The 72,089-nt window shown below is 41.4% G+C and overlaps 2 protein-coding genes, 1 non-coding gene and 1 pseudogene across 8 annotated transcripts in view; all 4 read right to left on the bottom strand.

Moving 5' to 3' along the window:
- Window positions 1-20,636: 20,636 nt before the first annotated feature.
- LOC117715475 (small ribosomal subunit protein uS19 pseudogene) lies at window positions 20,637-21,075 on the bottom strand (annotated as a pseudogene).
- Window positions 21,076-24,283: 3,208 nt separating this feature from the next.
- Window positions 24,284-54,527, bottom strand: Eogt (EGF domain specific O-linked N-acetylglucosamine transferase). 6 transcript variants are annotated; one of them, XM_076940155.1, is made up of 19 exons: window positions 54,058-54,527; window positions 53,405-53,472; window positions 52,610-52,664; window positions 50,866-50,938; window positions 50,535-50,758; window positions 49,242-49,342; window positions 48,262-48,370; window positions 46,165-46,259; window positions 45,220-45,324; window positions 42,196-42,302; window positions 39,411-39,514; window positions 34,870-34,962; window positions 34,305-34,376; window positions 34,134-34,220; window positions 33,039-33,107; window positions 30,219-30,280; window positions 28,100-28,219; window positions 26,960-27,062; window positions 24,284-26,465 (listed from the first exon to the last, which is right to left on the bottom strand). In XM_076940155.1, the coding sequence occupies exons 5-19, from the start codon at window positions 50,742-50,744 to the stop codon at window positions 26,319-26,321; spliced, it is 1,584 nt and encodes a 527-aa protein (XP_076796270.1). In that variant the 5' UTR covers window positions 50,745-50,758; window positions 50,866-50,938; window positions 52,610-52,664; window positions 53,405-53,472; window positions 54,058-54,527; the 3' UTR covers window positions 24,284-26,318. The 6 variants fall into 6 exon arrangements, with proteins under 6 accessions (XP_076796270.1, XP_034368258.1, XP_076796269.1 ...); XM_034512367.2 differs by lacking the exon at window positions 50,866-50,938 and adding an exon at window positions 53,090-53,221 and having other exon boundaries at window positions 54,058-54,526; XM_076940154.1 differs by lacking the exon at window positions 54,058-54,527 and adding an exon at window positions 53,090-53,221 and having other exon boundaries at window positions 50,866-50,934; window positions 53,405-53,998.
- Window positions 54,528-57,215: 2,688 nt separating this feature from the next.
- Tmf1 (TATA element modulatory factor 1) overlaps window positions 57,216-72,089 on the bottom strand; it is a 25,481-nt gene continuing 10,607 nt past the window's right edge. Inside the window, exons 6-17 of the mRNA XM_034511781.2 lie at window positions 71,473-71,615; window positions 70,796-70,962; window positions 70,221-70,377; window positions 67,238-67,330; window positions 66,727-66,883; window positions 64,584-64,776; window positions 63,774-63,843; window positions 63,472-63,564; window positions 63,064-63,165; window positions 62,655-62,807; window positions 61,555-61,680; window positions 57,216-60,638 (exon numbers count right to left, since the gene is read on the bottom strand). Coding sequence (XP_034367672.1) covers window positions 60,495-60,638; window positions 61,555-61,680; window positions 62,655-62,807; window positions 63,064-63,165; window positions 63,472-63,564; window positions 63,774-63,843; window positions 64,584-64,776; window positions 66,727-66,883; window positions 67,238-67,330; window positions 70,221-70,377; window positions 70,796-70,962; window positions 71,473-71,615 — 1,598 coding nt within the window. The 3' untranslated portion in view covers window positions 57,216-60,494. The remainder of the gene's footprint in view (window positions 60,639-61,554; window positions 61,681-62,654; window positions 62,808-63,063; window positions 63,166-63,471; window positions 63,565-63,773; window positions 63,844-64,583; window positions 64,777-66,726; window positions 66,884-67,237; window positions 67,331-70,220; window positions 70,378-70,795; window positions 70,963-71,472; window positions 71,616-72,089) is intronic.
- Window positions 66,026-66,156, bottom strand: LOC117715927 (small nucleolar RNA SNORA36 family). The gene has a single exon (XR_004607707.1). It is a non-coding gene; the product is annotated as a small nucleolar RNA SNORA36 family (small nucleolar RNA).

The raw sequence follows: 72,089 nt of genomic DNA on the forward strand, positions 1-72,089 counted from the left end.
AAACATCAGTTAGAGCAGACCCAGAAACTGTCCTTGTGCCCTTGACATTTTCTGCCTCCCCACCAGCTTCTTTGTATGTGAGGCTGCTCTCTGCCTACCACTCCCCACCCTTGGTTCACTGCACCTGGGGGGGGGGGGGCGCTTCCTTCTGTGTCGGGATCCCCCTGGATAAAAGCAGAATTACAAACACTCATCCTTAGAAGTGTTCAAGGGATATATCCCAAGGAGGGCAAAATGTTCTCCACTTCATTCAGCAATTGCTGTTCAAGATGCTAAGTATAAAACTAAACAGTGAAGGAATACAAAGAATCGAGAAAAGGAGCTGGGTTCCGGGGAGTTCCTCTTTTGCTGGTTGTTTTTAAAGCAAGGAGTTTTGTTCCAGCAAGTTCTCTGTCACCATATTACCATAGCATAGTGGAGTGGTGGCCCTAGACAGCCTGGCTATTGGGCTTCAAGTCTTAAACCTGCCACCTATCTAGTAAGAGATTTATAATAATTCAACTGCTGCTCTGTGCTTCTGTACCTACCACTGCAAAATGGGGACAATGAGAGGACTTAGCTCAGCATCGTTTTCCAAAAAGAGCTAAATACTAAAACACTATACACAAAGGTGAGCCAGTAGACCTATGTCCCAAGCTCCCAGTTCCATGACTACAGTATAAAAACTAAGCCAGGCAACAAAATTAAAAGGTGCGACTATGTCCCAATAACTCTTGATTACAAAGCAGCACATCTGTAATCCTGGCTCCTGGGAGGCAGAGGCAGGAAGATAAAGAGTTAAGACCAGCAGGAGGTATATAATGAGATTCTGGTTCAAAAAGCAAAAACAAGGAGCTTGAGAGATGGCTTGGTGGTAAGAGCACCTGCTGTGCAAGCCTAAGTACCTGAGTTCAAATCCCCAGCACGGTGTAAGAAGCCAAGTATAGCTGTGCATGCCAATACCTACAGCACTGTGGAAGAGAGACAGAAGGATCCTGGAACTTCTTGACCGACCATTAAAATTCTGAGCTTCTAGTTCTGTGTCAGAACAATGAAATGGAGAGCAAAAAAGAAAGATAGCAACTGTCATCTCATGGCCTCTGCAGCATCTCTCTCTCTCTCTCTCTCTCTCTCTCTCTCTCTCTCTCTCTCTCAATTTTAAAAAGAAGAAAGCAAAGCACACAGTGGTGGTTTGAATAAGAATGGTCCCATAGACTTATGTATCTGTATGATGATACTTGGTCCTCAGGGAGTGGCAGGACTTGAGAAGGATTAGGAGGTGTGGTCTTGCTGGAGTAGGTGTGGCCTTGTTGAAAAAAAAAAAAAGTGTGTTACTGGGGGTGGGCTTTGGGATTTGAAAAGTCCAAGCAGTTCAAGAGTCGTTCCCTTCCTGCTGCCTGTAGATCTGGATGCAGAACTCTCAGCTACTTCCCCAGCAACAAGTCTGCTTGCAAACTACCATGCTCCCCATCATAATAATAATGGACTAAACCTTGGAAGCTATAGGCAAGCCCCAATTAAATATTTTTATTAGGGTCACAGCAATGGAACACTGACTAAGACACAAACTTAATTATAGACCTATTCGTTTGTATCTCTTCTAACTTTCACAAAAGATCAAAAAAGATTGCTCTTTTGATCTTTTTTCTTCCACCACTTAAAAATGTAAACAATTATTTCAGCTTTCAGGCTGTTTAAAACTGTAAACAACTGTTTCAGCCTTCGGGCTGTTCAAAAACAGACTGTAGTGAAATTTGGCCCTTGGGCCATGGCTTGTAAACTGATGTAATTCAAAGCACTGAGTGTTAACACAGGTAAAACTCTTAGACCCTCACCCTGCATATTGTAAGCCCTAGCTCAGAGCCACTGTTCATCATTATTATTTAGTGGAAAGTGATGGAGTCCACTCTCTTGAGGGGTCTGATGACTGTTCTTCCCAGCAAGTCAGTCTTATGAGCTTCTAGTTTTGAGAATAACAGTCAGAGGTCCTAAGAGACTCAATGATCTCAGTGCCTTCCTCTAGGAAAGAGATAGTGAACACTCTCATCAGATATGGATCCGACATAGAGAGTGCCTGATTGTATAGATATGATCATTTGGGGAATTATTTTTTTTTAAAGCCATCGCTGTCCATTTTTGCACATTAAATCCCACAAAGAGATTTATTTACAACATTAAATCATTTCTTTGTGCTGCCCGGCTACATTTTTAACTATTAAAATATTCATCACACACTCTAAGAACCTAATGCCAAGTGTTTTATGACCTTTTAAAGGATGGCTTCTTTTTTAAAAAAAAAAAAATCACCTTCAAATGTGGATGTCAGTTTCCAACTGAGGCTAAAGAAGAACAGATATCAAGGAGAAGAACAAGAGACCATTGCCCTGGAAGACAGCAACAAAGATAGGCTGAATAAACAAAAATATATGCAAGCAGTAAAGCCAAGCAGTGGGTTTGGGAAATGGGGGGTGGAAAATCAGGGGAAATCTGCTCCTTAGCATGAGAAGCCTTCTATCGCCTGTGGCAATGGATTTTAACAGTAATGCCTATGAACATTTTTAGTTGTCATAGCTTGGCAGAGATAAGGTTGCATTGACCTCTAATGGGAGAAGTCAGAGAGTTTTGAGAAATTTTCCTGTGATCGTGTGGATTGTTAATCAATTGACAAGGTGACAACATCTAAAATCATCTTGGAGATGGGTCTCTGGGAAAGCCTATGGAAAAAGTTCTTCATCACATGAATTGATACCCATCGTAATTGTTTGAGGACCCTGAACTGTTTAAGTGGAGAAGAGAACCAAATAGCAAGTGTGCATTCCTTACTCTTTTCTAACCTGGGTTGTGATGTGACCAGCTGCTTTACCTCCTGCTGCCTCAGTTGTCCCCAAGTCAATGGACCTGATAGACCCGTGGATTAAGCCTAGAACTGTGAGCTAAGATAAACCCTTTCTCCTTTAAATTGCTTTTGACAGAATATTTTATCGCAAGAATGGCAGCACAGTTCTCCCCCCACACACACAACCCTCCACACACACACACAACCAAAAAGCACCTAGCTCAAAAGGATTGGTGAGAATGGCTGTGAAAACACCTACCCATGTATGCTTTCATTTTGCTTCTACTTGAAATGAACTTTTTCCAGCTTGAGAGAAAGTAAAGAAACATACAAGGAAGGATTTCAACACTTAAGTTTCTGTGAAGGACTACAACTCCTCTTGAACTCAGTATCCACTCACTTTTTCAAAATCATCTCAGTGGGGGAAAACCCTGCAAGATTGGTGTTCATTTAAATTGCACAAATTAATTCAATTACCCCCTCCCAACAAAACTGCCACCAGATCACCAGACTGCAGAGCGACAGATGCCGATTTTGTCATTCAATTTACTAACGAGGTAACTTGACAAATGTTTAAGCTGTGCTAAAAAGCAAGCCATTCAAGGGAGTCTGTACCTGCTGTCTATCAATTTGGATATGATTCCTTCTTGTTCTCCACCAGAGGGAAGCTGCTCAATTTCCTTAATTAAATAAGGTTCTGTAGACCAACAGAAGGTGGAAGAAAAGGAGAGTGAATATTCATCCCTTTCTGATGAAACACTAAACAAGCAGAGAAAGGCTTCTAGAAGGACACGTGGAGAGTCAAAGCGATTCTGATTCATCTTAAGGTAACTGAAAATTATAAGCACACTCATTAACATTGTATATTTAACACCATTTTAAATATTTATGTCAGTTTTAGGCTTCAATTTAAAAATAAAATTCTGTTTAAATGAAACCGTATTTGTAGAGTGCTCTACAGCTCCATTTAGATCCGTCTATGTTTGTAGAGTGCGTTATAACTTATCAAGTGCATCCGCATCTATCATCTCTCTCAAGCCCTGAAACAATTCTTGGAAGAGACAGCCAGTATTGTTACTCTCCATTTACACACACTCTTAGTGCAACATATGGGCCTTTGGAGCCTCACAGAAGACACAGTTGATGATCAGATGTCTTCAAAAGCTGGGTTCAAAGGGAATGGGACACCAACCACTGGCTCATTTTTCTATCAGTTAATAAACACCCCAGAATTTGGCGACTTAGAAGAACAGACGTTTTATGGATTCCTACCATTTGATGAGACTACAGGTGAGTTTCACTGGAGCAATAACTCTGGGGGCATCTGTAGCCTAGGATCCCAGGGAGGGTTCTGTGGCCTTGTGCTGGCAGGTAAGTGGGTGACCGTGTCAGGATAGGTCCACTCCATCATCTGTAAATGTCATCAGTAGGATAGCTGTAAAGCCAGCGTCTGTGGAGACTCTTCGTTCTGCCCTAGCTAGAGGCTTTTCCAGCAAGGTAATCAGATTTTAAAACAATTTTACATTTACATCTTCATCGACATTTCAAGAACATGTTTCTGTGTGTCATTGAACTCATGTAGAGGTGCTAGGACAATTTGTAAGAGTAAGTTTACTCTTACCACCTGGGTCCTGGGGATCAAACCTACCGAGCCATCTCACTGGCCTCAGATTTTCATACTGGCAGCTCTAGCACTGAAAGTAAATACTTCAGCAGACATGAATGAGAGAGCATGACAGTCTTTCATGACCAAGCCTGAAAACTGGCATGGGGCCAATTCTACCATACTACATTAATGGCAGCAATCATAGAGTCCACTCAGGCTTAAGAGGTATAGCTACAACAAGAAGGACGTCAAAGAATTCATGGTCATCCTTAATCGTCCATGTCATTGTGAGAATCTCTGCCATGTTAAATAGGTAGCATGACAGCCCGTTGACTCTGCGTCCTTCTTTGACATAGGAACAATTCTCTCAAAGAAACTATAGGAAGTTCCTTTATTCACAAGGGATTTGTCTCAAGACCCCAGTAAATGCCCAAAACTGTGAGTAGAACTGAACTACATAGACATAATGGTTTTTTCTTATATATCATATATGTTGTGGTATGGATGTGAAATGGCCTCCCCATGAGTTCATGCGTTTGAACTTGGTCCTCATCTCAGCTGCTGGTTATTTGGAAAGGTTATGGTATCTTTAGGGTATGGGGCTGTGTTGTGGGAGATATTTACATTTCCATCCCAAATATGACCAGTCAAAGAAAACACAACTCAGTAACTATGAATATATTCTGTAAGCCTAGATTGAGCAGATACCCCTACACTACTCTGTTCCCCAGCTATGAGACCCTTACAGCTTGAGGATTTTCCAGACCCTGCATCTGTCCTTCTACCTCCTGCCTCCCAGTCGTCCTCTCCTTCATCATCTTCCTCCTCCATTGTCTTCCTCCCCCCTGCTCTCTTCCCACCAACCTTTATATCTTCACCTCCCCTTCCTCTGCCCAATCACTGGCTCCACAGCCTTTATTTTACAAATTAAGATGGGCAGAAAGTTCACTAGAAATCATCTGGGTAATGATTCATACCTCTTCTGCAGCCCTTCACAGAAAAGAGGAATTAGTGTCAAAACACAAGGCCAAAGCTATCCACAGCAGGGCTGAGCTGAAGGAAATGGGTTACAGGATGTGAAATTTGAGGGTTACATAAAATCCCTGCTTCTGGCTAGAGCTCTTTTTGCATACTGGTAAAAGTCTTGTAAAAGTCAGTGGCCAGAAACCTGACACTACACACCTAGATCCTTCAGCCACCATGCTTTCCCAAACATAATGGACTATATTTCATCTTAATCATAAGCCCAAATAAATCCTCCCTCTCTAAAATTACTTCTGTCAGGTATTTGGTCACATATATATATAAATAACTAATACAGAAAAATGGTACCAGGAGTGGGGTTGTTGCTGTGATCCACCTGACCATATGGTTCATAGGACTTTGGAACTGGTTTGCAAAGGAATGTGGAAGATTTGGAGTTGTAAGCAGAGAAAAGTAAAATAAAATAATTTTCAAAAATTTCAAGCTGTTATAAACAGAAGTTAGTGGGCCATTCTGAAAAATTGATCAAGGCTCAATTAAAAAAATAATGGGCTGAATTGTTTTGTGATGGAAATTGCAAGACAGCATAACATTCAGGCTGTGACAGGCTTATTTCTCACTAAATTTTAAACAGATTAGTAGTGAGAAGCTGAAAAGAAAGGTATAAAAATATACACAGAAAGGAGCATGGGCCAGTCTGAAGCTATGGACTAAGGCTTGTCCAGACCAAAGTACCACAAACAGTGGTACTTTGCACTGGGACATTAGGAAAAATGTCTTGAGGGCAAGATTTTCCCAACAACAGATTAGGATCTAAAAATGTAAATCTATCTGAAAAATTGTCATTTAAATGAGAGTGTGTGATAAAAGAGTCCTTGCAGTGGAAGTCTGAAGCAGAGGAAGTTCTGGAGTGGGACTGTCTAAGGAAATGTTTCTCTAGGTTCAAGTGCACAGCCACTCAAAAGAGGGCTATATTTTTTTTTGATATTTTATTTATTTACAACACAGATGTCATCCCCTTTCTGCATTTCCCCTCCCTAGAACCCCCCTATGCTATACTCCCTCTTTGTTTATGCTTTTATACCATTTTGATTACATGCATGTATTAAGGTCAGTTTTAGGTTGAGGGTCTAGCAATACAATAGATGCAAATATTCAAGGAACAAGCAAGACAATAAACACAAATAGTCAAAGAAAAAGCAAGGCATTAAACCCAATTACATGAACACTCTCATGATCACTATTTCTAAAGGCTTATCAGGATGATCAAAGTATTTGAGCCTACTTCCCTGTCCTAGCCCAAGGTCATTTTCATGTCTGAAGCCTACTTTCTCGTTCTAGCCTAAAATGTAGATTCCTGTCTGAAATTATTTCTTTGTTCTAGCCTAATATTTAAATTCCTGCCTGAGATAACTTCTTTGTTGTAGCCTAAAAAGAAGGCTATTGTAAACAAGGCCCATTGAGCCAAGGCTACCTCTTAAACTGATAGAACTTGGTAGCATCATCTACATAGTGCTGATCTTGCAGACATGTAGAATGTAATTGATAGGTTCATGTAAGCTTACACAATTGCTTTAGAGAAAAACCAACAAGCCTGGATAGTGTATAGCAGGGAAGGCCCTCCAGATATCACCTAAAAAGCCAGCTTGGGAAACTATGATGATGAAACCTAAGTTACAATGAAGAATTTTGGAGATGCCACAAATGTGGTGCATCTACCAAGGAAAGCCAACAGGCCACAAAACTATAGAGATATGGCCAGTCAAGCTCATCAGATGTCACACATAGAGCTGCAGGGTTGGATTTTTTACCCTCCTAAGTTTCAGCCTTGCTTTGGTCCAATCTTTTCCTTACTATCCTGCTGTCCCCTTTTGGATCTGATATGCTTACTCCTGTGTCTTAGTATATAGTACAATATAATACTTAATATAGTAAGTATATAACTTAGATTTTTGTTTTAAAGAGACTTGGAGTTAAGAGATCACCTTAAAGCTCAGAAAGAGCTTTTAGACTTTTACGAATATATTATTTATATATATTACACACACACACACACACACACACATATATATATATATAGATATATAGATATAGATATAGATATAGATATAGATATAGATATATGTTTGATGGCTTATCATGGCTAACCTCCACCCACTTCAGCCCACCCTCACTGACCTGGTCTTCTCTTAGACTTCAACCCTCACCTTCTTCTTTCTCCTACTTCCTGTCTCATGTCCCCATAATCCAGAATGACCTTTCTAAAACGCAAAGAAGATTATGTCACTTACCATTTTAGTTAGAAGACATGCTATTGAGGATAAAATCTGAACTCTTCGGTTGGATTTATAAATTTTGTTCTTGTGTGATTTGATTTGAAGATACCAAATGCTCTCTCACCACCCCCCATGTTTCTCTCACAAGCCCTGCCAATATAATGTCCACTTTATTCATTTTTCCAGTTAAGATTGCTAAGGCTCTTGCTAATTACAAATGTTATCTAAGAGAAGTCAACCCAATTAACATCTTATCAGCCATTAACTCTTTTCCTTGGCAATATTCATCATAGCATCTTTGTGGCTATTTGATCCTTTGGGGATGAGTCATAGGAGATAGTTTTTGAAAAAGGATGCATATGTCACTGTCTGGAGCCATTTCTAATGCATGGCAATCAGAGTAATTTATAGATGAATGTGAAATAGGCAAATATGTGGAGAGAATTCATATTTTGAAATTCTTCGCTCCATTTTTGTTATCATTAATGGGGTCGGGAAACTAATGATATCAGTCAAAATGAATAAATAAAGGAAGTGCCCAGTGGATAGAACAGTTAAAACTAAATGTCAGAATCATCTGATCATCTTCACTTGATAGGCTCAAATAGCTAAGAAACTAATTAAATCTTCCCCCCAAAAAATAAATTCTCGGGGATGACATAAATAAACTGATAGTGGTGATTTGAATGGCCACCATAAGCTTACATGCTTGAATCCCTGGTCCTCAGTTGGTGGAACTGTTTGGGAAGGATTAGGAGATGTAATCTTGTTGGAAGAGATACATCACTGGGTAAACTTTGATATTTAAAAAGACTCCTGCCATTTCCAATGTGTCTTTCTGCCTCCAGCTTGTAGATCAAGATGTGAGCTTTCAACTGTTCCTGCCATCATGGACTCTAACCCTCTGAAACCATAAGTACAATCAAAGGTGTTCTTTTATAAGTTGTCTTGGTCATAGTGTTTTGTCTCACCAATAGAAACATAACTAAGACACTAGGTATCAGTAAATAGAACAGTTTAAGCCAAAATGTCAAAAACCATCTCACCACCTTCATTTGATAAGATCAGATAGCTGGGAAAACAACCAAATGTCCTCCCCAAAAAATAAATTCTGAGGGATGACATAAATGAATTGATCACATATAAATCTGCAATTCCCATCATCTCTAGAAATGAAGGAGTCATCAGGCAAGACTTGAAAATTGTCTCTATTTATAGCTCAGCTTCTCCGATGTGATATTATTTATCGCTGTGATAGGATTTGACCTTTAATGGAACTTAACATTTGAAACTCAAGTTCTCTGTCTATGTCTCATCTGTCTTCCACTCATTTCTCCAAGTTTCTACCATGTTGCCTAGTAGTTAGGCACTGACAAGTGGACAGGACCATCAGAAAACCTACACCTTAGCCTGTGCCTGTGCTACCGGCTATAGAAGCTTCTCGATAACATCTTTTGCCAACATGCCTGCAACATTTTCCATTTTCTCTCCTAGAAGTTTTTTATATTCTTACATTTTAACTCTCAAGCTCCTAATGCTTGTATAGGTCACATACTTACAAAACCTAGATTTGGTGATGATAAATTAATGAAAATTTTCATCACTTTGATATTATGCTCTCTGGAACTATAATCCCCAAAATGTTACTATGAGTGTAGGTACTCTTTTACAGGATAGGAAACTGAGGCTTCGAGTCAAACAATTTGTGAAAGCTTCATAATTAACTGCTATTTTTGAAGATCTCATGCACAGTCAGAAAATTAAGTTGATTGGGACCAATCAGTCATAATTACCTTACACACTAATAATATACTCTCGAATAAAACAATATGATGCTGAAACTCGGCTTCAAAAACAATGCAGTGAAGAAATGAACAGCCTGTAGACATAACGAGAGTACCCAAGGACTGGTGTCTGCTGTAAGGTGGAGACAGGTACCTGAATATTGACTAGATTATTCATTGCAATATGAATATGTAATATGTCCAAAACTTTGTAATATGTCCAAAACTTCCAACAGAAAAACCATGTTAGTGTCATCTTTTTGTTCAGTCACAAACAAGCCAAGCGTACTGATGAACACTGCTTATCAGTATTTGGAGATCATTCTGAAAAGGTTTCATTATACATCCAGGTTTATGCACGCATGACACGGGAAGGACAGACCTTCCAGCTTTAAATACAAAGGTCTCACTTTTGTCACCCACGTGTATTTTTTCTAACATCACACACTTATCTTCTTGGGAGAAACAATTACCCAGGCACTGTATTCCACTGTATGGTGTTATCTTTTAATTAACCCGTGTAGCCTCTCTCACTTAACCTAGTTTGAGAAGTGACAGCCACTTGAGCTTTCTAAATAATGCATGTCACTGCTTTTTTTATTGGGTTTATTCAGTCAAGAACAATAGTTTGTGCTGTGAGGTGCAGCCCTCCAGAGATGGTTATACTTTGGATCAGTTATGATACTTGTGACCATTGATGCTGCAGCTAACTGTTCCTCCATGACCAGAGCACTTAGCATTGTTTCCCTGTATAAAACACAGACTTTGCCAACACATGCTCTTCTCAGGATGTTTCTGGGTGGAAGCCATTTTGCATTTGCATTGTAAAATCTCCCATCAGCTTACAACATTCAGGGGGTTGCAACATGGAGAATAGTTGGATGCTTACATCTCTGCCGAAGGTTGAAATGTGCCACACTCTACTTAGAATTTTATCAGGATGCAATCAAAGCTCTATAAGCATGCATGTCCTGGGATCTGACAGTGCCAGATCTCAGAATTCATCATAAGGGCATGAATGAAAAGACATATTTTATATAGTATGCAAGGATATCCAAGGCAGTGGGATTTAAAAATACTCTTTGGTAGTTGCAGCCTAACGTCATATGATATTGGCTCAACAAAGTCATCAGACACTAAAAGTATTGATATAAATGTAGCTATGGTTACAGAGAGTAGGATGTTAACATTAAGTCCCATTTATAAACATCAAGTTGCCAAGAACTATGTCTATTATGACTGTATGATTTTATATATGTACACATATAAATAGCCTAGCACGAGAAGTACATCCATGGTTGTGAAATTTATATGTGTATGTTTGAGGAGGTATTAGGGATGAGTGCATAGCCTAAATCAGAGTTGATAAATACTATGACTGCTCTGAAGTGATTTCTCCCTCTCTGTATTTTCATATATATATGTGTGTGTGTGTGTGTGTGTGTGTGTGTGTGTATAATATATATAAATAATTATATACACACATATATAATGAAATACCACTGTATACAGTAGCCACATAAAGATTCTTGAAAGAAAATAACACATAAAACCTACTCTGTCTAAATGTGTTTCAATGGTTCAGAGAAAAAGCAAGGGAAATAACCTTTGGGGAACACCATTCCAATAAAGAAAAGCCTTTCAGTATTAATTATTGAGCAGAAAAAACGGAGAAGGTATGAGGGAAAGAAGTAAAGAGCAAAGAGTTATTCTGCCAGTGTCTGCTATAGCCCGTCTGGAGTCTGGGAATGATGTGTGAGATGGTTCTGCAAACCAGGGAAAGGTGATTTGTCTCCCCTCTTTTCATTGTGCCCGCTACATGAGCTACGTGTGTCAGGTATTATGTACCCTTCAAGTTGATCTTACTGTGCAGTAACCTTGGGGAGTTCAATGTCCTGCCAGAGTCACACAGCTGGCAGTCTGAGATACCTGAGATACCTGTTAGCATAGCTTTAGTTATTCTCCATCACAAAGAGGGACCTAGAGAGAGAGAAAAAAAAAAAAGAGAGAGAGAGGTAGCATTGCTTCTGTGTTATTGACCAAAGATAGACCTTAGCAGTGTCTGGGTAAAGTTGTTGGAAGAAGGAGGTAAAGCCACACAGGCAACAGCGAGAGGACATTTTTATGAAGCCTAAGCAAGCTTTTGTGATAGTGAATGATTCAGGATAGATGTTTGTAATGAGCAATTTAGCTTCAGGACAATATTAACTTCCGTTCCTACTGCTATCAGATTAATTGCACTTTGTTGCTTTTTCTAAATAGACTTCAAGTCAGGAAACCTGCAGTTCAGCAGTCAGTCATTAAAGCAAGCCCTGGATCTGCAGCTGAGTTATCTGAAGCTCATCTTCCAAGTGAAATAAAAGCCTAGCGTCTCCTTTATCTGTATAATAAAGAGAGCATTAGTAATAAGCAACTAGGATATTGTTTTAGGGCAAAAAAAATGTGTCTATATTGAAAATTTCAAATAAGCTAAGGCAAAGAGACAAAAATGATTTCAAGGACTTAGATAAATGTGCATTTTAAATAATGCACTTATAGAATGATGGTAAATACAGATGCTGGTTTTATTTAAAGAGAGGGCAGAATTAAAGGAAAGTTTATATCATCTGATACATTTAAAATGCTGAAAGGCTAAAAAGTCATATTTTCCATGCCCCAATGTACCACAGAAGCTCTATATGAATGTGAGTACATGTATCTAGTCTATATTTTCCATCATTCCCTATGACCTCATACCATTACATGCAGCTAATATCAAATATGGTTTCACAGCTAATCAATAAAACACAGTTTACATCAAATGACCAGAGAGTTGTCAATTTTTAAAAATCCCAGCCTCTCTTGTGGCTTGCTGACTTCAAAGACATGCATTAAGATTATTAAGCAAGTAATGATTGATTTATTACATAACATTAAGAAATGTTTTCTTTGAAGCTCAAATTAAAAGGTCATGCACGCCCAGATTTTTCTTCAGGTTGATAGTTAAAAATGTAGAATAGCTAATACTTGCTGGCTGTGAAGGACACATAAAGGAGATTTGAAGTGATGCGCCTTCCTGGGCAATATTTTAATGAAATGTTTAATATTCTGGTGTGAATTAATAAGGCAGTTCACTCTTTTCAAACAATGGGTGGACAATTAAGAGCCAATCCTGAGAACAAATTAGTGTTGATGGTATTTCAAATGACCATTGCTATAACAGGGAGACCATATTTAACAGGAATGAAAATAACCATTTACATCAAGCAATTTGATGCTGCAGACACATTCGGGGGAATGTGGCAGCTGCTATTCCTAGAGATAAAGCCGACATTGTATGACGAAAGCAACGGGACCAGCTGTAACCTGAATATGCTTCACGCCATGTCAAGAAGTCACCCAAAACACATGCCAGTGTGCTGAACGGTCCCCACAAAGCCAGTAAGCAGTGTGTTTTCTCGGGCTGCTTTCAAAACATGGCAGAAGAAATGGGTACGTTGTTTTTAAAAAGTCCGAATCGGATGGAAGGAGTTAATTAGCCTCATGAAGGTGAGAAAAAATGTGCATCAAGCATTTGGACACCAGTCTCCATTTGGAGGTTAACCGGGGGAAAACCGATCTTCCAACCAGCTTAAAGTCCAATCCAACGCTGCCCAAACACCTGTGTGCCCTAAATGATCAGGGCCTCTATTGTCCACTAAGCTGGCGGAAAAAACAAGAGTAATAAATTGTCTCAAAAGTTCCTGTGCCAAAATGCAAATTTAAGTGCTACAAGTGGCCAATGGGAATATACTTTATTTCAGACCCGAGAGTCATAGGAAGTAAAGATCATTTCTTATATGTTGTGAATTTTATGTTTATCTCAATGCCTTCTCGGAGGACATTGCTTTTAATCCAGTGTCTTAGTTAGGATTATAATTGCTGTGATGAAACACTATGACCAAAAGCAATCTAGGGAGGAAAGGGTTTATTTGGCCTCCATATCCTGAAGTACAATCCACCGAAGAAAGCTGAACCAGGAACTGATGCAGAGAACACGGAGCATGCTTCTTACTGGCTTGCTCACCAAGGCTTGCTCAGCCTGCTTTCTTTTAGAACCTAGGACCTGTAGCCCAGGGATGCCCCACCCACAATGGGCTGGGCCCTCCCCCATCAATCACTAATTAAGAAAATGCCTTACAGCCCGACCTTACAGGGGCATTTTCTTAATTGAGATTCCCTCTTCTCAGATGATTTTAGCTTGTGTCAAGTTGACATAAAACTAGCGAGCACTGCCAGCTTCTCTGTGCTCTCATCTTTCCTTCCCGGGCCGCAAAGTTTGTTTTGCTTGCTATTTGAAAAAACTTCTGTAATTTAATCCTCCGCCTTCCAGCTCCCCCATAGAACAGTCTATATGGCCAAATTGATGTGATGAAATGATAGGTTCAAAGAATAATTCATTATACTATCAAGATCTTGGCATGCCAATTGCTGAAAAGACTATTTTGAGCTGTCAGTTCTAAAGCACATATTTTTTCATTGACGGACATGCCAAGCACTTGATGGAATAATGAATTGTTCCCATTGACATCACTGTCGCACACAACCCTTGGGCTCGGGGCAGCATTTTTCAGGCATGATGAATAACAGTGCAGCTCTTTCCTCTGCGGAGCGAAGGATAAACTCGGTCTCAGGGAGTTGCAGAAGACAATGGGGGTGGGGAGAAGAATGGGAAGTGACTCCAGGACCGACCAAGGTCAGACTCAACTGTGTTACATTGTATAACATGTCATCATTTATAATATCCAGGTACATTATTTAGACGTGACTGTCCAAAACAATTTTATCCAAGCATTCTGCTTTCTTGCTTGGAAATGTGGTGGCTTTGAGTGTTTTGTTTGTTTGTTTGCATGCTTGCTTGCTTGCTTGTTGGGGGAGGGGTAGTTGGTGGTTTTGCTTTGTTTCTCTAATTTGGAAGATATTTGCTATACCTGTATTCAACTTAGGAGCCCAAGTGTCCTGGCTCAGAGAAAAAAAAGGAGCCACCCAAACCACAGCCTCCACTCTTCTCACTGGCCTTTTATTGTGTCCTTCACACACCAGTGTTAAAGACAAAGGGGTTCAGGAAGATAAGATATACCGACTGTGAGTTTCCACAAGAAAATCATAAATAAGTGTCTTTGGTATTAGCCAACACTAGTTTGGTGGCTTTAAAGTTACATACCCCCCAAAGTTTCCATGAAACCTTCCCCCGCCCCCCCCTTTTTTTTTCCTTTTGACATGTGACTCCAGAGAAGCTGTGGATGAAATTATAATCCAATAAAGTAAAACCAGGGGCACTAGCATTATGATGAAGACATGATAGACACAGGAAAGACAGTTTGGGCATAGTGACTCTGGCCAGAATTGTGAAATGTCCTTGGTTCTGTCCTGGCTAGTGGCCATGAATCCCAGCCAGGAACTCTGAGTTCTTCTATCTCCTCTCTTAAAGGAGCACAGCTGCCCGGACTCTGTATTTGAGGCTGTGCCTGTAACTCCAGTCCAAACATTAATCCCTTCTGGTGAGCAGCTTTGGAATTCCATCTCTGGATTTTCATGGTGGAAGTGTATCTAATCCCAACAATCCATCTCCTAAATTACTTGGGGGGTAGGGGAGCACATCTCTTGAATGGGAAATTATTCAGTAGTTTTGGAGGCCACTGAGGATAAATATCAGGGGTCTCTTGAGGTCCATTAAGGGAAATCAATTTCTTCCTGCTCAAAAGAATGGAATCTACCTTTGACACTGGGTGGATACATAATGACTTTAAGGGCAAATGTTTATGGAGTCTACCTAAGACCATGCTCAAAAGGCACATTAGCTTTTTTTCTCACATTTCCTGTCTCGCCATCACTTCCCACAGTCAGTACCTTTTTGTAGGATTCCTGGGTGATGGGATTTGTTCAGTTCCACCAGCAAACCTTTGCACCATGGTAGGTATCAGGAGGAGGAGAAGAGAGAGGCAGAGTACTGACTCTTTCACAGCTGAGGAAGGTGGAAACCTCGTCCTGGGTGTTATCTTATTCCTTTGCCCTCCAGATTTATTATGTGCACCAAAAAGCACCCACTATAAAACTTTTCTTTCCGATACTCTGTTATTTGAATTGCAAAAAAAAAAACCAAGGCAATCCCGGACCATAGCGTCAAGTAAACAGTGAATATGATAGGGTTACAAAGTGACTTCTGGCAGGAATTGATTTGCAAAGAGAAGCCTGACAGGACAGAGCAAAGATCAGAGGCGCTCCATCATCGAGTCTTCTATCTCACCGGAAAGCAAATGTCATGACATCCTCATAAACGGGAGGAGGACAGGCTCTACCCTGCTTCCAGGAGCCCATCCATAAACACTTCTCAAAGTGCCTAGAGTCAATTCCTTCCCTGAAGGCTGTAGAATATTGCCTGGAGTTTTGAAAAATGATACGTAGATGAAGATATTTTTCCAGGACATTTACATTTTTCTATCACTGTGGAAGTGCTCTAACTGTGAATTAGAACTGGCTTTCTGTTTTCAGTCATTTCCCACCTGCCTCACCCAGTTTGCAGGTTTTTCAGGGGTGGAGCAGGGATTTCTCTTCTTCCCTTTTCCTCCTCGGCTGCCTTTCAAATGCTAATGCCGGCCTTTGGCTGCCTTGCCTTGGGTCTGTTCAATGCGGCCCTTGTCCGCTCTCGTTTCAGTCTGTCATCTGCCTTATTTACATGTCTATACCACTTTAACTTTGGGTTTGTTTCTGAGACTGCAAGAGTCACCTTTAACTTCATCTCCTATGAACTGATTGTCTTCCAGTGGACACTCATCAAACCGGCCTAATTTCACTGGCTAACACTGCACACAGCTTAGATCTCTGCCCAAAACTGTGCACGATTCAAATTCTTTTCAGCGCCTTTGCAATTTAGTTTGCAGATTTCTCAAGATGCTACAATTTCTTTTGCCCATACTTGTCCTGCCATAGAATCACCTGATGTCACTGCAGCTATATCAATCAGGATGACACTAAATGTGGAGTGAGACAACCCAGGTCCTGCGCCCTCGGTTTCAGGGAGAATGGTTTGGCATTAACACTCCAGGGCTAGCGATGCTGTTATCAATGCTGTTGTTATTGTGTGTGTGTGTTTGTTTGTCTATTTGGACTGCCCAGTTTATAACCTGAACATACAAATAGCCTCGTGGGTACTTGGCAAGTGGCTTAAAATTGACCCCCATACAAGAAGAATTCGTAGACTTTGCAAAAGGATTTTGGCAAGCTCTTTGTCAAGTGAAAAACACACCCAACAGAAGCCAAGCATTACATCCTACAGTCTCCATATTAGCCATGTCTTGGCCCCACTAGTTATCCTCACTCCAGCAACAGGGACCTGATAACACAACTGAGTTAGTTCAACCAACAACATGCAGCAGAGGGTTGGGTGATAGCTCAGTCCATAAAATATTTGCCTTATAAGCACAAAGACCAGCATTTGACCCTTCAAATCCACATAAAAGCTGAACAAACATGACGGTACACTTCTAATCCCTTCACTGGAAAGATGGAAACAAGTAAATGTCCCAGGGCTCACTGACCATCTAGCTTCACCTAACTGATACACCCCAGGTTTAGTGAGATACCTTGTCTCAAAAGGAGTGGGAGATAACCAAGGAACAACATCTGAAGTGATCTCTGGCTTCCACATAGATGCATGCATGTGAACACCCCCCCACACATACACAAATACATGTATATACACATACAAACATGTATATGCATATACTATGATACAACTGACTAGAGCAACTTCACACCAAAGGCACTGCCTGGTGTCCTCCTCCCCAGAGGGAGGTCATGTCACCTGTCCAAGGGGATCCTCACAGCACCATATTCATGCACCTTAAAAAATGACATGATGTACAGTGTATAATACATCTTCCCGATTACAATTTGACATACAACTAGTACGTCAAGGGTGCTGAGAAGCCCAAGATGAAGTCTATTTACTTTGACTTGGGAGTGTCATTTCCCAGGCAACCCACTGGTTAAGGTATCACCCTGTTGACACCCAGTGGAAGGTACCTTGGCATAGGCTGGCTTGACCTCCCTCACAGACTGTTGTCAGGGGATTGTCAATACCTTCTAAACCAGCAGCCCCGTGTCACTCTAAATGAGAACCACCTGGGGACATTTAACAGCCAACACAGCTAAACTGTGCCTTAGACATTTTGCTTGGGTAGGCCTGGGAAGAGGCCCTGAGTACAGAACTGAAATGGTCTGCAGGTGCTATGCCTCTTAAATAACAATAAATCCATCTGTCCGAGCGTAATAGCAGCTGCTAAGCGATGCTGTATAGCAGCAACAAACAAGCATGGAGTTATTTCCTTTTTACCTCCTCAAATCCACCCTCCCTAATCTAGATCATCACTAGTTTACAAGGAAGGAAAGTAAGGCTCCAGGGATAATGAGGCAGCTCAGTGGTTAGGAACATGTATACTGCTCTTGGGGAGAATCCTGGTTTCCCAGACCCACTTCTCACAGCCCACAGTCATTTGTTAACTCCAGCTCCAGGATATCTGATGCCCTCTTCTGGCCTCCGCAGGCACTGCATTCATATGAATTCCTTTCCCACCCCAACCTCCCACCCCAACCTCCCACCCCAACTGTCAACTGTCAATTAGATTCTGTCTGGTGTCATCTAAGGGAAATCACAAAAATGGGGGTTGTCCAGATTGGATCATCCTATGGTCATGTCTGTAAGAAATTTTTCTGGATTAATGATTGATATGAAGGGCCACTGTGGGCAGCACCAATTAATGTAGGTGGGCCTGGACTGTGTAAGAAAGCTGGTCAAGCATGAGCCAGAGAGTGAGCAGCAAGTACAGTTCCTCCATGATTCATGGCTCTGAGTTCCTGTCAAAAGTTTCTGCCTTGATTAATCTCAATGCTGAATTGTGATATAAAATATAAACCAAATAAATTCTATCTTCCCCAAATTGCTTTCAGTCATGATTTTTTTTTAAGCACAGCAACAGAAATCAAACTAGTATACATACAGTTAGAAAAATAAATTTTAATTGATATTAATCAATTTATTTTACATCCTGACTGCAGTTTCCTCTCCCTCCTCTCCTCCCAGTCCTCCCCCCAGCCATGTCCCCTCTTCTCTGCATCCACTCATCCTTCCTTTCTTTTCAGAGAAGGGGAAGCCTCCCATGGATATCAACCAGCCGTGGCATGTCAAGTTGGAGTAAGACTAGACACACTTCTCCTGTTGAGGATGGACTAAGCAACACAGCAGGAGGAAAGGGTCCCATGGGCAGTCCACAGAGTCAAGAGACAGCCCCTACTCCTGATGTTAGGAGTCCTACATGAAGATCAAGCTACCCCACTGTAGCATATGTGCAGAGGGCCTAGGTCCGTCCCATGCACGCTCCCTGGTTTGTGGGCCAGTCTCTGTGAGCCCCTATTGGCCCAGGTTACTTGATTCTGTAGGTTTTCTTGTGGTATCCTTGACTCTTCTGGCTCCTACAACCCTTCCTCCCGCTCTTCTGCAGGATTCCCCAAAATATGTAAGGTTGAACAATCATAGTTACAAAGCATCTCAGGTCTTCTAGAAACTTGAGGCCTTCTAACTTAACAATGTTCACTGATAAATGCTCCCAAAGTAAATGTCTTTCAATCTTCAATCTCCAGCACAAAATTGTAGAGATTGAACGAAGCAAATATTTTGTAAAGGTTACCATTCCTTGTTACTTTAAGTTTTCCAAATCCTATTTTTAATGATGGTTCTTAAAGGCTTTAACCTACCTTATAACCCACCGCCCACCAGAGGTAGTGGAAAAGAAAGGATATGGGGGAAGTGGACCTATTTAGAAAGGTTCTTTGGAACAACTTCCATCTGTGTTGTCTGGAAATCAGCAGGTCAGTTCACAGGTTAGCAGGTAGTAGCAGCTTGATCCACTCACTCCCAAACTCTTCACCGATACACTAGCAGATCAGTTCGGTAGAGTCAGGTTAGCAGAGACAGCCAGACCTCACTCAGCCTGGTCTGGAATCAGCTGGAGGAACCAGGAGGGACCAGGAGGGACCAGGAGGGACCAGGAGGAACCAGAGAAGTTCTTAAAGAGGTACCAGAGAAGTTCTGAGCTGTGCCTCTCTCAGGGAAGTAAAGATCAGTGAAGATGTGAGACCCACAAGTGCTGCACAGCTCTCTGTACCAACAAACCAACCTCTGTCTTTGTCACCCTGTGGAGTCCTATTTATGCCCTCCAAACATTGAGTGTCCTCCACATGCCTTGCCTCAGCACGGGTCTTGCCTCATCCAGAGTATCCAGATGCAAGTAAGAGTACTTGAACCATCAAGTATCCAGTCAGTCCAAGAGCTTGGAAGTAGCAAGAAACTGCAGTACACCAGAAGGTTTTTTGGTGCATTTCTCTCTATGGAGCCCTGACAAATGCAGTTCAACTATGCAATGTAAGGCAGACCAATACATGTGTGCCATTAGAAAAAAAAAGTATTATAATATGTTTTTTTTTCTAATCTCAGGTATAGGATATGGGGCTGCTTTCAATTGTCCACAGAAGCTGACTATAATCTGCCTTGTGCCCTAACAGGGGCATGATTTTGCCAGCTGTAGATAGTTTCTGCAAGTGTATGACATTTGGAATTTTAGAGACACTTGAAAGGGCATATAAATGCTAGATCAGTCCCTCTCAGGACAGCTGCTTGTGGTGGCGGTGCTGGATGCTGCCTGCTGTTGTTGTGGTTTGTTGCAGTTTGACAAATGATCAGGTACAAAGAGAAGAAGAAATTGGATATCCTGAGAGCAAAGATCAAACCTGCCCCAAGCAACTCTATGTCCCTGATCAGCAGGAAGTAGTTTAAAGATATCAATGTCTCCTGTTCTCTCCAGCCTTCTTTCTATCCTACCTAGTGTTAGGGGCTTGAAAGAGTGAAATAGGGTTGGAGAAGGGTGGAAGAAAAAGGAACCCACAAAGTAGCCAAAAAAGATGGTTTCAGTATATTTCCTTCCCACTGGGGGCAGCAGCTACCTCTTGCTCCTTCCTACCTTCCAGACTGTGGTGAAATGTACCTCAGACTGTCATGAAAAACAGTCCCTTCATTTCTTAATTTGTTTGTTTGTTCGGTTGGTTGGTTGGTTGGTTTGGTTTGGTTTGCCCCAAAAAACAGTCTTTATTGGCCTTGGTTACTTGAGGGGGATGAATCAGGAAGAGTGGGTGGCACCAATACAAGGACAGCCATGCTTCATGGGCTTGTAGGTGATGAAGAACTCACCCAAGCAGTGGCTGCTCATCTCTGGTTTGATCTCCACCTGGTTGAAGGTCTTGCCATTGTACACACCCACCATGCTGCTGACCGTCTCAGGCAGCAAGATCCTGTCTCTCAGATGAGTCTTCACGACCTCGGGCTTCTCCATGGGTGGGCACCTCCTTCTTGGCCTTTCTCAAGCTCTTGAGCAGCCAGTGCTGCTTCTGTTGCAGGCCACGGTTCAGGCGCCACCTCTGGCAGGCGCTGCACAACTGCATCAGCTGTTCATAGGACAGGTCCAGCCACTGGTGGAGACCCATGCCATAGTAGGTGAACTTGCTGGAGGTCTGCTTCTTCTTCCCCTCCACCTCAGCCATCTTGGTGGCTGCTTGGAAAAGAAAGTTATCTCTTCATTTGTTTTTGTCAGGAATCCTATCACAGCGTTGAGACAAAACAGCTAACATACACCGGAAAGGGACTGCACCAGGTCACACCCACATTGACTCGACCTTAGTGTGCCACCTACACTAACTGGTGTTCCTTAATGTCCTGTAATCCTTAGGTTTGTTGCCGTCAGTGAACTCATCCACTTAGAGTTCTGTTCAGATACAACAATAGCAGTGAGGCCAATGATAACCTCTAAGACCAACATAAGGAAAAATTTAGCTTCTAAATAGGGCTAAAGTGTTAATATGCTACATATAGTATTTCAGCAGAGCTCAGATGCCAGCCAAACCCCCAAGCTCTCCAGAATGCATCCCCCCCGCCCATAGTTTCTGAGGCTAGAATTATCTTCGAGGGCACCATGTACTTGCCCCGTCACAAGATAAGGTGATAGGACACGGCATGCACTTGCTGGCAGCGGCAAAGGGACATCCTCAGGCATCCTGAAAGCTGTCCTCAAGTTCCCTCACTTGAGGAATGAAATCTTCCCCCAACAATGGGAGCCTGGCCCTTTTCCCAGATTCAGAAGCCTAAAGTGTAGGATAGTCTCTCTCAGCCGTCACAGGCCCTAGAGGCTGTTTGGAAGGGCTTGACTGCCACCTTGTGGCCAGTAGGTACACATGCCCACAGTGAGCAAGAACAAGCAGCAAATGCTCAATTCAATTCAGCTTTTTTTTTTTTTTTTTTTTCTAAGAATGATGACCTCATCTTTTGACATGCCTAGAGGGAAGTGGCCCTTGAGTGTTCTGGCAACATCCCATGCTTGAGGGAGGTTGGAAAGTTTTGTTGTTAGTGGTGTTTTTTGAGATAGAGACTCATGTAGCTCAGACTGGCCTCAAAGTCAGTATCTGAAGCTGACCCTAAACTTGAGCGTCTTGAGCACAAGGTCTGAACGTTTGAATTATAGGTGTGCGTCACCACACCTGAGACAAACTCTTTACCAACAGACTTACATCCCTAGCCTAACCTCGGGAAGTTGTTTTAAATGATTGGTTTTACTCCAGGACAGTTGTGACCTTTCGTCATCATTAGCATGTCTGGAATCGGAATAATGATAGAAACTCCTGTGGTTGTGTCTCTGAAGGTGTTTCTAGGCAGGTTTAACTGAGCTAAGATCATCAAGCCTGAAAGTGGGCAGCACCGTTCCAAGAAGTTGGGCCCTGGGCTGAGAGGCGAGAGCAAGCTGAGTGGCAGTCCTCATCCTGTGGGCTTCCAAACTGTGGACACGGTATAACAGCCGCCTCAGACGCCTACTGCCATGCGGGGAATGATTAGTTCATGCATGGTCTCAGGCGTGGTTTCTTGAATCTTGTTGGGATCTTGTGATTCCCATGGCTCCAAGGAGACTGGAGCTCAAGAATCTCGACTGAGTTCACTCTGCGCACAGCACTGGATGGCTACAGGGCCCCACCCAGCAGGGGGAGTTCTCACTCAGTCTGAAGTTACTCAGGGGCGCAGAGCTCTTGGATTGGGGATCCCCTGGCCTGGAGGCAGCCAGGAACCAACTGGTCTCAAGCCCTTGGGCTCTCAGACGCCTTTGAGAGGCCATGGAAGGACCAATACTGGGGACGGTGTGGGCACACAGCCAAGAGAAACGAGGGGTGGGGGAGAGAAGAAAGAGGCCCCAGCAGCGCCCCAGGAGAGACTCGGTTACTGCACTCACTTAGCAGACTGGGGCAGCCTGGTTAGCTTGCTTGAAGAGGCGAGCCTCCACGGTGGAACACAGGGAGGTCCTCAGGGGAGCTGTAGACTGCGGCTACAGAGGCTCATTAAAGACCTTCTCCACGTTTCCCCACAGCAGGCCCCAAAAGACACGAGGAAATCTATGGTTTTTACAGGCCTTATTTTCATGGCGGATGGTAGCTGGATCTGGATGCACCCCCCCCCTCGTGAAACTCAGGGCAGACCTGAGTTAAATAGGGAGAGAGAAGGGGAGAGGGTCTGGGGATGAATGCTTAATTGGCTACACCCTCTGGCCTCCAGGTATCTCATTAGTATGTAAACTCTTGAGGCTGAATGAAAAGACAAGAGTCTTGCTATCTGTATGTGGTGTTATCCTTTAACTAACTTCTAACTCTCCTCTCTCACACCAACTACACTGACTGGTCCTCAAACTCAACACATAGGCTTCTGCCTCAAGACTTTTGTATTTGTCCTTCTGTGTTTTTGGTATGTTCTCTGTCAGATCATCTTCCTACCTCTATCCCTCACCCCTTTCTAGTCTTCTAGACTCAATTGTTACCTCCTCGATGAGAATGCTATACTTAAGCCTGCAAGTCTCCACTTACATCTAGACCCCACACCCCTTTCTTACTTTGGCTTTCTCCGTGACAGTACCAGGGTCTGGAACACTGTGCTTCCCTATATCAATGTTGCTCAATGCCCATCTTCACTACCAAAACCTAAGTTCCTTGTAACTCAGCTGTCTTCCCAGAGGTCACTGAGAGTAACTGGTACACAGCAGTGGGGCTGGCTCAGCAATCAAATTCATGAGCAATCAAAGAAGTGGTGTTGAATGACAAGGCCTGGAACCTTCGGGGCATCACTTAATAGCATCTAATTTACTTTTTAAAAAATGTTTTCTTTTTAAGGCAGCATTTTTCTGTGCAGTCTTGGAACTCTCTGTACACCAGGCTAGCCTCAAACTCATAATGAGTTTCCTGCTTCTGCCTCCTGAGTGCTGAGATTAAAGGCATGCACCACCACTACCCTTCCAATGATTTATTTTTGTTGTATGTACATTAGTGTTTTTCTTGCATGTATGTCTGTGTGAGGATGTTGGATCCCCTGGAATTGGGATTACAGACAGTTGTGAGCTGCTATGTAGGTGCTTGGAATTGAACCTGGGTCTTCTGGAAAAGCACCTTGTGCTTTTAACCACTGAGCCATCTCTCCAGCCTCTGATTTGCTCTTGGAAGCAGAAGCCATTGTCCTTCTATTATTTTGGTGAGGATTGTGCAGTGCCACATTTGTGGAAGCATCAGATAATACAACTGCTAAATAAACGTAAAGTATAATTTTTGATTATACTGAATCCTTCATCAGTGAGCTAATTATTTTTTTAATCATGTGCAAGCCACCAGATTATTTTTAAAGCAAGAATGTGACATTCAGACACAGAAAGTCCTGAAGACGTTCAGATACTTAAATGAAATATAGAAAACTTTATTCCAAAGCTATGCCCAGAATGTACAATGAAATGCACCTCCTTACAGACTTAATAAAAAAGGGCCATATCTATATATCTTTAAATTTTACAACAAAATCTTCTGCTGATCACAGAAAGTCTGATTACAAAGTTAATCCCATTAATCAAAATTTTAAATGACTGTCTTTATATAAAGTATATTCTAAATGCAAAATATTCAAATACAGTTTCGGTATGAAGCTGTTCTCAGTTTCTGGAATCCTCGGTAGTCTGTGAAAGCATAGGTGCTGCTTGAAATGAGGTAAAAGAATGAAAAATTTCCAGAAGCAGTCTTCGGATGTTGATCCTCAATGACCTGGGCAACACAGTCCTTCCACTCCCCTTCCTGTGGCACACCCTGCCCCCGCTCCCACTGACTACCTAGTATTCTGCACCTGGAACAGATAACCATTTAACAATTCGTAATGTTATATTTTTTTTCCAAACAATTTTATGACCCAAAGAGAAGTCTTGCCTATAGAGGGTCACCATTTCCTTGAAAGCTATTTTAATAAATAAAGTCTACAAGTCTTTTAACAAGTCCTGAAAGAAAAAGGCAGCAAACCTCTGAGGAGGCATTAGTTACCAATATTTTATTTTGTAGGTCGCCTCTCTAAAACTTAAAAATGAAGTCCTTGGCTGTGATTTGCTAAGTGCACCGTAAAAACTAAAAGTTGCTTCTAAGTGAGACACTCCAAATGTTACTAAGACGTAAGCGTCACACTGTACAATAGAACAAGCCCATGGTTTCTGACTGCTGAGTTGTATGCTCTACAGTAAGAAACAGTCAGTCCAGGAGAAGCCTGCTGTTAGGCATCCTGTTTACTCAGTATCACTTTCTTGGGGCTTTTGTTTTGATTGGATAATTCACAGGTCTACTGTGTTTTTAATGGTTTAATTAAAATATTAATAATAATAACAGGGACAGTGTCTTCTCTTCATGCAGCTACTTGGCAGTTTGTACAAAGACTAGAATTACTTCCATCCTGCCAGAGGTGGATACACACAGCTGTGCGTGTTTACAAATGCTGACCTGATGGAAACTAAGACTTCATGCCAAGTCAGCATGAATGTTCTCCTTGGCTGAAGGGGCAGTGGAGATGGTACTGCAGAATGTTCTGATGGGTTCTTATCAACACTGCCATTACATTTGGGGAGAACATGATTGAAATGAGACATAGAAACATGAATTAATAAATACAACAGCTTGATTTTCAGGCTCTTGATGCATGTAACCTGGAGTTGACTAAACACTGGACTATAACACACTCCTATATAGGTTGGTCCTGAGAATCACAGACTTAGACTAGTAGACTAGTGTGTGTGTGTGTGTGTGTGTCTGTGTGTGTGTCTGTGTGTGTGTCTGTGTGTGTGTATGTATGTGTTTTGCTTAGGGATTAAACCCAGAGGCCCATATATACAAGGCCAGCATTCTACACTAAGCCATGTCCCCAGACCCTCCAACCATATTTATGAACACACAATGGCAACAGCTCTGAGTTTATCCAAGTAGATAAACAGCAAGCTATTGACACTCTGGAATTACAATCACATTACAGTTAACAAACACACTTATCAATTCTGAAGCCAAGTTGACAACTTTGGTATCCCAACAGGAAAGCTCTGCTGCACCGATGGGCACCTGCCCAACTCTGAACTATAAAAGTAACATTTTTTTTTCAGTGCAAAAAATACTTTTGATAAATAGCAATGACACAATCAACACGTGGAAGACTTAAAGTATCCTGGAGAGGTGTTTTCATATACAAGAAGTAATTCTGTAGACAGGCATGGTGGGGCACACCTGTAGGCTGAGCACTCAGTTGGCTGAGGCAAGAGGATCACAAGTTCAAGGCCAGCCTGAGCTATATTCAGAAGTAAACGATCATGTTTCATCTTACAGTCGGATACGACGGGTTGCTTTGCTCCTCTGACTGTGAATCCGGATGTCAGAGCATTTCAATACTCTTGTCAACAACCTCAACATTTCTACAGTTCATCGTGTGTCTTCTTAAATGGCCACTGTGGGTGCTGCAGTACATGTTCTGCAGCCTGAAGGACAAGGTACATGAATTCTTCTACATCAAAAGAGTAGTTGGTAAACTTCGGGTGTTCCCCCAGAGTCGGATGGTGCCCCTGAAGAAACAGACCAGAACAAAACCCCAAAGTCACCAAGGGTGTGTCTCTTCTGTAGACATACACTCATTTTACGTTGGCGAAAGCAACTATTTCAACTTATGCTGTACAACATGGGCTGGCAAGCTTTTTCCACAGAGGTCCCAATGATAGTTTCAGCTCTGCCAACCATCTGCTCTCAGTCACAGATACTCTGCCAAGGAAATGCATAAGCAAGCCCAGACAGTATGCAGGCAAATGTGGCGGCTCCCAATAAAACTTTATTTACAACAACAATTGGTGGGCCGGATCTGTACCACCAGAGCTACTGTTTGCCGATGGCTGCTATATATAAACTGATGTGAGCTGCTTTAACAACGCTGAGGTTTTCTCTAATTTGCAAATATAAAATACACCTTGGTATTCAAGAGATGAACAGAGAAGAACATCTTGGAGGCTCAGCAATGGCTTGCATTTTAATAACTGGACTCCAAACCATTTTGACTGAATGTTACCTTATCTTGAGGAAACACCTTGCTGGGCTTCCGCCAGGTGATGTAGTGGACGCCTCTGAGCCTGGCCAAGTCTAGGTAACAACGCTCATCCTCACAGTTGTATCTAAGAACATAAGGGTGTCACACACAACATGAGGCTTTTGTCCAGAAGGTTGCCTAGTGTGTAACATTCTACGAGGAGAAATCCACTCCCCAAATATGGTCTTACTAAAGGTTTTGTAAATAACAAACAGGAGAGAGATAATTTTACACACATTCTCAGGGCTGGGAGACAGTGCGCTATGGTAGTACTGGCCTTGCATGCATAAGGCCCTGGGTACAAGAGCAATGCAAAAATGAGTTTAAATTAATACTCTCAATACCTTGCCTTAATTTGTAAAGACCAGAGTAAGACTGAGGAGTGGGTACCTTATTCAATAGGTCCTACTGCTTGTGAATCAGAGACTGTCTTGTATGATAATATCTTTACATACATGGAAAATGTATGTTACCTCCCTGTATGCAGGGAGGTAATACATTCAAGGTTAGGCAGCTGGTTAAGGAAGAAGCAAAACTCCCACCCCAGGTCTGTTGGGCTCTCATATATCACACCTCCCCACCTTTTCTCCTTTCTTCCATCCTCCCCTCTTTAGGACAAATGAATTAAGACAGAATTCACAATTACCTTCTACCTCACGAACAGCTTGAAAATGTTGTGCCAAGTATTGGAAGTTTGTAACAACCTTTCCTTGTATAGTCTCCTTACCGATTCATCTCCCCTCCCCCATCTCTGCCTCAGATGTGCTGGGTAAGCAATCCTTTAGAGATGGGGTCTCTGCTATCCCTGCCAGCACCACCCTGCTCTCTTTCAGCACAGGAATTATACTGACTGCAGGGAGGGAGGTGCTCACAGTTGAGAGGCAGTGGTGAACCACAGAATCACATCCTGCAGCACTGAGGCTGTGAGGATGGAGGGAGCCTCTGCTTCTTAAGGGTGCTGGCAGACCTTGGACCTTTTAGCTCAAGGTTGCCTTTCTTTCCAGATACCACCATGATGTAGCGTGGCAGTAGTTTATTAGGCTTTGTAATGCCCAGGCTGAACCTCTTAGCTCAGAACCTGGCTCCTGATCCTCTCTGTGGAAAGCTGCCACCCATACTCACAGCTCGAATACAGCAGCCCAGTCTGGAAGGAAAAGTAAGTGGGTAAGGCCAGCTCCGTGCATGCCAATAAATATGTCCGTGTTGTGCGTGATCCTGAGCTGATCTAGAAACCTGAGTTCTCTGCAATATGGGGACAACACAAGAAAGGTGGGGTAAGGGGAGTTAGTCCACAGTCCACAGAAACAGTGCTTATACACTTGTGTCACGCTCCACACCTGCACCGTTGTGACAACTTCAAGGTAATAAAGTATCTAATAATTCACTCCTTGATAATGTAACAACCTAAGCACAAACTATTGTTTCTGTTTTTCAAGGTAACATATAATAAGAAAATCATGACCCATGATAGCAACACAATTACAAAAATAGATAAAATCCAAATAAAAGTGCCATTCAAATACAGGCAGATAATACTGCAGGGCAAAGCTCCTAGCAGCAGGCCCCACCCTCCTCTCTTCCCAGAAAAGGGAAATGAGCAAATGCTAACAAGATTTTAGCATATTCCAAGCTGAAAACTACTTCCTCCTGTGCCAGTGGGAGAAGCCACTGCAGCACAGCATACTGTGTAAAACAGGAACTTTGCATCTTCAGAGCACGGCTGCCTTGTAAGATGAGAGCATAACAGCAGGTCCTAACATGCAGTGGCTGCTCTCAGCTTCCATTTCTCCATCCTCAGCACAAGAGGCACACAGTCCACTGCGCCGGAATTCCAGCCACGAAGCCCATTGGCCTGTTCATGAACACATCCTTACGGATTCATCCCGTTAGGAACTAGGGGCTGATGATGAATGAGCAGCAGGCAGAGGACCAAGCAGGAAGTACATCTATGGCAGGTACCCCTCTGCAGTGCTTGCGTGCGTGCGTGCATGCGTGCGTGCATGCGTGTGCGTGTATGTGTGTATTTGTGTGTGTATGTGTAATATGGGGAAAAAACTATCAACAGTCATAAATTGGATCATAGGTGAATGAGAGATAGAGAGAAAATTTCACTTTTTCTTTGTGCTATTTTGTGGGAGCTTTCTTTTTGAATTTTTAGAATTAGATTTATTCACTTTATCTGATGTACATGTTTGGCCTGCATGTATGTCTTTGTACCATACGTGTGGGTTTGGTGGCTCCAGAGGTCAGAAAAGGGCATCAGAGCCTTTGGAAGTGTAACAAACAGCTGTTTCACCACCAAGCAGATGCTGGGAACCAAGCCTGGGTGCACTGCAAGAGCAACAAGTGCTCTTAACCACTGACCGTCTCTCCAGCCCGCTCTGCTCTTATGTTGCTAAACGTTTTCTACACGGAGCACCTGCGTCTACACAGAGCCACTGCAGTGTGACTGTTCTCAAACCACTGTCTAGACATCAGTGAGAGGCATCTTCTTCTTCCCTCCCTCCCTTCCTTCCTTTCTTCCTTCCTTTTCCTTCCTCCCTTCTTTCTTCCTTCCTTCCTTTCTTTCTTTCTTTCTTTCTTTCTTTCTTTCTTTCTTTCTTTCTTCCTTTTTTTGTTTTCTTTCTTTCTCTCTTTTATGTTTTTCTTTTTAGAGACAGAGTTTAACTGTATAACCTAGGCTGCCCTGAAACTTGCTCTGTAGGCCAGGCTGAGCTTGAACCCCCAGATACCTGCCTCCTGAGTGCTGGGATTGAAGGAATGTACCACCACTGCCTGGCAGCATGCTCTGTTTCCATGAGAATTTAAAAAGAAATGTAAATATTTTGTAAGTTTTTTCCTGTTTTTAAATCCATTGACTTTCAAAGCTGAAACCCATTAGCTAACAGGGTAAATTAGGCCATATATATTTTTTCCGTAAGTATATATATGTATATTCTTGTATATGAGGATATATGTGTACACACACGTTAAAATTTAATACTAGCTACAAACTTTTAAAAATTCAGAAATTTCAAACAAAAATCTGGATTCATTATTTCTCCAGAATAATCAGATTGTACCAGAACAAGAGACCACAGAAAGCTCAGCAGCTCCCCTGAACATGAGGCCTCTGTCGTCCCTGTTTTATCTAATTATTGCCTGAGTGTCACTTCTTGGTCTATAAGGATCAGCGTGCCCAATACCCAGCAGTGAGTGCTCCAGTCTAGGGAGGAGAGCGCCTGCCTGGACCCCGGCTTACCTGTACTTGTAATCAACCACCCGGACTTCAAATGTGGATACTGTTTTCAGTGCATTTACCAGCTGGAGAAAAAAAAAAAAAAAGAAGTCGCAAAATGAGTGTTCCTTCTTTTCTCCTTTTTTTTTTTTTTTTTTTTTTTTTTGGAATCCTAAAGTTTATTTTTAAAAATTAAATTAAAATTTGTTTTATTTATATGTGTGTGTTCACAGAGTGCCCACCTGTACAGAGGACAACTTTACATGTTGCTCCTCAGAAAATCTTTCCATGACACTTGTCCTGCAGCCAGCCACACCTGCCCAGTGTGTGTGTGTGTTGTATAAGTGTGTTGTACACGTCAGTGTGGCTGTGTAAACATATACTTTCAGGTGTGCATATATTTGGAGGCCCAAGGTCAACACCAGGTGTCTTTCCTCCATGGTTCTTAACCTGTATTTTCTAAGACAAAGCCTCTCCCTGAACCAGAAGCTCCAATTTACTTAGACTGGTTGGTCAGTGAGCTTGGAGATTCTCCCTTCTCTGTTGTCCTCCCCACCTTCCAATCCCCACAGTGAAGAAAGCCACCACCCTTGGCTTTGTACGTGGGTTCTGGGGACCCAGACTCAGGTCCTCATGCCTGCATAGCAGGTACTTTGTCAATTGAGCCATTTTTCTAGTCTCTTCTTTTTAACATTCTGAGACAGACTCTCACTAAATCTGGAGCTCACTGTTTTGGGTAGAGTGCCTGACCAGTGAGCTCCTAGGATCTGCATGTTGCTGTTCCCCAGTACTGGGGTTATACACACATGAGGCATGCCTGGCTTCTAAGTCAGTGCTGGAGATTTGAACTTAGAGCCTCTTGCTTTCACAGCAAGCCTCCTTACCCACTGAGCCATCTTCCCAACTCCTAACATTTAAAAAAAAATTTGCAGATAACAATTTGTATTCATTATATATCATTTATGTCTATCATTTTACCTTATTTAAATTCAAATGCTGACTGACCGTATCTCTTGAATTCCCCACTCTATTTCTTATCATTTCAGAGCACCCGGTGCTTTGAGGATGAGGGGACACAGTGCTCCTGACGCTATGCTGACATGACTCTTTCCATCCATTGTCTCATTTCAAACAAACCACTAGGACATTGGGCTCTATCCTTTGAAAAGTTTTAGCAGGAAAAAAAATTCTATTTCTATGTAATTTCTAAAAATCATTTTTGGCTCTTATTCTGACAGCCAGAAAGTAACAGATCATGAGCAACGTGGTGTCAAAGCGGCACCATGACTCTGAAAGTCCCTGACACTGATGGTTTGCATGTCTACCAGGCGACCCTACACAACAACAGCAACATCAATGGTTACAACACGCCTCCATCTAGGCTTGATTTAATCCCTGGCAAAGGAAGAGAGAGCAGGAGAGGGGAAGGGAGGGAGAGAACCAACCTTGTGCTCCTGACCACACAATCCCCAACCTTAAGCAGTGCATCTGGATCATTGAATGCAAACTAATTGCTGACCCCGTTTTACACACATGTGTGCACACCTGCACAACACATGCACAATCACAAGATGGAAGTGTTTCTCTACAGCCACTTTTCCCCCCAAGAGAGAACTAATTAGGTAGCATGACCTTTCTTCATTTATGAGGTAGACTCACATCGAAGAAATCACATGTGCCTGCAAGTCCCAGCATGTGTCCTTTCTCTAATTTCCAGCCACACAGCAGCATCTTGGCAAACCTTGTACTGGGCTAAGTTTGCAGTAACCATCATTTAACCAGACGGCCTGGGAGCCAGGCCATACTCCTAGCAACTCATGAGGCTGAGGCAGTAGGATTGGAAGTTCAAGACCAGCCAGGCCCACATAATGAGTTCAAAGTGAGCCTGTGCTATATACATACCTGAGTCTTACTCTCTGTTCACTGGTCAAAATGTAGTTAGTCTAAGTACCATTGCCCTTGTTGTGCATACTCTTTGGAACCCATATCCCATCTTAAAAGATGAGCAGCACACTCTTGGGCTTGCCATTGGGAGCAGCATTTGTACAGTCTGCCCATGGATTCTGAAAGTATCAGATCTGCATCATAGCAGGCACTGGCACTGGGCCTTTCCCTGAACTTTCTTCCCACTGGTTCGATGCTATTCCCTAGCCTGCCCTTTCCTGATTGCCTGGGCTCATAGGCACACTTAACCTCCTCTAGCATCTATCTGCTGTGAGAGGGCCAACAGTGAAGAATAGTCTCATTGTCTAGGCTCCCGTGATTATCTGTCCAGTGAGAGGCTGGGTGCACTGTATGATTTTGTGCTGGTGAAATGAACTGAATGCCCAGGAGCAGTTTCTGAGACATTCACCCACTCAAGCGGATGGAACCCCTTTCAATTGTATGTGTTGCCAGATGCTACGGAAATACCAAGTAACACCAATCATCTCTCAAAAGGCAGGCTTGCATGTAGTTACTAGTTTGCCTGGAGGGAGAATGCTCACCCTTCTGTTGCAGTCCAGACAAGACTCACAGACTTGTTTGGGTTTGGTTTTGCCCATATTCTATCTAGAGCTGGTGTAGGCGAACATTTACAATAAAGCAGATCTGGATGGGGTGGGAGTTTGAAGAACCTAAAAGCCAGAAGTTTCAGTAGGCTCAGGCCATTATGTATCTCTAGAAACAAATAGTTTCAAATAAAAACCTCTACTGTAATATGAAACACACACATACACACACACACAGAGAGAGAGAGAGAGAGAGAGAGAGAGAGAGAGAGAGAGAGATACAGAGACAGAGAGAGAGAGAACATTAGCCAAGGAAGGCAAAGTCACTATTAAAAGTTTGTACCAAAACACTAACCTCATTTTGGTTCAGGATTTTCCGGTATTCTGTACTGCGAGCAAGAATGGTAACTCGAACTTTCCCATCCTGTGATTAAAATGAAAAGTTGGAATAATATTGGATATACTCAGACCAAAAAAAAAAAAAAAAAAAAGACAACCCAAATCTCAAAGGCAATTTCCCAGAGAAGTGAAACTCACTAAGGAGACATGGAGAATTTTAGGCTTACTCCTTAACCATTTTCCATTATCTCAGAAAATATATATGTACTTTACAAGAAAATACATCTATACAATGAATTATTACTCAACTATACACAGGGACAAAACATGTCATATTGCAGTTTAGAGAAAAATGGAAAGCTTTATGGAATGTTTACATAAGTTAGGCACATGTTCTCCCTCAGATGCTGAAGCTAAAGGAGCTGATCTCATCGGTGTACACAAGAAAATACTGGGGAATACGATACACTAGCAGATAGTGGATGCTGGGAAGGAAAGAAACGGGTGGCCACTAGATACACATTGCAGATATAGGAGAATTGAGGTTTGCTGTCAAAATCACTGTAGTGTTAATAGGCTTGATGATAATATACTAGTTCTAACAAAGCTAAGAGAAAAGATTTAGACTGCTCCCCCAGCAAAGACATGATTGATGCTTGAGGTAACACAAGGGCTTGGATAATTACACTGTGTTAGGTGTCAAACTATAACACCCTAGAAATGTGCATGCACGCTTATTGTATGTTGATTATGAATACATATAAGTGTATCCACTTTAGCCATGGAAGACAAAAGCCTGTTCATTAATTACACTACTTGGTAATTGGTTGGTTGGTGGGGTAGACTGTCTTCAGCGGGGATTACATGAGTTAAATGGGAGAAGATAGGGAGATATGGATAAAGAAATAGACAATGAACAAAGAAAATAAAGTGTATTCTTATAATACCCTTGAGCTTCTCTGCGGTGGCTACTGACTGCTGAATTCAGAGGATTACAGATTCGGCAACGTTATCATAGTAAACACTGCCTCCTGCTTATTTGTTTTCCTACAAAGATGGCATCAGAAGTGAAAACTCAAGCCTACCTCAGAACCCATAACATATCCATTACCTTGGGTCCCTCCTGAGTGATGTTTAGCCTGTGCAGTACATGCTGGGAGAAGGCCCTGAATAATCCAGTATTCTGACAGCCAGAGATCTAAAAAAGAAGCACCAGTTCACATGACAGCAAATACCCCTGCACGGGGATCTCTAGAAACATAAGAATAGCTTAGATGCTTACCAGAGGCGTGTTATAGAACAGCCCGTACCGCATGCGGGGCAGCAAGGAAAACACAGCTTCTTTAAAACACACCTAAGAAGGAAGACAGTTTACAGGATACCACAGTAGGGTGAGCACCCCTCATAGGACACCATAGCAAGGTGTGCAACCCTTCACAGGACACCACTGGAAGGTATGCACCCTTCATAGGATAGACAGCCCAGTAAGGTGTGTGCCCTTCATAGTAGACGGCACCACAGTAAGGTGTGCATCCCTCATAGAACACCACAATAAAGAGAGCAGCATTTATAAAACAGACAGCACAATAAGGTAAGCACCCATCTTGGGACACCACAGTAAGGTGTGCACCTTCATGCCAAAACAGCAGTCCTCATTGTACAAAGTAAGCCTTTTGAAAGTTTTAAGCTTTATTTACAAAAATTCTGCTACAAAACAAAACAAAACACCAAGAAGTCAGAACAAATGATAACAGCCAAGAGAAACTCAAATTAAATATTTACTATATGAGTTAGTCACTTGTACTGACAGTCATTTAAAGACATTTATTTCACTAGGTTTCCAGTACCTTTTTGGAATCGTAGGTTTTCAAATGTATGACGTCATAGTCAGTAAATGCTTTCCAGGTATCAGAGAAGAGGTCACCGTATCCATAAGAGCTCTGAAGGTAGAAACACCAAGTCAGTGCCACAAGAGGATGCTTAAGAGAATCCATGCGTATGACACCATTTGTACAATAATACGACCACTGAGCAAAGTTCATCACAGTGAGTAGACTGCATTTGGAAGGAAATTTAAAAATGAGAAAATGGCTTGAAAGCTTAAACATTAAATGAATATCCCTCCCCCCCCCCGTGTTGAATAATAAATCATGTGACAATACTCCATTCCAGTTAAGAATGTCACTAGTAACATCACATTATACAACAACCTATAATACTAACAATATCTGGGATGCTTCCAGTCCCAGGCATTGTTCTAAGCACTGTAGATTATTAATCCATCAAACAATTCCACAGTTCTAGTGAGCTAACTGATATCCTTATCCTCAATTTATACACAAGGAAACTGTATATAAACTCAAATAGTTTGTCTAAATTGTAGAACTAACGAGTCTCAGGACTGGGGTCAAGCTGTGTCTGTGGTCTCAGACTCCATGACAGCTGCTTCTCAGTGGGAGCCTGTCCTAGTGTATTTATCAAATTCATCTCCTCCCTGGAAGGTAGAAGGAAATTATGAACTCTGCCAGGTAAAGGGAGAGGCTTGATCCATTTTTTAAATGGTGTGACTTAGACTGGAGAAATAAGCCCAGAGACAGAAGAAACATAAGTCATAGGGATATATTCAAAATCTGTAATTTCTTGTCCATTATGATTGTGAATTTTTTTTTTTTTTTAGGTTTTGAAATTTTTAGCCTTCTATTGCAGATATTTCAAAGGTGTGGAGAATTGTCCGATATGATGACACAAAAAGGCTTTGTTTTATTGTTTCTCCAGCAATGGTGCAATAAAGACCCTCAACACCATCTACAGTCAAATTGTCCTGTTGCACAATAATAAATAAAGAGTAATTATTTTGTCTTTTTTTTTTTTTTGAGAGCTGAGGACCGAACCTAGGGCCTTGTGCTTACTAGGCAAGCGCTCTACCACTGAGCTAAATCCCCAACCCCAATAAAGAGTAAATAAAAGAAGTAATTTTAGACAATTTCTTGAGATAAAATACTCTAGGCAATATAAGGTGCCTCTGAGAGGAAGTTTTAATGATAAACTAGAAAGATTCTGGCTGGACCCTTCCCAGGAAACTTGTGAATTATTCAAAATAGCCCCTTCTAGAAACTTCATCTCTACATCCTCCCAGTTCAAATTATCCAGCAGTGGAAGAAGGAACGAACGTTCTCCCACCTCACACTGAAGAATCCTTGGGTATTCTTCAAGGTGACTAACAAACAAACAAAAACACTCCTCCTTTGCAGGTCTCAAATTTGAACACACCCAGAGCTTCAGACACACAAACACCACTTGTAGGACTGGGCCTACAGGAGTAATGAAGTAAGGTTGTGGAGAGAAGAACATGGCCAACCCTCTGGACCTGAGGGTTCACTCATACTGATAGAAAATATTTAGAAGTGGCTGTGTCTTTATTGAATGAATACAGACTTTTTCTCTGCAACACTATAGTATAACAACTGTTTGCATGTACTGGGGTATGTGAGTAACCCAGTGGAGATTTCAGAGCATCTAGCAGGATGTGCATGGCCACATGGACTTCTATAGTAACTTAACACAGAGGACTTGAACATCCATGGATTCAGGTGTCCAGAGTGGATCTTGTTCTAGTCTCCTATAGACCCAGGGAGAACACTGCGTATAGAAAAGATGCTGATAGCATCCAGTACACAGCTCAGAAAGAAATGAAATGGAAAAAAAGAATGAAATGGAAAAAATGAAATGAAAAGGAGAGAAACATGGGGATGGAAGGGAGAGGAACACACGGGGTAAGAGGACAGGAACGTGGGGGTGAAGAGAGAGGAACATGGCGGTGGAGTGAAGGGACAAGAACACATGTAAGAAATCCAACAGATGGAAAAATGCTGGCACCATTCAAAAACAGACATGGAAAGATGCCCTTGTACTCAGAGAGCATATTTTATATAATGATATAAATAAATCTTTATACAAATGATATGCATAGAGAGCCTTATACAAACCCTGATAAAACTTTGTATAAGATTGTATTTCCATTTATTCCCTTGGGGAGAGAGAAGAGACTTAAAGGAAAAAGAACTTTCACACTTCTGCATTGTTGACCTCATGAAAATCAGTCGTTAGCTCTGTAATTAAAAAGGAATAGCAAAGGGCAGCAGAGATGGCTCAGTGGTTAAGAGCACTGACTGCTCTTCCTGTGGTCCTGAGTTCAAACCCCAGCAATCACATGGTGGCTCACAACCATTGATAATGGGATCTGGTGCCCTCTTCTGGCCTGCGAATGTATATGCAGCAGAACACTCATACATTAAATAAATAAAATTAATAAACAAAACAAAAGAATATATTTTTAAAAATATAGCAAAGATGTTTCAAATCCCCAACCCCAGAAAAGAAGTGCTCTTCTATGACTTAGGAGGCTGGTGGCTTTGTGGAGGTGCTCAGTACTTAAAGGGGGGAGTCATAGACAGCACTGAGCTTGTGACATAGCCTCTAAAAAGCCTATGTCTAACTGTGGCGATGGCTTTCAATGCTGCAAACCATTAATACAGTTCCTCATGTTGTGGTGACCCTATCCATAAAACTATTTTCATGGAAACTTCATAACTGTAATTCTGCTACTGATACAAATATCTGTTTTCCTATTGTTTTAGGTGACTCCTCTTGACCATTCAAGGGGGCCTTGACCCATAGGTTGAGAAGCAGCAACTTAAGGCTTTGCTAACAGAAATTCAACTGTGGACAAGACAATCACACAGCACCGTTCCCAGGCAACCTACAGACTTTTAAGCACTGAATCCTGGAGCGACCGAGCATTGCTGCTCACTTAAGAACTTGATGGGGAGTTAGCAAGGACATCTCTGACCAAGAGGAAAGGTTCTAAGGGAGGAGTCAGACGACCAGCATAGAACATCAGTAACACTAGGGGCAGCCAAGCACACTGCTCAACTACATGAATGCTGCTTATCCATACCAGAATGATGGTCGGACTACCTGAAAGTCATGTGTCCAGCTGACAGGGACCTTCATGGTGGCCCTGTACCCTGGTCTTCCCCATCAGGCACACAACAGGCAAGACAAATAGAATCTAACTTGCTTTAACTCAGCCCACTCAAGGACGATGTAAACAGGCATGCAAGATGGTACGAAGAAGCTTCTAGAAAGCACTTGATCAGTGTCTCTCTACAAGTTCTTCAGAGGACTATATAGAGAGTGCCTTCTGAGCCCAGAGAGAATCCTTGACTCCACCCCTCAGTGTGTTACCTTAGAACACTCACCTGCTGTTTCCTGTCTGTAAAACACACTAATAAAAATCCTGATCCCAACTCCCCATTGAGAGAATGTGATTTTAGTAACAGCTTTAAAAAAAAAAAAAAAAAGTCTTGCAGAATTGCTGAGAGGTGTTTTGCTGAGAGATGTGGCCCGCTTAAGCAAAAAAGAAGAAACGAGACCGACACTATCCCCTTTCCTCATAGAAACACGGCCAAAATATGAAACTGTACTGACAGTAAAACTGGACTCAGGATGGAAGTGGAAGCACACGTAGAGCCAGAGCTAAAGAAAGCAAGAACATGCCAAGAACACAGAGGACTTTAAATCATGCTAGAGTTCCGGGAGATGGCTGTGGCGACAACTGTTCACAGAGTTGTATGATGAGCTGTCTATGAAGTATGGACTGCAAATGCTTTCTTCTTGTCTGTAAAACTGTTTATGAATTAGCTGGTGTGCTGTGCTGGGGTGTAGCTCTGTGGTGCAGTGCTTAGAATGCATGAGGCTCTGGGTTGTACTTCAGGGGCCAGCAGTAAATTCAAAGGGCAACGTAAACTGAATCGCTACCACCTTGCATCAGAGAAGCCTCCTGTCTCAGAGGGACACTGAGGCAGACCCTAGAGCTCTGTGTTTGGAAACACAATCTGTCCCCAAGGGGAGGAAATCCACTACTTCATTCCAAAGTTCAAAGCATATAAGATCACACTTATCTATGGGAAGGGACGTGGCTCAGTTGGTAGGGTGTTTGCTTAGCATGCACAAAGCCCTGGGTTTAATCTCTAGCACCATACTTGTAATCTGAGCAATCTAGAGTGGATGCAAGAGGAGCAGAGGGTCATCCTCAGCTACATGGTCAGTTCAGGTCAGCCTGGGCTACATGAGATATTGCCTAAACAAAATCAAAACCAAGACAAATTAAAGATCATACATCCATATATACCTGACAGGGTGCATGTATATATGTCGGGGGGCCCAAAGAAACACATTTGAACACATATATACATGTGTGAGTATGGTGTGGTTAGGCATATATTTAAACCTTCATCTTAGAAAATTCTGTTTCACAAAGCCAGAGGCACACAGTGGAAGAACATGAAAGAATTGTCGCAAAAGGAGAGAGTGGGTGCTTACTTACGGTGTCCCACATCACGATGTACACATCTGTGCTGAAAGAATTGTTAACATGCTGAGTGAGGTAGAGATTCAGGAAGTCACAGAAGTGGTGGTACATGTTAATACCTGGTGTTGGGAAAGAGAGAACACATTAAACAAGAGAAGACACACACCACTTTTTTGATTCCACCCTACCTGCATACAGTTAGTTGGATTTCTAGTTAAAATCAATGAGAAAACACATTTCTCCTAAATATGGACTAGGCTTAGGTACTCATCAACTTGAAGAAGTATTGAGTTTAAAATCTTACTGTTAGACTGGTTATTTTGAAATTAGGAATGCATTTATTTTTTCCTGTACATCAAGACGTAAGAGAGCATTAAGTTCTGGCACGTAGGTTTATTCAACGCAGCATGGGGAACTTTTGGGCCTTGATGGCCAGCCATTCCTTCTGATTATTCATTTTGTTTGTTTGTTTGTTTGTTTAAATAAACCAAATGACACCTGTGCACAGAGCCACTGGCAACAATCACAACTACTAACATTGTGGTAGTTTTAAATTCTTGTCTCTTTTTGCCCTATTTAATCATTCCTTATATTCTTCTTCTTAAAAGTTTTCTGTGTATGGATGTTTTGCCGGCTGAGTTCAAAGCCAGCCTAGTCTATGGAGCGAGTTCTAGGACATCCAAGGCTACAGAGAAACCCTATCTCAAAAAACAAAAGGAAGGAAGGAAGGAAGGAAGGAAGGAAGGAAGGAAGGAAGGAAGGAAGGAAGGAAGGAAGGAAGGGAGGGAGGAAGGAAGGAAGAGGGAAGGAAGGAGGGAGAGAGAGGGAGGGAAGGAGGGAGGAAGATAAAAAGGAAATTGCACATTGATCTCCACACATTAATAGTGAGAGACTTCCATCCATTTACCTAAGAATTTCATGAATTCATTGTTTTTAATAGCGCAATAATACTCCATTGTGTAAATGTACCACATTTTCTGTATCCATTCCTCTGTTGAGGGACATCTGAGTTGTTTCCAGCTTCTGGCTATTATAAGTAAGGCTGCTATAAATATAGTGGAGCATGTGTCCTTGTTATATGTTGGAGCATCTTTTGGGTATAGTCCCAGGAGTGGTATAGCTGGGTCTTCAGGTCACACTATTTCCAATTCTGAGGAACCACCGGATTGATTTCCGATTACCAGCTTACAATCCCACCAGCAATGAGGAAATACATGGTATATACCCACTGAGAAGTGGATATTAGCCCAAAAGCTCAGAACTCCCATGATACAACTCACAGATCATATGAAGCTTAACAAGAAAAAAGGCCAAAGTGTGGATGCATCAATCCCACTTAGAAGGGGGAAAAAATAATCATGGGCAGCAAAGGGAGGGAGGGACCTGGACGGGGAGGAAAGGGAGGGAGGGACCTGGACGGGGAGGACAAAGGGAGGGAGGGACCTGGATGGGGAGGACAAAAAAAGGGAGGGACCTGGACAGGGAGGAAAGAGGGAGGGACCTGGATGGGGAGGAAACGGGGAGGGAAAGGGGGGAACAGGATCAAGTATGGGAAGAAACAGGAGAAAGAGAAGTCCACAGGGCAAGGAGAATGAATAGAAATACACAGTGGGGGGACAGGAGGGGAAACCACTAGAAAGTCCCAGACACAAGGGATGTGAGAGGCTCCCAGGACCCAATGAGGATGACATTAGACAAAATACCCAGCAGCAGGTAGAACCTGAAGAGACCACCTCCAGTAGATAAGCATGGCCCCCAGTGGAGGGATGGGGCCACCCACCCATCTCAAAATCTTTAACCCAGAATTGTTCTTGTCTAAGGGAAACATAGGGACAAAAAATGAAGCAGAGACTGAAGGAAAGGCCAACCAGAGACTGCCCCACCTTGGGATTCATCTCATCTGCAGACACCAAACCCCGACACTATTGCTGATGCCAAGAAATGCTTGCAGACAGGAGCCTGGTATAGCTGCCCTCTGAGAGGCTCTGCTGACACTTAAGGTAGATGCAGATGCTCACAGACAACCATTGGACTGAGCCCAGGGACCCCAATGGAAGAGTTAGGAGAAGGACTGAAGGGGATTGCAACCCCATAGGAAGAACAATAGTATCAACTAACTGGACCTCTCAGAGCTCCCAGGGACTAAAACCACCAACCAAAGAGTATACATGGATAGGTCCATGGCTCCCGCTACTTATGTAGCAGAGGACTGCCTTATCTGGCATCAATGAGAGGGGAGATGCCTGGTCCTGTGGAGGCTTGTTCCCCCATTGAAGGGAGATGCTAGAGGGGTGAGGTGGGAGTGGGTGGGTGTGAGAGCTTAGTGGCAAAGGGGAGGGGCTATGGGGCTTGCATCGGGGAGACCCGGAAGGAGGAACAACATTTGAAATGTAAATAAGTAAAATAATTTTTAAAAAATATGGAAGTTGTAACCAGTTCATCTACCTTAGAAGAGGAAGCAGAAAAGACATATCACACCGCTTTCAACATACACAGAAAACTACTGCAAGCATGTAAAGAAATAGATGTGGGGCTGAGGAGACAGCTCAGTGGCTGAGAGCACTGCCTGTTCTTGTTGAGGACCTGGGTCAGTTCATGTAAAGGTAGCTCATGACTATTGGAAACTGTGGTTCTGGAGGATCCAACGCCCTCTTCTGGCCTCCACGGGCACTGCATGAATGTGGAGCACCGATGTACATGCAGACAAAATGTGCACACACATAAAGTAAAAACAAAAAGAATCTTTAAAAACATAGATACATCAATTAATACACAAGTAAAATACAAAGTCAGTTCTCACCTGCATCTAATTTCATGAAATACGTTGGTTTTTCAACAACGATGTCACATTTAGCATCTTCTATAGGCCTGAAATTGAGCTGAGTGTAGCCTTGTAGCTCAGCAAACCTGGAATTGGGGATTGTGAGATAATTTAAAAGTGATTCTTTTAAATGTTCTGTTGTAACACCATAACCTGGGACCTGCTCACGAAGTGGATTTTATTTCTAGCACAAGGCGGTCCCACGGAGAACCTTCCTTAATTTGCTAAAATTATTGACTCTAAATCCCAGTTTAATGTTGAGACAGGAACTAATTTGATTTCAAATTTCAGGCTAACATGTCAGATCAGACAGTTCAAACTGATATATTAACTGAAATTCAACAAGGTGTCCTGTCATTTGGGGGCTTAAAGGAAAAGATGGATGGGCCATAGGAATTTGCCCAGTAGATTTCTTGGATTCTGAGAAAGATCATGACCTAGAGCCTCAGAAGACAGAAGACAGAAAAGCTTCCCTAAGACTGGAACACATCTGTGGAGGCCAAATGACAGACACCAGCCTGTGAAGAGGAACAGCTACAGCTGTGGGTAAAGGTCACCACGGCCCTCCATGAGATCATCGTGTGGAATATATTAAACAGAATTGTTCGGAGCACAATGTAAAAACACCATCGCAGTTTGAAAAACACATTCCTGAGTCTTTCCCTCCTCCCTCCCTCCTTCTCTTTACCCCTCCCTCCTTCCCTCCCTCTGTCCTTTCTTGTATACAAATGAGCTCTCTTTGCATCACACAGATGCCAGAGCTTAGTGTTAGGATGTCTTCCTCAATCACTCTCTACCTTGTTGTTTTTAGACAGGATCTGTCTCCCAACCTGCACCTTGCCGGTTCAGCCAGAGTGACTGGACAGTGAACCATCAGGGTTACAGATGTGTATCACTGTGCCAGGATTATTTTATGTGGATATTGAGGATTAGAACTCAGGTCCTCAAGCTTCAGGAACAACCACTTAACCCACTGAGCCATCACCTCAGCTACACAAGTTCTTCAGTATTTTTCCCTTCAAAAGGTAAGTGAGATAAATATAATATCACATCTCTGTAATCCCAGCAGTCAGGAAGCTGAGGCAGGAGGATCATAAGTTCTTGGTCATCCTGGGATTATATAGCAAGATCTTGTTTCAAAAATACAAAAACAAAAACCTTTTTGTTAGAAGAAGAAAGAAAAAAGAAAAGAAAAGAAAAGAAAAGAAAAAAAGAAGTGGAAATTAATGCCTCCCTCCACCCTGAATATGGTCATAACTCAATAGCTTACTTCTAACCAACAGGATACAGTAGCATGTCACTGCTGAACTCAGGTTACACAACGCTGCAGCATGTGTGTGTGTGTGTGTATATATACATATAAGAATATATATATATATATTATCTCCTCATGCTCTTGAGGAAGCCATGGCTACCATGCTGTGTGTGAGTAGCACTAGCAAGAGACCCATATGGTGAAAACCAAATTTTCTGGTCCATAGTCAGACAGAAATCAAGGCTCAGAGATCAGCCCTAGTGAGCTCAGAAGTCAAGTTCTAAGGCCAAGCTTGGCCTAGAGATGGTGATAGCCCCACCCAGCCCAACAGCCTAACTGCAGCCTCCTGAGGCCCTGCTGAGCTGCTCTTACTCTGATATCACAACAGGCTAAGCTACTAAATGTCATTTGCTTTACTTCAGAATAATTTGTAACAGCGATAAATAATAAATATAACTATGCCCTAGGGTATATTCTAAGATAATATATTACCCAGCGATAAATAATACAATTATGCCCAAAGGGGCTATAATATAGAATCAGATACCAACATGAACTAAGAATGAAAGTGCCTTGTAGAATAGAAGACACATCTCTCTGTAACAATCAGCTAGGTCCCCAGATAAACCGCATAACAAATTGACCACTACCATATAAGGGAGGGTTAGGTTATTATTTCTAATATTTTGCTTAGCATGAAGGACATGAGAAATTAACTTTATGTAAGAGAGCCCATATAATTATAACGAAAGTGCATGAGCTTCCATGGATTTTTCATCCTAAATAGGGTGGTGGTCACATGTCCTTAGACATGGGATATACATTTTCTAAAGTACAGATTTGGAAAAAAAATAAGTGCATATGTAAGCATGGGAGAAACCCACATATTTGTGGTTAATAAGACTCTAATAATGACTGTTTCCTGGCTTTGGTAACAACGCTATGGTTAAATGAAACATTTATCATCCCAGGAAGCTGGAGCAATGAATGGTCCAATGGAAAGTCTTACATGTTGTTTAAATTTCCCATGAGCCTCAAACGGTTTTACAATAAAGTTTTAAAGTTGAAAATCTCATCAATGATGGAAAGAGTCGGGGTAGGGTAGCATCTGGTTTCAGAGAGAAGAAGGTGGAGTAAGACCAGTGGGAGTGCCTAGGGTTTTAGCAACGCTCTGAACAAAAGTTACATGGGTGGGCTCACTTTCTCAATAACCAAACTCCATACCTGAGGAGGGGTAGCACATTTACAAGATGTGCTTCCCAAAGCACACAGGGAAATTGTGAGTTACTAATACATCGTGTCAAATACTTTCTCCTTCATTTACAAACAGCAAATTCTAATACCCACTTTTAAAATTTCATAGACTTTCATTTTAATTTCCAACTAAACTTGAGTGCTCCTGGCACTCCTCAGAAGCTTAAGCCTGTACAAATCAGGTAACTTTATTCATTTCAGAGTCCCATCCAAAACCTATGAGCATGTGGGCTGGAGAGATGGCTCGGCTGTTAAGAGCAGTGACTGCTCTTCCAGAGGTCCTGAGTTCAATTCCCAGCAACCACATGGTGGCTCACCACCATCTGTAACAGGATCTGATGGCCTCTTCTGATGTATCTAAAGACAGCTATGGTGTGTTCATATATATAAAATAAATCCTCAAAAAAATAAAATAAAATAAAATCTGCAAGTGCCAAAACAAACACAAATACTTTAGAGACATTTTTTTTTTTTAGGAAACAAAATCATGTTACCAAGACTGCAGAGGGCTTTTGCGTTGACCTTCAGACACCAGTGCGTGACTGTCAAGTTTACAGTAGCCTCCAATTTCACCACCCTGAAGAAAATCTTCCTTGAATCTAGTGAATTAAAATAAATAAATAAATAAATAAATAAATAAATAAATACTGAGCTGGAAATTTTTCTCGTGACTCAAGTTGCTGGGTTGAAATTAATTTCCTAACAAGATTTAACAGATTTTTTTAAAGGACCTATTTATTTATTTATTTATTTTATTTTTGTGTATACAGGTGTTTTGCCTCCATATATGTCTGTCTGTGTTCCACTGGCATGCCTGGTGCCCCTGAAGACCAGAAGAGGACATCATATGCCCTAGAACTGGAGTCACAGATACTTGTTAACTGCCACATAGGAGCTGGGAACCAAACCCAGATCTTCTGCAAGAGCACCTAGTACTCTTAATGGCTGAGCCATCTCTCTAGCCACTGGATTTATTTTATTTCATTTTGTTTTATTTTGAGTCGGGGTCTCATGTAACCCAGGGTAATCTTAAACTCTCTCTGTAGCAAAAGAGGACCATGAACTTCTTTATCCTCCTGCCTCCACCTTCTGAATGCTAGGATTGTAAGCATGTATCATCCACCATGCCTGGTTTATACTGGAGAAGCACACTACAATAGAACCACACCTCCAAAGCCCCTCTTTGGAATTTAACTTACAAGTATGTGCTCCATAATTTACCTTATCTTATAAGGTAATGTCTTATATCTTATAAGGAACCCAATATGTCCATGACCCAAATCAACAGCATGATCATCAGGTAAAGGACCTGGGTCACCCACACTTCACCCACTCCCAAACCCTTCAACTATTTTACTACAAAACAAACTCAGACATAGCCCTGCCCCTGGGTCCATTTCAGAGTGTCATCAGCTTTAACAGGGACCATACAGAAGTACCTGTCATGGTTTCTCTTGATGTTTCTTAAGTCCAGGTATAGACCAGTGGCTCTACAATACTGAAGGTAACGAGAGCAAACCAGACTTGAGTTGCTCTGAAATACAATTGAGAGGAGAACAGTCAGCTGGGAACAGGATTGCACTGAGGTCTCACTGTGCTGGCTATGCTGACAGCACTGGTGTGACCCCAGGCAGAGTGAGGTTTCCACTGCTCCTGTGCTGTTTTCTTGTTTGCAACAGTCTGTCAAGAGTCCTTCTGTATGTCTCCATACATCCAGCTTACTAAGAAGATTTTCCAAATACTCTAATTTATTACTTAAAATATACATATTACACACATACACACATAAATATTTGAGGCTAGCCTGAGCTACATAGTGAGACCCTATCTTTAATATAATATATATATATATGGCCACATCCAGGTTTGTTTGTTCGCTTGCTTGCTTGTTTGTTGCATGTATACTGGGAATTCCAACTCAGGTCCTCAGCCAGGTCCTGTGCTGAGAATTTTTATATACAGAACTGCATGCTGCAAAGTTAGCATGCATGGTTTTAAGGCTGAAGAATGAGACTTCTGTTAAAGGCTGAAGACCTTATCCAAGAATCAGGATCAGAACTCTGTAGTCAAAGACCTACTTCTATATCTACTACTTAAAAACTACTCCCTGGCAGTGTATGTGTCTTACCCACTGGAATGTGACATGGTTTACTAAAATGTATACACACACACACACACACACACACACACACCACACACATGTGCATGTGCACGCATGCCTTTCAATTCTAAGTATAGTATAATTTACGAGATGGCTGTGTAGCCTTGGGAAAGTTGGTTACTTCTGAGGGCCCTATTTTTCATTCTTGAAAAGTCTATCAATCTGTCTGCCCTGCTGTTCTAACCACACCACTCAAATTGAAATGCACACAAGAGTCAACAAATACAGATCAGTAATGGTGCAGGCACAGCACCTGTCCCAAATGAACTGACAAAGACTGTAAAGATGGGATTCCTCTTCTTTGCCATGCATTGGGTGGAGGTCTAAATCCAAAAATATTTTAAGTGCCTCAAAACATCTCTATCTGATACATGTGTGAAGAAGAGGGTGGGCCTTTCAGAGGAAATGAAATGACCTATATGGGAACAATGAACACAACTCCTCAGTGCTATGACCATCCTGTCAGGAATGAAGAAGTCCATTTTCCTCTGTGCCTCTCAGATTATTGAAACAATAGTCCCCAAGGAACCGGCATTTCCTCAGGAATTTCATGTCTAAAGAAGGAAAGGGCTGAAGCCAGGTGCCAACCCATGGATGGGGGGATGGAGTGGGGTGGGAGGATGGAGTGAGATGGGGGGGATAGGAGTGGGATGAGGTGGGGGGGTGAGATGGGGAATGGGGGTAGAGATGGGTGGATAGAGTGGGATGAAGGGATGGGGTGGAGACGGGGGATAGACTGGGATAGAGGGATGGGGGTGAAGTTGTGGGTAGTAACTTCCCCTAGGAAGACATTTCCCATAGTTTTTACAACTTGTCAGACCACCCTGCAGGAAAGTCTGAGGCCAACACAAGGACGGGTGAATGACCACACAGGACCACCCCCGACCAGGACTGCGTGTGACACATACCTATTGTCCTCTACCTAAACCTCAAGTTCACAGAGCACCCTGAAGACAGGCTGTGTATAGTGTTTGGAGGGTGGGTTAGGGGGGTGTTCTTGAGGGAGCCGCTAAATTACTTTATTCCCCCTTCCTTTCCCAATGTGACCGCACAGAATAACCCTTCTTTCTCTATTTTTTTTTTTTTTTTTTTTTGCTAGTACTTGTCTGTTTTCATTCTGTAGATGGTAAGTGGGACACGCCTAGCTCGTTAGAGCTGTTCCGGCCCACGCTCTGACTGTAGCAACTCCATTTATAATCTCCACCTGTAAGCCCAGTACCAAAGATGAGGAAACAGAAAGACTATGGGGGTCATGCTGGGCTACAGAGAGATTCTGCATTATTGAGCCATCTTTTCCTTATATTACAAGATAAACAATAAAACAAACAACAAACAGTAAAACTAAGCAAGCTTATTCAAGCAGCTGGACACTCACTGATCTCTCCGGCTGGCAGAATGTTCGTATCTCCTCCAGCCGCTCTCGGGCGTATCCAAAGTCAGCTTGTTTCCAGAACATGTCCTGGGCTGACTCCAGAGTGTCTGTCCTATTTGCAAAGAAAGAGATTTTATAATTTTTTTCCTTTTCTTTTAAATTTATTTTATGTATATTAGCATTCTGCCTGCATGTACATATATGCTGTCATATAAATGCTTGGTGCCTACAGACATCAGAAGGTATCAGATCCCCTGGAACTAAAGTTATTGATGTCTGTAAACCACCATGTAGGAGCTGGGAACTGAACCCAGGACCTCTACAAAGAGCAACAAGTGCTCTTAACTGTCAAGCCATCTTTCCACTCCACCCCGGCCTCACCTACGTTCTTTTTTTCTGGCCTTGGATTTTCTATTGATTTAGTCACTAGAAATCTATTGTTAATTTACTTTTTAAAGTATGCCATTATGGTCCCCACCCCCTCCCCCTCCCCCAGATCATCACCATGTACATAAAGCTACCAAACAAGTTATTCACATACTATTCCTTTATAATGAAAAGGCACAACAAAAATCTATGAAATTAAAGTCATCTGGCCCTGAAGAGTAAATAATAAAATATTATTTACTCTATTTTCTTTACCCAACTAACCATGTATATGCTAGAATATTTGACTTTCCTTGAGCATGAATGGCTATTCTTTCAGAATCTAGAGGAAACTACCAATAACTATTATCTTCTTAGCATACATCTTCTTAGCATATATGGGGGGGGGGGGTTCTATAGTCGATATTTCTCCCCCAGACAGAAGAAATAACAGATATTCCTCTTATTGTGAGATGGGTTGAATTTATGACCTGGATAAGCAAGTTAGCATCTGCAGGACTTACTGTCTAATGAGAGTCTAGCTGGGAACTAGGGCACAATCGAGATGCATTTCCAAGAACTCAGAAGTGAGAAGGAGATTCCATAAGGAGACTTACCATCCCAAGTCGACATAGCTGCAAACGGGGGAACCGAATCTAAACTCTGGTTTGCAGGATTTCTCATAACCCCAGCAGTAGTTTAGATTTTCTAAGTGTTTCTAGAACATGAAATGTGTATATTTAGAATAGACTCATTTCTTCTGATGGTTACAGGAGACTCTCTGACTGTTCATGACAGAACTTTCACATGTATGTTTAACAGTACATATCCATATATTATAATATTCTGAGAGGGACAGGCTCAAGAGTCTCCATAATAGTCTTTATTCACTCCTTCATGTCTGCTCTATAACCGAAGTCCAGGCTTCAGCTGGACTGCCAAAGACAACCTAAATTAGGATTTCCTGAAGTATCTTAAGGTATTTTCACCTGTCATTCTCAGAAAGCAAACTGATTCTATAATCAGTAACTAGAAGAAAAAAAAAACAAAAAACAAAAACCATATCCTTTGGAATTTCTGTTACTAAAAGAATTCCATGTTAAGGATGGCTGGGTGACATCAGTCATCAATCATGATCAGCAGAAACAGCACAAGGTCAGAGCTCTCCAGCCCTGGAGGCCAGGGCCCTTTTGCTAGGCCCAGGAGCCATGCTGGTCAGATTCCATATGCTTCCGGTGCCAGCACCATGGGAAAGGAAGCGTCTTACAATGGCCAGCTTTGATCTCTAAGGCCTCCGGAGACATCTTAATGGGCTCTGTTTGAGGCCTTTCCAAGCTCACAGTCTCACTCAATTAGAGCCAAGGCTGAGGTGTGACTACTGAAAGAAAAGGCTAAGAAGCCTCCAGAAGTGAGAAAGGAGAGGTGTGATAGTCTTTACTTTGGGAAAATGTTCTTTCTCTCCTGAAGTCTCATACACCTTGGGTTTTTCAGAATCCGCAGATTGCTTAAGCTGACCAGTTAATTTTCTCAGTGGTTTCAATGTTAGGTTTCCTTCTTGTGCATGGGCTACGGTTTTAAGCCAATTTTCATCCCTTCAGAATATTATACAAAATGAAAACAGTGATAGACTCCTGGTGAAGGGAAAAGTCCAGCTGTAGCTGTGGCCTATGAAGTAGAATAACAAACCAGCTGCACCCCTGAATGAATGAGAGCAAAGTACGAACGTGCTTAAGACAGTGCCATCATGAAGCACGTCCTGGTACGAATGAGAGAACATACACATGATAATGCCATGTTGTCTTTGTATGCTAACCTCAAAAATTAACTCTAAAAATAGAAGGATGCGAATAATAAACCAAAAAATAGCATGCTGAACACTAGAAAATGGGTACGAATAACATAAGACCTACCTTATATGGACAGTGGGCATCCTCCCTGCACATAGAGGCAACATGCCCGTTGTTGTGCAAGAAGAAGGGAATGTGCTCCTCTGGGAGGCGGAGGCTGGAGTAGTCATATAGGGCTTTGCCAGGCTCATGGTCAGCCTCAGAATGAGCCTTGTCCTGGCTACTCAGTGGGACTTCATGAAGCAATGCTCCAAAGACAAGCAGCATTAACATAGCAACCCGCACACCTACAGAGCCAATTGAAAACATCTTCATTAAGAACGCCTCTTTTAAACTGGGCCTGTGGTGCACGCTTTTAATCCCAGCACCCAGGAGGCAGAAGCAAGAAACTCACTCTGGCAGTTTGAGGACAGCCTGGTCTACAGAATGAATTGCAGGGCAGCCAGAGCTACACAGAGAGACCCTGTCTTGAAAAAAAGAAAGCCCCTTTAGACAGGAGAGGTGGCAAACATCTAATCCCAGCACTTGGGCAGAGGCAGAAGAATCTCTGTAAGTTCAAAGCCATCCAGGTCTACATCTCCCTTTAGGACATGGAATTTGAAGGTTGTTGGGAGTGAATATCTTTGAAATACATTGGATGTATTGTGAAAATCACAAAGAATAAATTTAAAACAGTAGCTTGTTTAAAATTTGTAAAGCCCCCCTTTAGGGTCAGGCATGTAGCCCAGTGGTAGTTGCTTGTCTAGCATGCATGAGGCCCTGTGCTCAGACCCCAGTATGGTGCAGTAAATAAATAAACCCCCCTTTAAAAGCTAAATTGCTAAGTATGATTACTAAATATTCTGCTATGTCATCAAATCATGTTCCTTTGATCACCAAATATTTATTGAGCACCTGTTATGTGCCAAGCACTGTGCTAGGAGCAAGGTATACAAGTGTGAGAAATAGACCCCGCTCCAACTTTCCATATTTCAGAGTTGATTATTCAGAGTGACCAAAGAACTTTTCAGGTCCAGGGATGTCCCCAAAAATGTTGTTGTTTTATAAAATTGAACAAAGGAAAAGGAAAGAAAGAAGAAAGGAAGGAAGACATTTGCATCTGTGACCATTAATAAACAGTGGATGCAGCCATGGGTCTCCCTATCAAATGTCATCCCTTTGTGTGCCCAAGAAAGAGGACCACAGATGTCTGTGTCCTTGTAGATAGCAAGACAACTCCAGGTAACAGCACACAGTCTCTGGTGTCAGCCCCCCCCCCCCAGCCTGAACCATCTCCCACTCCACGGGGGCCCAGGCAGCTATTAAAGTTGTTCACAAGGCTCAGCTACACTGTGCCCCTCAGGGTCTCACATTTATTAGGCACACGGTAAGGTTTATATGTTTTGTTTTGTTTCCTGTCAACTGCTTCTTGTCAGTCTCTCGCACAAGGTAGCATCATCAGAGCTTCAGAAGGAAAGAATTCATTTAAAATTTCCCTACACAGGACTGAACAGAACATTAACATTATGAAAAATGACAGTGGTCAAGAATTTACTGGATTTCTGCTCACGCACCCCCGACCCTCTCCCCAGGAACAGATGAATTTCTTGGGTCAGTTTCTCCTATACATCCCCTGACCAACTTACACCACTCTGCCCCCTTTACTGACAACAAGGCTTATTTTCCCTCTCTTCTAAAAGATAACTGGACACACCTTGAGTATTCATTCCATAGTAAAGTCCGGCCTTTATAAGGCTGTAAGGACCATACAACTTTCAAAATCAGCCTTCACTGATGTTTACAAATAGAATGATCTGTTCAAGTTCCAGGCCTATGGGGTCATAAGGTTAAACCAGTGATGATCATGGGAATAAGTCCTTTTGCCGACTAAGTAAGTAAAGAGGTTCCTTGCTTTGGAGGCCCTGAAGGCTATGTTGCTATTCCTTGTAAATCCAAGGGACCTTGATCTAACAGTGAATTATTAGCAAATTTACAAAATTCAAAAGTCCATATTGAGTGCCGGGCAGTGGTGAGTTCCAGGACAGGCAAAGAGATACACAGAGAAACCCTGTCTGGGGGGTGGGTGGGTGGGTGGGGAGAATGCATATTGATAAAAACAATAACTACTTAATAATGAAAATAATAATGAAAATACAGACCTCTTTAATCCTCAGAATCACCCAGAAGCTGCTGATGTTTTGGATAGCTTAAAACCTGAGAAAAATAAAGTACATTACCTTAAAAGCATGCCACAAGAGACCAGCTGCTATTTTGATATAAAGGAACTACTAAGAGAGAAAATAACTTAACCAGAAAATCCCTAGGCAGAGGCCCAGGCTCAGGATGCTTGATTCTCCTTAGTGAATGAATATTAAATCTCTCAAAGCAAAGTCAGAGCGCAGGGGTCCCTGGGCACAGTAACTCACCGAGCAGACACTAGTGGTGAGCAGGAAGGAGGTAGCCCACTTCACACCACATCACTCAAAACAGAACAGCCAGATAATTAGCAGAGAAAACATTCCTAGGACCAAAGCCTGTTCCCGGTTCTCATTGCAGTAATACTGCTCTCTGATTCCCAGGGCTGCTTGGGCCAGTGCCAACCTCAGGATCACAGCAGGCCATCCACCCCTTGGACTCACCCTCTAAGTCACAGCTAGGAGCACTAGGTCCTGAACTTTGGGTATTCAAATCCACGGCTCTGCAATGCGTTCTGCCGGTTAACAAAACTTGACCATTCATGGAAAAAAGTAACTCTTGGCCACTGGAAAAATCTAAAGAAGCAGATCAGACAGTTGGCTTTTGCAAGGGAGGGCACGCACCCACTTGCATACGCTGGGTGATGGTTCTCTGTGGTGCATGAAAGCACAACTTCGGGGCTTGGCAGAAAGCCTTCCTGGAGTTAGTGTTCTCTGGCAAGACTTGGCAGGGATGAAAGCTTTAGTAGGTTAAGCTACCTTGTCTTTTTGCACAAAACGGCCAAGCGCGCTCCTCTCGTGTATGGCTTGATTGGATTTCCACAGGCCTAAAAGGAGAAGAGGAAAAAAAGGTAAAAATGTGAACGCCGTAAAATATGAGACCAGGAGTTACTAGGACTACCACATGAATGGCTTAGGGCATTGCTCCGCAACAGAGCCGGCAGTGGGCAGTTGAAAAGTGCATCTGGGACTCAAAGACTATAAAGTCCCAAGGTAGGCAAGCAGACAGAGCTCAGACAGGGCTTGGCTGCCAGAGGCGCCGAAGTGGCGATCCTGCTGTGGCAATCCTCCGGCTGTCTGTGGAACGTCAACCCCTCCCCTATGTGGCCGGGTCAGCCCCTCGCGCCCTGCAGCAGCCAACCCTGCCCCGGCTGCTTGGGGAAGCAGCTGTCCTAGGAGGCGCTCGGGTCCCAGGTGTGCCGGGAAAGGTCTGGAGAAGCGACTCCGCCCCAGCATGGGGGTTGAGGCAGCAGGGCAGGCCTGGCTGGGCATCGCTCTTGTCTATGGCCACTGATCGGCTCCTGGTAACTAGCTGAAGGCCGCGGGCCCGGATCAGGGTCCCAGCGTCCTGCTGCGGGCCCACAGTGGTGCAGTCGCGGGCCGGGAGCAGGCAGGGACAGCGCGGGGCCCACCTGCAGGTTGACTAGAGAGCGGCGGCGGCAGTGGCTCGGGAGCAATGAGACGTCACCGCTGGCGGCCGCGAACCGGAAACCTCCGGCGCCCAAGCCGGGCCAGGGGGCGCCCGGGAGCAGCCGCAGCACCTTGGTCCTTAGCTCAAGGGCGGACCCGAATGCGCCGACCACACCCGGCGACCAGAGTGTCTGGAGGGCACTGTTGGACACCCATCAGCCAAGGTTACCAACAGCCTGGAACCCGCCGCCTGATCCACCGGGGACACCCGCTTACATTCTCTCTGGGACGCGGGACACCGGGCTTCAAGTCCCTGGCTGCTCCTCGAGGAGCTTGGCAGGCCTCCAACACCGGAGAGTAGGCAGGCGGACCACGGAGCTGTTACACATCACCCAGGGTTGTGATTTGATTGCTTTTTCACTCTGCGCAGTTTATGTCCTGATTTTCTGAATGAAGTGGGACACTCTCTGGTAGGTAGGTAAAGTGCTGTAAATTACAGGGAAATTTACCTGCCCATAAACTGTCCAAGTTCAATGGCTACTCTTGTTTGTTATATTTTTGCTATTTCATGATTATTTCTACTCTAACTGCTTGTTTAGGTGCTTTTGATTGGGTGTATGCGCACCTCCCATTCTTTTCCATTCTTAGCACCTAGCCGTTCCAGCATGCCTTCTGGAGCAACATTAAATTCTGATTCAAGGGCTGACAACGTGGCTCAGAGTTTTCAAAGCGCTTGCTGAAGCATGCCTGCTGACCTAAGTTGGATCCCAGGAACCCACTAGGAGATCCACTCACTAACCTTGTTCTCTGACCTCCTGGATGCTCTTATATCTTCCTATACAATATTAATAAATAAAAAAGAAAGATCCAGCTTATATTAATGGTACCAAAATAAACATGCTCAGATGCATACAGTTCACAAGGCTTGCATGTCTTACACATTTTAAGAAGCTATTATGAGAACTGAAACCAGAACTGGTGGTTCAGGCCTGCAGTTCCAGCTACTCCACAGCCTGAGGCAGGAGAAAGAAGTTCAAGACACCAGTTTAGTGACCACGGAGATCACTGCTCACCTATCGTGTGCAAGACTCCAGGCTCAATCCCCAATAATATACAACATACACATGGGGCGGGCATGTTAGCGAAGGCAAGGGCAGGTGGATCTCTGTAAGTTTGAGGCCAGCCTAATCTATGCAGCAAGTTCCAGACCAGCTAGGAGACACTGTGGTGTGTGTGTGTGTATGTGTGTGTGTAAACTTTGTATTTAATATATATGTGTATATATAAATAAAAATTGTTTAATATAATTTAATATGTATATAATGTTTTATATACTGTTCAGTATGTATTAAAGTGTGTTAGCATGTTATTTACATGTGCTAAACATACATTAAAGAACATTAAAGTTTTTTAAATGAACTTTTAAATTTTTATATATGGGTATTTTGCACGCACGCACGCACGCACTCTCATACACACACACAACCAGAAGAGGACATCAGATCTCTGGAACTGGAGTTAGTTATTAGCTGCTATGTACTAGGACTTGAACTCAGTCCTCTGAAAGAGGACCAGTGCTCTTAACTCAGCTACTAACCATACTAATAAGCACTAGTAAGCATAGCAAAGGCAGTGCAACCAGGGCCCTTGTGCGATGGGACCACAGCAGCAACTTTAGGAGGACTTTTTCAGCTTATTTAGTACTGTCCTGGTTTTGTTGTTTTTCAGGAAATACACCTTTCCCATTACTGCAAAAACACTTAACTATGGTTATTTTAAATCAACTTTAAAAGGAACTTGAGGTGCAATGATATACAGTTAAAAACAAGTACATGAAGTAGGTGAAGCATTTGCTAAACACAGACTAGTCTAACTGTAAAGATAAACTAATCTCACTGGCATGCTATCTACATGGGGCTCTTTCAGATACTAACATATTAAGGAGTCTCTGTGATTCATAGGAAGTAAGATATAAAATTTAAAAATGAGAATGAGTTCTGTATTATTATAATAGCTATTTCCAATTTCCTCAAAATATATCATTATAAAAATTTAAATTTGACTCTTCAAAATAATCTTTTGAGACAAAATTTCTCTGTGTAGTCCTGGCTGTCCTGGAACTCACTCTGTGGACCAAAAGGGCCTCAAACTCAAAGGTCTGCCTGCCTGGATTAAAGGCAAGCAGTGCCACTACCCAGCATAAATTGATATTAAAATAAACTCAAATGCCACCAACAGAAAATTGAGTGAATAAAATAAGCTAACTAGCTCTGTTACCTTTGAGTTTCTATAACAACCCCTGAAATAATTACATTATAAGTGATTTTAATTTTTTCAGCTCAGTTCAAAACTGTTAGTTCATGGATTACAAAGATGACTTCGTGGACTTGTTACATGGAAAGGACCAACCAAATGTTGAACTTTGCACATACAAAAAGTAATTGATGATGTCTTTGTACACTGCACATTACTGAGTGAAAAATGGTGGTATTACTTACCCGAGGGGTATACACACCACCTACACACACACACACAGACACAAATATACACACCAAACACAGACACAGACATATACACACGCACTAAAACACAGTCACAACATATACCTTCCAAATAAGACACCACACATATATCATACCACATCGACATATGCACATATATACACTACACAGATAAAATAGTATTTAAAATCTTTACTAAAAGGAAGGACTATTGGTGTTAAGAGGAAAAGGGGTCTTGAATGATGTAGACAGTTAAACTATAAAAAATTTTTTTTAAAAAATATGCAGCCATCCTTGAAAGCTGAAATGGACCTAAATGTTCTCCAGTTGCTGTGTGTAACACAAAGGAACTACTCAAGTTTAAAACACATTTTGTGTCTCCTTAGCGGGAGCTACCTTCAAAGACAGGGAGAATTAAAAAACAACCTAGGCTACTCTCCACAACTGGACAGTGAGTGACAATTCTGGCATTGTGTGACAAACCAAAGTGAAGTAGCTAGGATGAAATGGTGACGCTGTGAGGGAAGATTCAGGAAGAAGCCATACGGATATTCTGCAGTTCTGGATTTTCTTGGAAGTCTCAACATCTCCCTTGCATATCCCACCAGGTAGGGAGTGTACAAGGCGCACTTCTGTGAGTTACAGTAAAATAAAATATATAAGCAGACTTTGAAATCTTTATTTAAATCAGATCCATGCTTATGTACATTATCTTTCATTTGGAATTAAAATATCAATCTGTAGTTTAAATCATACTTTTAGCCCTTTACAAAATATGTAGCTATTTTATTTTTTTAGTTTAAAACTGACCAAGGATAAGAAAACTTGGACCAGCTTTTTTGTAATGAGATGAGAAACAATCCCTAGAGCATAGATGTCTATAATACTAAACAGCAGTAAAATAAGACATTTTGCACCCATTTCTTCTTAATTTGGGAGCTTTTTAAAAAATACTACAAATTGTGTGAATCTAAAACATTTTTTTAACTTTATATGTATATGTATAACTTTGTCTGCATCTAGGCCTGTGCACCACTGTGTGCTTGCTGTCTGAGAACACCAGAAGAGGGTGCTGGATCTCCTGGGATTGGAGATACAGATAGTTGTGAGCCACCACATGGGTGCTGGGAATTGAACCCAGGCCCTCTGGAAGATCAGCAAGTACTCTCTAGAACAAAAGCATGTGCTTTTTAATAAGCATTCTAATAAAACTTTCAATTAATGAACTAATTGATGGGAAACATAATTCCCAAATATTCTTTACATTTACTTAACTACAAAAACCCAAATTCTTCTAAGTCAGAAATCATCCACACTTAGAATATTTTTGAATTGTACTGCCATGTATTTGGTCCATTTCATGTGCTAATGATATAGCGTTCTCAAGAGAGGCCCAGCAGCAGCAGTCTCCACTTGGCCTCCCCAGGAGGCACAAGGGTATGACACCGCCAAACACCTACCTGTGCCTCTTAATCCCAAGTATGTGAGGCTTTTCTCTCCCAAGAATGGAAGCATCTAATTGCAAACTATTTTATGCATTAGAATATTCTACTAGCATATGAGTAGCTAATTTTCAATGATACATACCAAAGAAAATAATTAAAGGGCAACCAATGTTTAATAAGTCTTCTGCCACTTACTGGGTTATTTACAAGAAATTTATTCAACTTGCCCCTATCAACTTGAAATGTACTAAAAGGTCTAAGTATATTCTAACCAACATAAAAACAGTGTGAACATCAGCTATTAATTTATAGATGAAGCAGATAGAAATGGTTGCATGTCATTTTATAAATAAGTAAGTTGAAAACATTTTAAGATTTTAAGTGTGCTGATTTTATTAATGTTATTAAGGACCAAGAAAAATATTTAATGTTGGTATTATAACTTTTAGAATTTAATACAGGAAATTTTAATTTTAAATTCTTTTCTCTGCCACATTTCCAAATTATCAGTTCAAAAAGTATTTTACATTTCCCAAACTACTGGTTTCAAATGCTTGCCAAGAATTTTGAAATTTGAATTCAGGTTTCCTGTCTCTTCTAACTCTATATATTTATTGCCATCAGACTTATCATTTTGCCCCTGAATATTAAAACATTTTAAAGCTAGCAAAAAGTTATGAGGCTGCTTTCTACCACTAAAATACAGAAACTTAACTTCATGACTGTTACTTTCACCCAAAGAACATTTATTCATGCTAAAGAACTGAGCTCCCACAGCAGAAACACATGAACAGGAAATAAAAACAAGGTCACTTGAATTACCCTTCAAAATTCTCCGTTCTTCAAGATGGCTATTCACAGCTGTGTTCTCAAGTATAGTTTAAAATGTAAATAAAATTTACAATAAAATTTTTACTTGAAATTCTACCTTCTCATTGGGGGGAAGACAGTTTTAAGACCCTCAGTAGATGCCTGAAACAGTAGAAGCTACCAACTTCCAGCAAGATAGCCAATGTTGATGTTCATCTTTCCATTAATGGAGCACTTCTGGCTCATCTTTGGCTTCTTCACTTTGGGGCCATTAAAGAACAAAGGGATCACCTGAACACAAGCACGTCCATACTATTACAGTAGACCCAACAGCTGAGGTGGTTCAGTGACTGACAATGGGGTGTGAATACACTGGACAATGGAGTCAAACAGTGGGATTCCAGCAGGCTACTCTGAGCAGCATACACTTTAACATTTATTAACTCTGTTTCTGAAATCTCCATGTATTTTTGGATTATTTTTTTACCTTAGCTAGAACAACAAAAAGCAAAACAACAGATAAAGAGGGACCATGATAAATGCAATTAAATAATTTTAGGTAATAAAATCTATCAAAATATTTTACAAGTCTAAACCACAACCTGATTAACAAAGTAACATTTGGAAAAGGGAAAAACTACGTTCTAAGTTATTCTACACTACTCTTTGCTATTTGTTTGTTGAAGGTTCAAAGAAAAACTGTTAAAACTACACAAAATTATAAAATCCCCAATTTAAATGTACTCCTATTACTTTTCTGTTTTGCTATGGAGATTGCTTTAAAACATTCATTTTTAATGTTCCAAAATATAATTGTATGAAACTAAACAAGTAATTTTTAAAGAGTAAATTGACTAATTTTAAGAATAAATTTTTATTTATTCTTAATAAATAAATTATGCTAGATTCATTTAACAGTGTAGTAAAATACTTCAAAAGTACCTGTTGCTGGTGCTATCCATCACAATTTACTACACGTAGCATTTCCCACTGCCCAATTATGCCTAGTTAATATTGAAGATCTGTAGCTTTCTTTGGATAAGAAACAAAAAGCATCCACATTTGTTCACACTTCATTGTGGAAGATACATGAAATAAATTTTCAATACAGAAATATTTTTAAGTTTAAATTACTCTTTAAATTCTAGACATGTCAGTGTGACTTCTGCTTTTAAAGGAAAACTTTAGTTTATAATTTAGTAGTCACAGGCTTAATAACCTTTTTACTCAAATGTTTAAAACACTTTTAAGAAATATGCTGAAGATTTCAGTGTGAAAGATTTCAAAATTTCAATGTTAACATTACTCTGTAAATCTCTCAATATGTACAAACACATACAAATTAGATACAATACAATTAATTATATATCCACAATAATATGAAAACACCAGTCTCCTTTCCTGTGGATAAAGTAATAAATCTCTGTGCTGTTCAAGGCACCAGGAAAAAAAAAAGCTTTAAAAAATAAAATTATAAAGAATAATTTCAAAAATAAAATTCAAATTTTACATAAAATAATTTAACTGCAAATATTACTACATACTAGAAAAGAATTGTTTAAAAAGTTTTTTTACAATCTACAGCAAATCCCAGTTTCTAATTCTGTAAAAGAATTTATTGGAAGTCTGCATTTATATATTAAGTGTTTACATTTAGTTTGATGGGAATACACACTTCACAAGTTAACTGAGCCTTTGTCTTAGAAGTTCATCTATTTGAGTTTTATACATATTTTTTACATCTTCAAGATCTAGGCGAAGTTCCTCTGCTTCTTCTGCTTTTTCTCCATACATCTGCAGAATAGTGTTGTATCTTTGATCCAAATCCTAAAAAATATGTTTATATTTTTTGATGATCATACAAACATCTACAAGTCACTAGAAAAAATATCACAAGTTGAACAAAAATATAAACTCATCTCTTTTAAAAGTTAAACTCATAGCCAGTCTATCTAGAGATACAGAGCAAAACAGAAGAAGTGCTTTTAAAGGCTAGATGGAGGACGGAGGAGATGGCTCAGTGAGGAGGAGCACTTGCTGAGCCAGCATGAGGATTTGCTCTTAACCCCCAACACCGACAGAGAAAGAAAGCCATGAGGCCTGTAACCCCAGCACTGGGAGGAGGCTCACTGGAGCTGCAGCCCGTCAGCCAGCCTACCCACAAAGCATCAAGCTCCGGGCTCAGCGAGACTCTGGTGGGAGTAACAGAGAGAGAGTGATGGAGTAGGACAGCCACTATTCTTCCCGCCTCCTAGCGTGCATCACAGCACACACGTACACAACACACACACACACCCCAACCATATTTCTCCCCATTAAATGTATAATTCTCTCCAACTAAGACTTAGTCCCTCTCCTTCCCATTAATTTAAGTATCCTCCATGAGATTTTTTTCTACATGACTAACTTGGTTTAAGTATTGATTGGCATTTATCCCACAGGACAAGTCTGCCCTAACATTCAATTATGTCACAGTGATGTGATGAAACAAACATCAGTCAAATACTATAAAGACATACATAAGATCTTGTTCTTTTGATTAGAACTAAGCACTTTTATCTAAACAGTTTAGACAGACAGTAACACAGGCAATAGACTCATCTTCAACATTTACTCAGCTACTGACTCCTTAATTTTCAACAAAATCATCAAGTCATCCATATGCATTTTATGTAAACTAAAACCTGGTCATTTAATAACTGGATGAAAACACCGCAGACCAATCCCTAAGTGGGATACTTACACGCAGCTGAACTCGGAGCTTGGGAATCTCTTTCACTTTCTCCTCAAGTTCATCATTCTGATTTGTTAATTTAACTAGCTCTTCAGACATTATGGATCGAGTTTTTTCTAGGTTACTAATTTCTAGCTGAGAAACATAATCATAAAATGGTGTAAATAAAAACATACCTTGTTTAAATGCTCTTATTAACATAAAAATACTTAGTGTGCCATTTTTTTTTAAGACAAACATATGTCAATATATAATCCTGAAGCAGTGGAAAAAATGGTGCCCCAACTGTCTTTAGAAGTTTATTAATTAGAGGGTTCACTAAGCAAGCAAGAAAGAAGAAAATCTAATGATCTGTTACAAAAATGCAACCAGATTTTTCTCTAACAATATACATTTCCATTATTCTATGTTACTAGAAAAAGTCATAGGAATGAGAACATACTTTAATGCTGTCCCTCCACCTGTGTGGGTTGTATTGCTAAAAGCTTTCACCACTATCTGAATCTAAGCAGCACTCTCAAGCACAGCATCCTGGGCAATATCCATCAATCTATATTAAGATTGTACAAATGAGAATGGGAAGAGCTATTCATTTTTGGTGTATACAGTTTATCATCATAAGCTAAAAACACTTTCTAATCCTCACTCCATAAGCAGTACAGTCCCTGCCTCTCTGCATTGTGTCTTCTAAGTGCAGGGCTCTCTCATGTTAGTCAGTCCTTGCTGCTCCTGTGACATACACAGGAACAAGGAAGCAAGCATGCTGCTTCAGCACTTCCTTCTTCTTGTTAAGAGACACTGGGAAGGAAGGGGCCACTCCTGCTCTTAGATACCCTAAGTCCTCTCTGGGGAAGGCCATGGTACAGGCTCCCAGCTTGTCCTAGGACAGAGCAGAGAATCTACGTAATTCTGGCAGTCAGTCGGTTAGGAGAATCAATCATTTGACTCGAGCTTTTATTATTAATAGTGTGATACATATTGGGTTTTACATGTCAGCAATTCAATGTTATTTTCCAATGTGCTCAAAATTCAGATGAAATGAAGGCTACCACTTTCTGGGACCCGTTATTTCATGGGCTTCTACAGCATACTTAATTTGTTTTCAATACCTGTAAATGACTAATTTCTCCCTCCCTCAGCTTTAGCTGAGACTGCAGATTTTCAATAATGCTTGATCCGGCTCCCATCCTTACAGCTTCATAAAGATTGCTTCCACTGGCTGATGTAGACATTGGCCCAAATGAATGATCGTGAAACTCATCCTATTCAATTGAAGAACACACACAGACAATTAACATAATTATGTTCTATTATCAAGATCAAACAGAGGCCCTGTTAATTCTGGCTTTGAAACATCTATTAGTTTTCTCAAAAGGAGAAAATCATGTGTATTTCTTCACTTCGATTAGCACCACATTCCCCAACAAGGGTATGGTGACAGCCGATCTGGTGACTGCATGTTCCCTCTAGCACTACTCAAGGTAAGAACTAAACACATATAAGAACTGTATGCCATACCTGAGACAGGAAGGATGCTTGCAGCCCTGCAGCATCTACGCCACTTATAGAGCTGGAGCGTGACATGGTGGGAGTGCTAGAAACAGAAAATGGCTTGTGGTCCTTAGGGGGGGGGAAAAAACTCTGTAAGACTGAGAAGCAAAAAATAAAGGAAGCAAGAAAATTTCTAGAATTGATGAAAACAAAGGCATTATATTCTCCGTAACAACCAATCATAGACCAATTTGAATGCACTCCAATGACTTCAAACCTGTTCTCATGGAGCACCGACAATGCTACCATATTCAGTCTAGTCGTTTTAGAAGGGGAAAAACTTAAGACATCAGGACAACCAAACCACAGCCCAATCCACAGTCACCCACAACAGCTTAGTTATACACAGTAGCACAAAGCAACACAATTCAGTACCTTTTCTTTTAGTGCTTCTTGAGTGAAAATGGTTTTCTTCCTTTCTTGTTCAACTTTCATTCTTTCCATTTCTAACTGACTGCTCAAAAGTGTCTAAAGGAGAAAGCACGGCGAGATCGTTTTGAGATACTAGCCCACAGCACCAGCAAGATCCAACTGCAAATCTCAGAATGTCAAGTCCAAGCTGCCCCTTCACCACTGAAGACAAGGTTCCAGCTCCCCAGCTCAGCTCGGCAGCAGTTTGCTGCCGTCCCCATCCGTCTCTAAGGCAAGCCCTGGGGGGAGCGAACACTAAGAAATACCTTTTCTTTCCTTGTCTCTTCAAGCGTTCTTACATATTCATCTTTTAGGTTTTCTAATTCAACCTGGTACCTAGTAAACCAGAGGGAATTAAACAAAACAAAAAGGTGACAGGACAGACTATTAAAACCTCTCCACCTGTTCAGCCCCAGTTACACAGTCAGCAGTCATTTTGTCACCAGTTCAGCATTGAAGACTTTCCAGCTGACTGTTCCAAATCACTGAGACTCAAAAGTTCTACTCCACCCCCATTTTTAAAACCAGTGCTCAGAGATTTAAAACAAGACATTTAAACAGTAATTTTAAGTACCACCATTCCAAGCTCAAATGTGGGGGGAAAAAAAAGGAAAGAGAAAGAAAGAAAAGAAAAAGCAAGGTCAAGGGCAAAAGAGTATCCATTATGACTTTATGCAGTCTCAGACAGATGATTTTACAGACCATGGTTTTAGGAGAATCCAAATTCTTATTTAGAAAAAACTGGAAGACTGCATAGCCACCACTCTCTCCTTCCTTCCTCCCCGCCACCCCCTTGCTTTTGTTGGTGGCATTAGCCTTTTTTTAAAAAAATCATACTGATAGGACAAATACTTTACCTGGAAAAACACAATATATGTATCCTGAACATAGCATGCAGCCTCACAAGACCTACAGTGGATCCTCCCTAGCTTGACGCACATCACTAATGACCCTAACTTTAAATACTGCAGGGTGTTCAGTTCTCCATGCAATGAAGCTAAGAGCCAAGAAAAATACTTTGCAAAAGTGCTTTAAGATGTCAAGAACCACAGAAAACATCACATAAATATACTCACCGACTATTTTCATCCTCTAGTTTTCTCAGTTTATTTTTCTCTGACTCTAGCTGGGCCTGAAGTCTACTGTTTTCCTGTCGTAATAGCGCATTCTGTGACTCCACTGAAGACATCTGGATTTTGTTGGCCAGGAGTTCTTCTGTAGCTGCACGTTCTCTTTCAACTGCTGCAGCCAACAAGGTCTGTGATTCACCTGATTGTAGAGGAAGAAAAGTCATACACATACACCAGGGAAAGATCAAACACTAGGTTGGTTCTAACCACAAATTTCTAGTGACTCAGGTTTCCAGACTAAGACAAGAAATCCAGTACTGCTCAATGCACAAGTTAGCATTCTCTCCTCATCATATCTACTTGAAAGCACTGTTATTCAATAACAGGGGAGTGAGTCATCAAATAGCACTGGAGCAACCAAATATCCATGGACAAAAGTAGACTAGTAAAAGACAAATAGAATAAAAGAAAGAGCAATAAAATAGAGTCCTTCAAAACGAGCTTCTGCAGCAGGTGAAGAGGAGGAAAAGACAAGCGGGCTAAGGCTGGAGCTCCACTGGTTGTTTACTTGTATAGCATGCACGAGGCCATGGTTTCATCCCCAGCACTGCATAAGCCAAGGTTGGTGGTGTACATCTATAATCCCATGACTTGGAAAAAGCAGCAGGAGGATTAGGAGTTCAAGGTCATCCTTGGCTATCTAGAGAGTTGAGGTCAGTTTGAGATCAGTTTGGGGTCAATTTGGTTATATGAAACCCCGTCTTATTTATTTAGTTGTTTGTTTGCAATATAAAAAAGACAAGCTACAAACTAGAAAAAATAAATGCAAGACACATGTGTAGGTTTAGTGTTTAAAGTACATCTAGAACTCTCTGAAGTGAAACTGTACACAGTTTAGTTAAAAAATGAGCAAAAGCTATGAACAGGCAATTCATCCTACAGTGTGGATAAAGCTATGAACAGGCAGTTCATCCTACAGTGTGGACAAGTAGAAAGCAAGCACATGAAACAAGGCTCAGCAGCAGCTCTCATAAGGGAAAAGAAAATTAAGATGATGAGATAAATGAATGATAACTAAAACACAACAAAAACAAAGAACCAAAAATGCTACCAAGGTTGTAAACAAACTGGATTACTCCCACACTACAAGCATTGGGAAAACAGTTCAGCATTTTTTTCTAAAAACTAAACACGAATGCCCACATGGTCCAGCAATTGCATATTTGGTCCTTTATCCAGAGACATGAAACTTTTTACACCCACATTCACTCCTGAGCACAGACATTTACAGCAGCTTTATCCACAATAGTCCAAATCTGGAACCAGACCAGATATCTTTCCCCGAGTAAACTGAGAAACAAACTCCAGAACAGACATTTCAAGCTAACACTCGACAATCAAAGGACTACACTATTGACATGTTTATAACTTGTTAAAATTGTATTTGTTTGTGTTGGCTAGAAGTATATGAATAGAGTAATACTCTCTATTCAGTAATTTCCCTCCACCAATTTCAATGTCCCAAAGTTTAATTAACAGAACAGGGAAGCTGCCCTGAACTGAACTCAACACTTTGGAGTGATAATTTCTATGTGCGTTTCAGCAAATAACACTGAGACAACAGGATCTGAGCTGGGAGTCCCAGCACTCAGACAAAAGGCAAGTACAGTAGAATATGCCTGTAATACCACAGCTAGGCAGGTAGAGACAAGAGGATGGTCATGACTTGGTAGTCAGCCAATCTACACAAATAAAATCAGTCAGCTCCAGGTTCAGGGAGACCCAAAAAGTAAGGTGGAGAAGCAATTGAGGAAGACACCAGATACCAACCTCTGGCCTCCGCACATATGCATATACATATAGGCACATGAATTTTCACACATACTTGCACATACAAACAAACATGCCACTCCCACACAAACACAACAAATGAAATGGCAGCAGTAAAGTATGTGACACACTGTGTAAGAAAAAAATGCTTTAAAAGAGTCCTAACTGAGATATCCATGAAAATGGGGAAGACATATCTATACATTAGACACAAATGTCACCATGAGATCAGGTGAATTTCAATGTCATACCACTATTCTATTTCTACACACAAGACAGAAAGTCTACTGCATCGAACATAAAAAGCTAAAGAAGTTACCAAGCCTATCAGAAAGATTCTTCTCTAGCGTCTCCCATGATGATGTCTGGGATCCTAGAGTTGCTTGTAAATTTTCTATCTGTCGAAGCAACGGTCTTGTTGTTGATGAAACACTTTGACTTAGCTCTTGGTTTCGATTCTCTGCTTCTTGGAGTCTCTGAATCAAAAAATTCTCACTTTATTACCATTGACAAACAAAAAAGAAACACTAAAATCAATAGCAAACCTAATAAATTTTTCCAAGAAAAAATATTAGCTATCTTACTTTTAAAAAGAAAAAAAACAATATTGAATACACAGCAAGTCTATCATGATAAAATTACTTCCTTTAAAACAAAATCAGATATTTTCCTATTTTTTTCCAGGGGATTTCTTGTACTTGGCTCACATAAGCTACAAAACACGTCCACTGGTAGTAATGCTTTCAGTCCAGGAATGCTAGCCTCGGAAGTGGTCATGTTACTTCAAGAGACACACTTTTGACCTTGTGCTTGGGAAAGCATGACAATACCTGCTGAAGTTCACTGATCTCATGGCGTAAGTAGTCCTCTTTTCTGGCAGCTGCCTGCTCTGCTCGTTGCAGCGCTAGCCTCAGGTCCCCCACCTGCAGGATCAACAGTACTCTGTCAGAATGTTAGCTGTAACTTCCTGCTGACATTGGTGTTGACTTTTTATGTCTGACACTCCATGCTAAACAATGAGCACATCCTGCTCCTTAAGCAATGCCAAGGCTATAAACATATTCACTACCTAACCGAAAGATAGCACTGTTAGCCTAGAAAAGTATGCAAATATGTATAGCCCTGCCATACAGTAAGAGAGAGGGGAGATCAGACTAACAAACAAACTAACAAACAAACCCTAGGTACTGAACTAGGGATTGTGGCACACACCTGTGAGTTCAGTACGAGCATTTCCATTTCCAGGACAGCCTAGGCTGTCCAGATGGCTCTGTGCTACATAGTAGGCCCTATGAAAACAATACAACAAAACTAAAGAGAAAGTGTGATGCTGTATGCTTGCAGTCACAGCTATCTGAGGTATGAAACAAGGCTTGAAGGTCACTTGCACAACACTGTTTCAGTAGAAGAACAAGGAACAAAGTGCTGCTCACACACAGCTACACACTGTATAACTGCCATAACTTTTTAATATTGTGCCATATTTAAATAATCAGAAAACAGGGCTGGCATCTATCCGGCTATTGCAGTACTGAAGATTTAGTCTGTGGATCACATAGAGATGCCCTCAGCAAGCCTGGCAACAACAAGGTAGAGCTCTAAACAGTATCAGCACTGTGATTTGTTTTCAAATGCTGATACACAAGCATTAAATATTACAATCAAGGCATAAAATATTATTTATCCTAAATGAAAAGATTATTATGTCTACGGTTATCAATTATTAAAAAAAAAAAAACCTAGAGGGAGATAATGTTAACAAAGTAACATACAAAACTAGCAATCCCTATATACTATGATGATTTTAAGAATGACATCCAGGCTGGAGAGATGGCTCGGTAGTTAAGAAATAGCACAGGATGCTTTTCCAGAGATCCTGAGTTCCAATCCCAGCAACCACATGGCGGCTCCCAACCATCTATAATGGGATCAGATGTCCTCTTCTGTCATGCAGGCATACAAACTTATAGAACACTTATATAGTACATATATAAGTAAATAAATCTTAAAAAATAAAAAAAAATTAAAGAGTGACAGTCCCATTCCCTATTCCTTACTCCCTCAATTTTTCTTAATTATAATGTATTTTTAATTTGAAAGAATTTTTAAATATTAAAAAAAAATTAGGGTATTCATGTGTATGTGTGTGTTATGCATGTGTACAACATGTGTGTACAGGTGCACAAGAAGGTCAGAAAAGAGCACTGGACCACCCGCAACTGAGTTATGAGCAATTATTAAATAGCTAGGTAAGATCTGTGAAGCAAACCTGGGTTTGCAAGAGCAGTAAGTGCTCCTAACTGCTGAGTCATCTCTCTAGCCCATTAATTTAAAGTAGTAATATTCTGTATATTCAGATTTCCTTATGTAAGGTATCCTCTTGAAAGTGACAGGGTGGCAGAAACACATGGATATGTGGAACACAGCATAATTTCCAACACAAAATATTGAAAGCAATCCAAACCCATCAAAAATATACCTGAAAATTACATAGCCAAAAGGTTATAAAACTACAACTCTAAGTTCTACTATTATACAACTAGCAGAATATCCTGGGGATGGCTCAACCATTAAAGGTTAGATGCAAAATATAACAACAGTCTAGTAGGAACACACAGCAAGTTGTAAAGCAGTGATCTTTCCTGTAAGAACAGTGACAGAAATACAAGTGTGGCTGACTCTATCAGAAGGCAGACAACTGTACCTGCATTTATGACAGAAATACTGAAAAGGTGAGCCCATGCTGAGAGAGCAGGGTGCTTAGACCAGGAGGTGCAACAGGGAGGAGAGACAATCGAAGCCAAGCTTTCCTTGGTAAGTCATTTACCCACCAAATATGTGAAACAAAATCAAACGTTAATTGAGGCTGCTGAGAGTAGTTCTGCGTGCTTTGAACAGTGCTTGGAAAACTAGATGTCTGTATACATAAGACCCACTGTGCAATGAAGCTGTAGTTCGGTAGGGCAACACTTCCCTAGTACACAAAAGGCCCTGGGTTAGACCCCCCTGCACTAAAGAAATCAAATAAAGCAAAGTGTAACGAATATTCCCAGCAGCATTATTGTTAGCTAAATGATATATCTCAAATGTTCAATATATAATATTATATTTATACAAATAATAATTTTTTTCTTTTCTTTTCTTTTCTTTTTTTTTTTTTTTTTCTTTTTTTTTTTTTTTTTTTTTGAGACAGGGTTTCTCTGTATAGCTCTGGCTGTCCTGGAACTCGTTCTGTAGACCGATCTCAAACTCATCTTCCTCTAACTCCCAAGTTCTGAGATTAAAGGTGTGCTAAAGGTGTGCACCACCACTGCCTGACAAGTTGACAATTTTGTAACCACAGTATGCCAACTCTTTTTCTTCCTACATTAGGTTTATGACCTGCCAGAAATGTTACAAATATGTTCAAGAGTCAATTATATAATACATTCTCTTGAAACTGTATGTTTTAATTATATGTACATATATTACTCTGGCAACAGGATACCTAGTTTTATAAAACTTTCTTTCCTCTGGCAGTGAGCATTCAGCTCTATCACTGAACTACATCTCACAACACCATAGACTCATAAACAAGGATGAAACTCACAGAAAGCCAAGCAATAACAGCACGGTGTGAGCATCACACTAAGGATACTTTAAAACACACATAAGTGAGTTTGTACAATCCAGCACTCTAAAAATGCTAGTAACATAGTCATGGAAGTCTCCTAGATGTACCTTATATAAGAAAAGATTCATATTTGTTAGTAAACTTTCACTTTGCAGAAATCTGCAAATACATAAAAGTTAGCTTTAACGACCGTTGCCTACCTGAAGTGCTAATGCCTCTTGCTGCTGACGGGCTTCTTCCTGGGCCTTCTCCAGTGCCCCAGAAAGTTCTTCTTTAGCCTTCATCTCACGCCTCAGAGCAGCTTCCTGTACCTCACTATCCTTAGCAGCATTGGCTTTGTGAAGATCGGTAAGTTCTCTTTAAAAAGTAGATTGATACTTTTGATTTATTAATAAAACACAAACATGAACACATACCTAAACGAATGCAATTTCTCTGTACCACAGAAATCTCAAAATAACAGCAAGCACACCTGTACAATAACTCTAGTCATTATAAGGCTCTTATAACTGGACTCGCTTTGTCTAATAACAAATGTACTACTCATAGAAAAATCTACAAATGTTGCTAGTGCCCAGATAATAGAAAAAAGACAAGCTGGAGAGATTGCTCAGTGTTTGGACAATCTCTTCTGTCCTCCTCGGGCATATGGTACACAGATACACACACAGGTAAAATACCAATGCACATAAAAAAATTTAAAAAATAAAATAAAAGAGACCCCTTCAACCTCCCACTGTGATAACAGATTCTAAACACACTGCACATCTCATACCTGTATGCACTATCTAGGGCCGCCTGAGTACTTCGGCTCTTCTCTTCAAGTTCATCCATGTCTACTTGAAGTCGGCCAAGATCTTTCTCCTGGCGTTCTACCACAGAATTTAGTTTTTTAATATTTTCTCTATGTTGTTTCTCAACCTCCTCTTTGCCATCAAGGACCTATGTTATCAAAACAGAAAAGACCACATTTCAATAAATGATACCATGGTACATAACAAATTCCAGGACATCTCTCAACACTGGTTATAGCTTGAATAGAAAATGTAGCCCACTGGCACATGTGTCTGAATACGGCTCTGCTCACGGCTGGAGGAAATGGAAGAACAGGCCTTCAGGGTTCGCCCAGCCCTGCTTCTCTATTTCCTGGATGGCACCAAGTAACAAACACTTGCCACACACTTGCACTACCACATACCACGCCTCTGTCATTCCTTCCCCACTGTGATGGAATCTCATCCTCTGGAATCTTGAGTCCAAGAAAACATCTTCAAGTTGTTCGTGTCAAGTATTTGACCACAGTGATGTAAGGTAACATATTAGCTATTCATTTACCTATAAACTAAAATCTTGCCTGACATCCCATTAAATCATTCTGAATGCTGCACACACAATGGCCAATTACAGGAAGTAAGATTAATGCATGTTCAAAGAACAATGACAGCTGGTCACCTGTCTTAAATGCTGTAACTCCTCTTCCAGCTCCTTAGCTTTTCTGTTCAGCTTTGCAATAACATTTTCATTGTCTTTATCTTTAGCTCTTAATTTCTTAATGATGTTGGAATTATGCAGCTGCTGCTTTGAAAGTTTTTCTCCTGGTGATTGTAAAAACAAACAAACAACAACAAACAGTGAGTGTCTAAGAACCTGCATAGAAAGCTTTATCTAACAAATAGCATACAATGAGTTTTTAATACAACAAAGACTTTAAACTCCAGTGTTAAACTCATTTTAACAGGAATTATAAATAAATATTAAAACTATTATGTGACGGGATTCTAGGTAACAAGATACTAACAGTCTTCATTTGCTCTTTAGCCTCAAACTCAGGATCCTCCTACACCACAGCCTCCCAAATGCTGGGACTACAGGTGTGGACCACCACAGCCAGCTTACAGTTGCATTTTAGAATCACATATGTACCTCTATTTCCTGCTTATAAAAATAGGTTCCTAAAAGATAGGGAAGTATATCATATCTAGTATTGTACCTCCATACAACACTAATATAATCACTGTTTAAACAAATTCATATGTAAGTAAAACAATGGGTAAAAGTTAATTTCAAAT

The sequence above is a fragment of the Arvicanthis niloticus genome, chromosome 9 (assembly GCF_011762505.2).
Source record: "Arvicanthis niloticus isolate mArvNil1 chromosome 9, mArvNil1.pat.X, whole genome shotgun sequence".
In the NCBI taxonomy this organism is placed as follows: domain Eukaryota; kingdom Metazoa; phylum Chordata; class Mammalia; order Rodentia; family Muridae; genus Arvicanthis; species Arvicanthis niloticus.

Coding starts and splice junctions, on each gene's coding strand:
- Eogt (XM_034512369.2), bottom strand. CDS start 50,744: ATGTTAATGCTGCTTGTCTTTGGAGCATTGCTTCATGAAGTCCCACTG. Junction 49,343..50,534: donor ATGCCCACTGTCCATATAAG/GTAGGTCTTATG, acceptor TTCATGTTCTAG/AAACACTTAGAAAATCTAAA. Junction 34,963..39,410: donor ACATCGTGATGTGGGACACC/GTAAGTAAGCAC, acceptor TTCTACCTTCAG/AGCTCTTATGGATACGGTGA.